Source organism: Sorex araneus, chromosome 2 (assembly GCF_027595985.1).
Source record: "Sorex araneus isolate mSorAra2 chromosome 2, mSorAra2.pri, whole genome shotgun sequence".
Classification (NCBI taxonomy): Eukaryota; Metazoa; Chordata; class Mammalia; order Eulipotyphla; family Soricidae; genus Sorex; species Sorex araneus.
In genome coordinates, this window is record NC_073303.1 from 111,731,486 (window position 1) to 111,803,574 (window position 72,089).

The 72,089-nt window shown below is 37.8% G+C and overlaps 1 non-coding gene across 1 annotated transcript; it reads right to left on the reverse strand.

Annotated features, from left to right (window-relative positions):
* Positions 1–34,751: 34,751 nt before the first annotated feature.
* LOC129402867 (U6 spliceosomal RNA) lies at positions 34,752–34,854 on the reverse strand. The gene has a single exon (XR_008628901.1). It is a non-coding gene; the product is annotated as a U6 spliceosomal RNA (small nuclear RNA).
* Positions 34,855–72,089: the final 37,235 nt, after the last annotated feature.

A 72,089-nucleotide genomic window follows, 5' to 3' on the forward strand; every position in this document is an offset into this window, starting at 1 on the left:
GATGCACATATGGAAATTGAGGGCAAGATATATGGAAATTCACTCAAGGGTAATAATTAATGGTCATGACACAATTACTTGCTGAGTGTCACTAAATGAAGTAAATAATCTATAAACTCATTTATCAAACAACTTCTGTCTTGCTTGTGTCTGGCACCAGTAGTAATGAAGATATCCTGGCATGAAGAAAGAAGACAAAACTTCAGCCCATATGAAATTGGAATCTGTTTCTAAATATGAAGCCCAGAGCCTTCAAGTTCAATTGTAATGCCCAGCTGTCTTTTTCTTAGGGTAAACCCTAATATATTCCAGACACCCACCAAGCTTTTGTTTAGGTTGTTAAATCTTACGTTCTTATAGAAGCCCATTGTTTATCTAGGGTTACAGACATTGTATAATGGAGATCAGAATTTAAATACTAAAAATCAACATGAGAGCCAAGAGCTCAAAATGCAACTTTTTTTAAAAAAAAATGGATCCTGTCTGACATACTCGTAGGCTATGTTAAGGGGCCTAGTGTTCTAGAATGGCCTAGTTTGGGATCAGACTGTTTAGGTTTAAATCCCTAATCTGCCACTTAGTATCTAGGTAACTATGATGAAGTTATTTAACTTCTAAGTAAACAAAGAGAAAATAACCACCATCCCAGAGACTTGTGGTTAAAGTTAAAGGAGACGTTACAGAGGTGCAGAGTAAGGGTAATGTGAATGTGAGGGCTGATGTGAAGATGCTATTAAAGGTGATGATAATGATTTTGACTATGGCAACAAAGAATATGGAAAAAATAATATTTCTGTTTTTAATATATGTATTTGCTATTTTCTTCCTTCCTCAAAGCCAATTCTTAGTATCTAGGCTCTCTGTACCACAAATTTTTCAAATTATTTTGATTCATTGTGTCTATCACAATGAGTAAATACAATTACATTCTAAAAAGCAGTAAGAATCAGTAATTTCTACTGAGTCCAATTTGATCCAGTCATTGCCCTGGATCCAAATCAGACGTTAAAGGTATTTAATCCTGTCAACAACCCTACTAAGAAACTGAGCCTCAGACAATTTAAGAAGCACCTAGAAACAGATGAGAACAAGTCTGAAATCTTGCCTGCTTGATGGAAGATTCATGTGTTTTCACTTTCCTGTGTAGAAGAATGATGAAAAGATAGAACTAGAAAAATAATGATTTTCTAAGTGCATAATGGATGCAAGAAATGAATTCAATCAATGGATGCAAAGAATGATATCAACATGCAATACAATAAGAGTATTGTAGAATTTAGGAATAGAGTGATAGTAAATGTGACTGTGCCAAGACTGGAAATGTAAAATTTCCATAGATATAAAATGATATTTGCCTCCTTAATTTGTTACTGATTTTTAAAAAATGATACTAAACCTAAAGATTTGGTACATGGCTTCTTAACTATTAATGCTATTGCTTATAAGGTATCTAGATTTCCACTTTTTATTGATGTATACACAGAGTTGCTGAGTTAAGATCTTTTAACTTATGGTGTTTCCATTTTATAATGGTGGAAAGGTGATACACATTAAAAATGTTTTTTGAATTTAGTCATTTTTCTCAGGCTAACCTTATATGGTTCAACACTTTCTCATAGTTCTGCCAGTAACAAGCTGCAATCCTTAGTCAGCCAATCATAAGGTTACCAGTGGAAATAACTGATACTCTACAAACATTTTTTTGCACTTTCAATCCAGCATTTAATAAATTATGTCATCTATAATACTTTATTATAAAGTAAGTTTGGTGTTAGATAATTTAACTTTACACACTTTATACTCTAACATTTTTAAAATAGCTAGATTGAAATTTGATGTTCAATAGGTTAGGTATGTGACCTATTTCTGATTGATGATTTTTTCAATTTGAAATAGAATTGTTAATAGACTTATACAGTAAAGTTGCAGGCTACAAAATCAATACCCAAAAATCCATGGCCTTCATATATGCAAACAATGAGGCAGAGGAAAGGGACATGAAAAAAACAATCCCATTCACAATCGTGCCCCAGAAAATCAAGTACCTCGGAATCAGCTTAACCAAGGAAGTAAAAGACCTCTACAAAGAAAACTACAAAACGCTACTCCATGACATCAAAGAGGACATGAGGAAATGGAAACATATACCCTGCTCGTGGATAGGGAGAATCAATGTTGTCAAAATGGCAATACTCCCCAAAGCATTATACAGATTCAACGCGACCCCTATAAGGATACCCATGACATTCTTCAAAGAAATGATCAAGCAATCCTAAAATTCATATGGAACAACAAACGTCCAAGGATAGCTAAAACAATTCTTGGGAAAAAGACGATGGGAGGCATCACCCTCCCCAATCTCAAACTTTACTACAAAGCAGTAACAATTAAAACAGCATGGTACTGGAACAAAGGCAGAGCCGTAGACCAATGGAACAGGGTGGAATATCCTTACACACAACCCCAAATGTATGATCATCTAATCTTTGATAAGGGAGCAAGAGATGTGAAGTGGAGCAAGGAAAGCCTCTTTAACAAATGGTGCTGGCACAACTGGACAACCACATGCAAAAAAATGGGCTTAGACCTTGACCTGACACCATGCACAAAAGTCAGATCAAAATGGATTAAAGACCTCAACATTAGAGCACAAACCATAAGGTACATTGAAGACAAGGTTGGCAAAACCCTCCACGATATTGTAGATAAAGGTATCTTCAAAGGCGACACGGAACTAAGCAATCTAGTAAAAACAGAGATCAACAAATGGGACTACATTAAACTAAAAAGCTTCTGCACCACAAAAGATACAGTGACCAGAATACAAAGATTATCCACAGAATGGGAAAGGATATTTACACAATACCCAGCAGATAAGGGGTTGATATCAATGGTATATAAAGCACTGGTTGAACTCTACAAGAAGAAAACATCCAACCCCATCAAAAAATGGGGCGAAGAAATGAACAGAAACTTTGCCAAGGAAGAAATACGAATGGCCAAAAGGCACATGAAAAAGTGCTCTGCATCACTAATCATCAGAGAGATGCAGAATAAAACAACCACGAGATACCACCTCACACCACAGAGACTAGCGCACATCCAAAAGAACAAAAGCAACCGCTGTTGGAGAGGATGTGGGGAGAAAGGGACCCTTCTACATTGCTGGTGGGAATGCCGACTGGTTCAGCCCTTCTGGAAAACAATATGGACGATTCTCAAAAAATTAGAAATTGAGCTCCCATTTGACCCAGCAATACCACTGCTGGGAATATATCCCAAAGAGGCAAAAAAGTATAATCGAAACGGCATCTGCACATGTATGTTCATCGCAGCACTGTTTACAATAGCCAGAATCTGGAAAAAACCCTAATGCCCTAGAACGGATGACTGGTTGAGGAAACTTTGGTACATCTATACAATGGAATACTATGCAGCTGTTAGAAAAAAGGAGGTCATGAATTTTTTATTTAAGTGGATCGGCATGAAAAGTTTCATGCTGAGGGAAATGAGTCAGAAAGAGAGAGACAGACATAGAAAGATTGCACTCATCTATGGTATATAGAATAACAGAGTGGGAGACTAACACCCAAGAACTGTAGAAATAAGTACCAGGAGGTTGACTCCATGGCTTGGAGGCTGGCCTCACATTCTGGGGAAAGGGCAACTCAGAGAAGGGATCACCAACTATAATATAGACGAAGGCCATGCGGGAGAAGGGAGTTGCGGGCTGAATGAGGGCTAGAGACTGAGCAAAGTGGCCACTCAACACCTTTATTGCAAACCACAACAGCTAATTAGAGGGAGAGAACAGAAGGGAATGCCCTGCCACAGTGACAGGGTGGGGTGGAGGGAGATGGGATTGGGGAGGATGGGAGAGATGCTGGGTTTACTGGTGGTGGAGTATGGGCACTGGTGAAGGGATGGGTTCCCGAACTTTGTATGAGGGAAGCATAAGCACAAATGTGTATAAATCCGTAACTGTACCCCCATGGTGATTCATTAATTAAAAATAAATAAATTTATTATAAAAAATAAAATAAAATAAAATAATATTAGAAAAAAAAGAAATAGAATTGTTAGGAAATAACTCCAACAATAAATCTAGAAAATTCTGTATACCTTTCTTCCCACAATGTGAAAACCTTTAATAGAATCTCTATTTGAATTTAAGGAGTATGTTGACCATCTTATTCACAAATTGTCGAAATCTGGAGAATAATAAAGATAGGAAAGGACAAGATGTTCTATCACATTAAATGTAAATTTAAAGTACCCACCCAGTTTAATAGAGCATGTATTAGAGACCTCAATTATTGGTTCTGTTTCTTGCCAAGGATCAGAATAATCTTGTAAATAAAACTTTTAAAAATTATCTAAATTAAAAAAAATCGAGCAATTTACTTTCAATAATTTCAAGTAGAAGAAAAGTACAAAAAATCCATATTACCTATTTACCCAGATTATTTACTTCTAAGGCATTTGCTTCATCTTTTCTGTCTCTTTGTCTATCTCTCTCTCTCTTCATTCCTCTCTTCTTCATTCTCTCTCTTTCTCTGTCTCTGTCTCTCTTTCTCTCTCACACATTCACATTCACATCCCGGAACCCACCCACACACTCAAATACATCCCTTTGCATGATATCATAAACCATTTGAAAACAAATTGTAAATACAAAACCCCAATAATTATAAAACTCTTAAGTGTGTTTCCCCAAATCAAGTAGGTTCTCTTGAATAAATGTCACATGATTCTCTAAATTAGGAATTAATACTGGTATGATTCTACCATGCAATCAAAAGCTGTTTAAATGTTGGCAAGTATGAAAATAAAAATTTTGCCTTTCTGGCCCAGGATCTTATCCAGGAGCACTCAATGCATTTAGTTGTCACGTCTCTTCACTGCTTGCAAAATGTGAGAAATTCTGTGGTCTTTACCTAGTCTTTAAGTTTCCTTCACCAATTCTTAGAGAATAAATTTCTTATATTCTTAAATTGTTTCCTTATGACCAGACTCAGATTGTGCTCACTTGGCAGAAATACTATAAAGATGCCTTTTTCTTTGAAATACACACAATAAGTATCCATCATATATTTGGGTGATATTTAACTTGATTATTTGTCCATATTGATTTGTCCAAATTAGACTTCCCAACTATAATGTTAGCACTTCCTTTTTAACTGAATAATATTTCACCCACCACTCCCCTCTACCTCCACTGAATAATATGTTTTTAAGAAAATTGAGTATATAATGTTGTGACTTCAAGAGTTGACAAATCTCTGCCTGAGTGAATTGCCACAGTGATAGTTGCTAATGTCAAATTTATACTTCCATTATTTCTTATACACAAATACAAATGAGTTGGTGTTTATAATTAATAACTTTGCTTTTTCCTATAATTGTTGATATCTGTATAGACTTATAAATTCCAGCTTAATTTATTGTATTTATTATTATCATGCCAGAGTCTTGATCATTATCAGAATTAACCAGACAAATCACTCCACCAACTAAGAAGGGCCATGCACCACCCACCACCCATGGAATCGAGAAAGAGCTATCAATCTGTCAATCCTGTCTGTGTCCAGGCCTGGTAAGGTTCCCTGTGTTGAGTCAAATTAAGCCGCAGGCTCCACTCCTGATTGTGCCCTTCCATCAATTCCTTTAAGTTTCAGCTTTGCAACCATATCATGGGCTGGAGCGATAGCACAGTGGATAGGGCATTTGCCTTACACATGGCTGACCTGGGTTCGATCCCTCCGATCCTCTCGGAGAGCCTGGGCAAGATACTGAGAGTATCTCTGCCCACAGGGCAGAGTCTGGCAAGCCACCCTTGGGATATGCCAAAAACAGTAACAAGAAGGCTCACAATGGAGATGTTATTGGTGCCCGCTGGAGCAAATCAATGAGCAACGGGATGACAGTGATACAGTAATTGTTATCATTATTTTGCTGTGTAAACTCATTCTTACGTGGCTAACTTCAGTCCCTTCCTATGCCCTTTTGATATCTTTTCATCATGGATTGAACATTTCAGCACTTCAATGTTCAGTTTCAGGAAGCTAATTCATTTATGTGAAAAAGATTTTATAGAAACCAAATTCTTATTGTGATCATTGCTTTGTAGTATTATTTTGTGATTTATTCAATGGATAGGAGTAGAAATAATTGATTTTCTTTAGTGACCATAAGTATATATATGAATGTTCACATGCACACTTAAGTAATAAATATTTTTATGTGTAAGTGTACATTTAAGCAGGTAAACAAAAAAATTATAGGGAAAGGCAGGGAAGAAGGAGAAAGGAAGATGCTAAATTGGGCCTTATAATACAAGTAATTCACAGTATTTTTGGTTCACAAACTCCTTACTGAATTTGAATTGCATATGGTGGGATTAAGGAAAAATAAGAGGGATATGTAATCTTTTGCTATGGAGGCTCCATAAAGTGAAGAAAGTAACAGGAAGAGATTTCAGTTTATAGAGAAAAAATCCTTTTGAATAAAAGTTAAAGCTGAGATGCACTTTAAATCAAAGGGACAAGAATTTTACTCTTTAATTTAAACTCCTCAAACCTGTGTTTAGTAATTACTACTCAAGTTCTGGTAACTTTTTATTTAAAACAATACTATCCTTTTTTCACTGCGTACAGTTTACATGTAAATCTAAAAGGCAATGTATATAAAATCTCCATGAAATATGATGATTGTGTCAGTTGGCAGCAGAAGCCAGAGCTTTCTAGGATGTTTTTCTAGGTCACCAGGTTGTGATAGGATTTGCCACCATTTTTAGTGTATAGAGGTAAAATCATGGAGAGGGAACCATATGGACTGACAGGAAAAGCCCCCTCCCCCCTAAATATTAATAATAACACAGCAACAACTGTGTTTTGTGTATGCATGTGTTCTAGAAAAATGCATGCAAATGTAAACAAAACACATTAATTTATTTTCTCTAAAGCATAAATAAACATTGTGTTGTTTGGCAGAATCTGCAAAATACATATTGCTCCTTTGGTTTTTTTTTTTGCTACAATAGAAGTATGTTTCATATTAAATCCATTGTTACTAGGAAATTAATTTCCAAATATGCCAATGTGGCTTTCCATAGTATTGAGAACCCAAATTTTTCATGGAAAAAAATGTAACCCCCACTAAATACATACATCAGCACCTGTAAATATAAAATAGAAACTATAAATTTTTCTCCTTTAAATGGAATGAAATGAAGATACTGAAAGAGGAGTATATTGTTTTAGTCCTATAACTTGCTAGAAATTGTTGGTTACCTAGGGGTTATCAGACCCCCTGTTTACTTAGACTCAAAGTGAAACCTCATCACTGTCACTGTCACTGTCATCCTGTTGCTCATCACTTTGTTCAGCCGGCACCAGTAACGTCTCTCATTGAGAGACATTGAGGTTTCAGTTCAGGATTCAGTGTTCTTAGACTGAAATCTCATACCAGTGTGTAATTTGCTCACAAAGTTCTAGGAAGAAGACAAATGGGGATTCAGAAGACATGTGCTAAAGCATCTAAAAATAAACTTCAGACACACTTCAAACAATAGCACTGCACTGTAGCATTGTCTCCTATTGTTCATCGATTTGCTCAAGCGGGGACCAGTAACATCTCCATTGTGAGACTTGTTGTTACTGTTTTTGGCATATCGAATATGGCATGGGTAGGTTGCCAGGCTCTGCCGAGTGAGCGGGATACTCTCTGTAGCCTGCCGGGCTCTTAGAGAAGGACTGGGGAATCAAACCCTGGTCGGTCGCGTGCAAGGCAAACGCCCTACCTGCTGTGCTATTGTTACAGCCCTTCAAGCAAAATAATTTAAAAAAGTAGTATAGATGCTTGATCGAACTTGACTCACAGAGCAGTTGATGAAGTGTTTTACAGGCACCAGAATTATCCTTAAGTCTGCCATGGCAGTGCCTGCTCAGTGGCCTAGGTGACAAGAAGTGAAAGTGGTAAAGGGGCACAGGCTGTGAAGGAGCACTCAGAAACTGGACAAGAAGACACTGTCATAACAAACTTCTAGGCTCCCTTCAATAGTTGAGCCTTGACTTGATTTCTGTTAATTTCAAATTTGAATGTTCTAGGAATATCTGTGCGCTGGAGCGATAGCACAGCGGTTGGGCATTCGCCTTTCACGCAGCCAACCCGAGTTCTATTCTCCGCCCCTCTCGGAGAGCCCGGCAAGCTACCGAGACTATTGCGCCCACACGGCAGAGCCTGGCAAGCTCCCCGTGGCATATTGGATATGCCAAAAATAGTAACAATAAGTCTCACAATGGAGATGTTACTGGTTCCAGCTCGAAAAAAAATCGATGAGCAACGGGATGACAGGAGTATCTGTGTTAAGAGGTGGCTGGGCACATTTAAACAATTGTTTGGGGATACCTCAATATGAACAAAAGTAAAGCGAACTGCAGCTGTTGCCTGGGAAACAGGGGTTAAAACACTAAATGTTTTGTTATAATACATTGCATTGCATTTGGCATGAATTGCTAAAAAAGGATTAGTTATGCTGATGGAGTGTCCAGTACACAATGTCATTCTTTCCCTATGCAAGAGTACTCAGTTCATGGACGGGAAAGTGATTAGTTGTGTTTTTTTGATTTTCATTTTTTTCTTTATCTCTTACTCTGAGAAAAATATTTAGGGTATCAAAATGGCTTTTTAAGATTTTTTGCCAGACTATCCAATCATCAGAAATATTAGTTGAATGCTATTTATGCCTCCAGTGTTGATCAGTGTGTCACTTTCTTTGTGTGTCTATCAAAAGCAGAAGTAAAAGAAGTATGAAAACTCGTTTCAGTGTGTTGTGCCTGCTTGGAAAAGCATACAGGCTTTTTCCACTCGATTCAGAGTGGTGGCGATGGTGGTGGCGGAAGAAGGATCAAAATCCCTCTGTCATCACAGAGGATGGATGTGTAGGCTCTACCCTTGATGGAGCCCATTGTATGATAGAGTTTGAGCAGGAAGGTTGTTGATATGTGCCCATTGTATGATAGAGTTTGAGCAGGAAGGTTGTTGATATGTTTCTCTGCAAGTGTGACCTGTTTAAAATTATTGATGGTTACAACCTTAATCTAGACCTTCCTCCTCATCGTGGGCACATTCATAGAATTCTGTGATAGGGAATCAGAGCTTCAGTATCTAGGGACCAGAAATTAATGGATCTTAATAATAATTCTGGGCTCTATAAAAGAGTCAAAGTGATTGGAAACTGCGTAACAGTGTAAATAATCAATGGATCTGGACCTGAAGTTTCCCTAGAATCATTGCAGAGATTGTTTGAAGACTTTTTCCAAATGAAGGTCAAGAAATTCATTTTGACATTATTATTTGAAAGATAGAGGGAACCTTCAAAACTGACAAATGGAACATAAACCAATGTTCCTCCAGGGGCAGAAGGAGAAGATAGATTTGACTTTTTTACCTACACACTGGGCTGGAGTGATAGCACAGCAGGTAGGACATCTGCCTTGCACACAGCTGACACAGGTTCAATTCCTCCATCCCTCTCAGAGAATCCGGCAAGCTACTGAGAGTATCCTGCCCACATGGCAGAGCCTGGAAAGCTACGCATGGCATATTTGATATGCCAAAAACAGTAACAAGTCTCACAATGGAGATGTTACTGGTGCTCGCCTGAGTAAATTGATGAACAACGGGACAACAGTGCTACAGTGCAGTGCTACCTACCACACTATTGTGAGGTTCTTGTTTGTTTGCCATTGACCATAAACATCCCCAAATGAAAAAAGCTGTAAAAAATTCTATAGTCATAGGGTACTGTGTTAGTTGTGGCCTACCAGAAATCCAACACTTCTAGCAAGCCAGAAAACAATCAGATTGCAGACATTATAATTCCATTGTCCAAGTATTTCCAGAAAGTGTCTTGGCATTGGGCAAGTTCTGAGCTTTAGTTAGAATTAAGTACAGAAAAATAATAATAGAAGGAAGGCTATTGCAGTCCTCTCTTTTATGATAACAGCTTTAATTCTTCTTTAGCACTTTTTATGTGAACATCTCAAAGGATCCTACAAGTGCTGCCTAATTAACTCTTACAATAGTCTTGTTAGTAGTAATATAGCCCTCAGGTTGAATGAGCTGAATTGAGTAGAAATGCATCTTATTATCTGAGAGTAAAGCGTTTCTATTATCAATTCCCTAAGAACGTATTTGTGGGGGGAAAGAGCCAAACTTTAGGAAATCCCCAAAATTGTACAACCAAATTGGAAGAAAAGTCAATATTCTTGTCATTGTGTTTAAATTTATAGCAGAATAAACTGGGATATAATTTTAAAGAACTATACAACTCTCCTTCTGTTCTTGATAAACTCATCCAGAAATCTCTTTTTCATATTAGCTCTGCTTCTCCTGATCATTTATTTACATGTCTTTGACCAAAATTTAAAAAAGTCTCATAATTTAATATATTCTGTTGTGTGGCTGCATCTGATGCCAGAGGGCTAAAACCTGGACTTAAGTTCTTGGAGAAGGAAAAGTTGCGTTCCTTGGACTGGGCTCCAATGAGATTTCTTTTTGTTTTGTTTTGTGTGTGTGTGTGTGTGTGTGTGTGTGTGTGTGTGTGTGTGTGTTCTCTCTCTCTCTCAGAGGCCATGTGTGCTTTGTCCATCTACAGGATTTTAGACCCAAGTAAGTAAACATGACTTGGAATAATTTATGTGAAGCGTATTTGTTAAATGACTAAAATTCACTCCAGATTGGGAGCTTTCTTATGAAGACAACATCCTTGCCTGCCTGTAGCCACTGCTACAAGCCCTGTGTCGGAGAGGCCCTTCTGCCGTTACCCTCTCCTCTGAGCGATGGTCGAGGGTCAGAGGCAAAGTCTGGACAGTAAGGTTGCTGAAGTTTGCCTATGAAGTTTAGTTGCAGACATGAACATGCTATTCTTTAACATCTCTACTCTCAGATCCTTGTGTAAGGGGTATGTGCAAGTCTTTGTATGATGCAGAATTCACCGATTGGCTGGTACTTGGAATTTGTCACATGAAGTAGTGTATCAAAATGCTCTCCATGCTCAAAAACGTACTTAAATACTCTCAGTCAGTCCGAGAATAATTTTCATCATGCTGTCCTGATTATGATCTATATTCTCAAGAATAAAAAGAGCAATTTTCTGTTTTCTCCCTCCTCTGCCCACCCTCACTCTTTCTCTTTCTATTTAGACCCCAGCCCTGAGATGCAGCATGGAGTTCTCATGGAATAAATAATGGGCATGTTTGGCCTAACAGACCTGTACTAGAATCCAGTCTTGGATTTTGGGTGCCTCCATCTGCCCTCCGTAATCCTTTTCAAAGGCTCTAATGCCTAAATGTCTAAATGTTTACCTTAGTTGGGATCTTAAGTAAATGGTGTAAAGATCTTAAACCATTCCAGAGGACTTTCCCAAAGCTTTGATTGCAGATCATCCTGTGAGAACTTTTCTGTTACAATTTTTTTGGCTCTTTGGGTCACACCTGGTGATGCTAAGGGATACCCCTGGATCTGTACTCAGGAATTACTCTTGATGGTGCTCAAGGGACCATATAGGATGCCGGGGATTGAACCTGGGTCAGCTGCATGCAAGGCAAATGCCCTACTGGCTGTACTATCACTCTGGCCCCTCTGAATCATACTCCAAGCTATAAAACCAAGCTCCCGGAAGAGAGCAATGCAGAGTGTCTTGCCCCCGTGCTTGGCTGTCTTCACCGGAGCCCCTCAGAGGGGGTGGGTTGAGTTTCCCTCCCTACCCCCAGCAGAGCCCCCTCAGTCGAGGACCTCCAGAATCCACCCACAGCCATTCTCAAGGCCCCTCTCCACACATTTGGACGAGCCTCACACTTGAAGGAACCGGCAGAGGAACCCAGGTGTGTGGGACCCCGGGCCAAGATCTCCAAGACTGTTTGGATCAGGATTGGGCCTCTTCCACCCAGATCATCCATATTTCAGTACCTAGGCAGCCACACCCACAAACTGCCCCCGGTGCCGTGTAATACCATCAATGGCCAACATCCAGAGACTATAAAACCAAGCTCCGGGAAGCATGCGGCCGCATCTTTTAGTCTAGTTCTCCGTCTCAGAGAACCTGGCAAGCCACCAAAAGTTTCCTGCCTGTATGGGAGAGGCTGGCAAGCTCCCCGTGGCATATTCATATGCCAAATACAGTAACAATCAGGGATCTCATTATCCTGACCCTGAAAGAGCCTCTAATGAGGCACCACTGGGAAGGATGAGTAAAGAGAGGCTGCTAAAATCTCAGAGCTAGGACAAATGGAGAGGTTACTTGGCCAGCTTGAGCAAATCAGTAATCAACCGGATGATAGTAATAGTGTCAGTGATATTGAGTTATTTCCATTGTCTAAATTTATTTGAAAAAACAGTCAAATTGTATTAGCAAGTTATGTGAAAGTATATTTGTCACTGGTCCCAATATAGCCTGTTTTACTGTAAAACAATATAGATAGCAAACATATCTTCTGTCTGTTTTAGTGCTTTAAAACACCCAAGTTGAGGGTCCTTGTCAATCATAAATTTCTTAGAGGGCACAGAAGCCAGATCTGCTAAAGTTGGTAAAACAAACAAAAAAATCCCCAAAGACCCAATCATCTAAATACTCCTAATTCCAAAGGGTAAAACTGAACTCAATCTGAAAGTAGGGAAGCAAGATTGTTCTTCTTCCATGGCTCTCCCAGTGGGGAACACATGCATTCTGTCATCAAAACCCACAAAAAGAAGGCACAGGGGGAGACTAGAGAATATGTCTACTTTCATTAGACATGCACTTACAAAATAAAGGACTCCAGATTTTCCTACAAGAAGAGGAACTACATGATCAAGAGTAGTGCAAACATTGAAAACAAAATTGCCTAGTTCTCATGTAGTTCAGATAGTTCTGATTTTATACCGTGAATGAGTTATTTCTTCTCTCTGTCCCTCCAGTTTTCACATTTGTAAAGACAACTATGGATCTACTCCAAAGCATTTTCCTGAGGTAACGTGAGTTAAATGACTATGGAACATAGAATTAGCCCTAGTGTATAGAATGCAGCAGAGAGTCACTTGCCCACGCTCCTGGCTGTCTTCCCGCGGGCCCCTCGGAGGGGGTGGGCCTCAGTTTTCCTCCTCACCCGAGCAGAGATCCTTGTGGCCAAAGACCTTTGAACCTAGCCACAGCCATGCTGAAGGCCCCTTAAAAGCAAGCTCTTGGAAGCGCAATATTTTATAGCCTACTTCTCCCTCTGAGAGAACCTGGCAAGCTACCGAGAGTTTCCTTCCCACATGGGAGAGCCTCGCAAACTCCCCATGGTGTATTCATATGCCAAAACCAGTAACAAGCTTGGTCTCATTCCCCTGACCTGAAAGAGCCTCTAATGCGGCATCATTGGGAAGGACGAGTAAAGAGAGGCTTCTAAAATCTCAGGTCTAAGATGAATGGAGACATTACTGAAACTGCTCGAGAAATTCGATGATCAACAGGATGATGATGATGATGATGATGATGATGATGATGATGATGATGATGATGTATAGAATGCGCTGCTTAAGTTTTCTTACCATGGTAAATATATTATTTTTGTTTGTTTTGGAGCCATAGATAGAGTTCTTGGGGGTTACATACAGCTCTGTGCTTAGAGGTGAATACTGGTAGTACTCGAGGGTCTTGCAAGTAGCAGGGATTGAAAATCAGGCTTCCTGCTTGCTTTGCATGCACTTTGTCTGAGTAATTCTTCTGGCCTGGAATATTGAGTACTTATTAGTATACCTCCAGGTAGTTTGAAATTTTGTTTTGATTTTTATTAACATTTAGTGTGTGTATAATGCTTGCTGGTTCTGTTAAGTGCTCAAGTCTCTTAAGATTGTAACCAGTATTTATATAATATAGGTGTATATATTAGGTATTATTTATATTATTTCTAATATAGGACTCTCCCTGGCATGGTCCCTGGGCAGTGTGTGGGTGCCCTGAGCACGTGCGTAATGCACTGATGACCCGAAGAACCTCAGGCTCCTGGATCCAGGTGTCTGTGCTGCACTCAAGCTGCCCTTTGCTCCCCTGGACTGTCTGTCACGGAATGATCCTTCACTTTGCCTTCTTGGCTTTGTTGTTATTCTTCCTCATCTGTCACACATGTGAGTAGTCCGTGGGAATCACGCCCTTGTTCCTGCGGATGAATAACCAGGCTGGCTCTACACCTACAGGGTCAGGCGCCCTTTCAGGAACACTGGACCTTGCTCTGCCTACTCTGACACCATGCTTATCTTTGCTTTTGGATCATTAGCATGGGTTTTTGAGTATACAAAAAGAAATTTATAATTTCCTCTTTTTTTCCGCCCTGGAATACTCAGCAGTTATTCCTGGAGATATTCAGGGGTTACTTTTGGCGGTGTTCAGGGTTTAACCTCATGTAAGGCAAATAAATGCTTACCTGCTGTACTCTTGTACCCACTAGCAAATGCTTTTTGTGTATGTCAAAAATGTTAAAATTGTGTACGGCAGGGCGTGGCAAGCTCCCTGTGGCGTATTAGATATGCCAAAAACGGTAACAATGATGGGTCTTATTCCCCTGACCCTGAAAGAGCCTCCAATGTGGCACCATTGGAAGGATGAGTAAAGAGAGGCTGCTAAATTCTCAGGGCTAGAACGAATGGAGACATTACTGGTGCCCACTCGAGAAAATCGATGAACAATGGGATGACAGTGATACAGTGATACAGTAATTTCTAATTTAGATTAACCTAATAGAAACATATAGAAATAAAATCCTCATAAATACACTCTTACATATAAGAAGGATGTGTTCAGATTTCTTCTACCTATGACAAATGATAAAATATTTTATTGTAGTACAAACTGGAATCTACTACAGTTTGCATTGTGTGGAGTCAACACAAGGCATCAAGTACAAACATGATACCAGTAGCAAAGAAAAAGTTTCCATTTCCTTTTATTTAAAAAAGTTCTCTTTCCAACTTTCCTTGACAACTGTTAGATATTATTATTTAGAATTCTTGGTTTTGAATCTTTCAGGTATGCAATTTACCGTGTAGCCTCAAACACGTAAAAAAGAATACAGAGAAACAGGTTCATTTTTATGCTATCTGAATATAAAAATAGTTTATGCTTATTTTCCTTTTAAAGTTGGATTTTTCTTTTAGTCAACAACTGATAATTCCTATGTTTTGTAATAAATCTATAGGGTGTGCAAAAGTATTAAAGATATCATACATATTCATTAAGGCTATATTTCCTAACAACCAAGTCTAAATTTTAGCATAGCTTCTCCAATTTAGGACATAAGGTGTACAAAGTTTAACTTTGAAAATAACCTTAAATCATAGCGCTGTAGCACTGTTGTCCCATTGTTCATCAATTTGCTCTAGCGGGCACCAGTAATGTCTCCATTGTGAGACTTGTTACTGTTTTTGGCATATCGAATACGCCATGGGTAGTTTTCCAGGCTCTGCCATGGGAGCAGGATACTCTTGGTAGCTTGCCGGGCTCTCGAGAGGGACAGAGAAATCAAACCCGGGTCAGCTGCATGCAAGGAAAACACCCTACCCACTGTGCTATTGCTCCAGTCCCTTAAATCATAAGACAGTAATAATATGTTGAAGTCAAAGCAAGTATTCAAAATCAAAATATGATCTTAGAATACATGGAAGGCCGGAGAAGGCAAAAAATCAGGGTGTGAGAGGGAGTAAGAAGAGACAGATGGGAAGCAGCAAGGGGCAGAGGTCAAGGGGACTCTGGTGTAGAAGAGTGGTACATCAGTGTGTACATCAGTGGTATAGAGGAGTGTATAACTATATATACAAACCACATAGTCAACAATGTTGAAATCGTGAGATCCATGTTTCAACAACCAAACTTTAAAATGTGCCTGTCAGTATGGCAGGTTTGGGGAAAGAGAAAGGGAACCTGGGACAGGGGTGGACAAAAGCAAACATTGATGGTGGTACTGGGACATTGCATATCTAAAACTCAACTGTGAGTGACTTCGTAAATCACAGTACTTCATTTGTTTAAAGAAGAAAAACAAACAAATCCCAAAAAACAAACTAGCCATACATCTGTCTCCTCCAGATGTTGAACTGAGTGATAAGTGCATAAAGAATTTGACAGGGATTAATCTTAGAATGATTTCAGATGACTGGGAACCAAAGTTAAATTCCAGTCTTCTACTCTCTATCCTTGGGTGGAACTTAAATGGTCACAGAGCCACTGAACAATGACAAGGCTGCCTAGCAAGGCAGAACACACTAGGGAGGTGATCCTGTAGAGGAAGTAGGCTGCTTTTTCAAAAAACGTACACATCCCGATTCCTCCACCATATCAACTAGATAAAACATATACAGACCAGATAAAAACCAGAGTGGCTAGGTCAGATAGTTCAGTAAGTACAGCACCTGCCTTGCACATGGCAGATTCATCCCCGGCAACACATGTATGCCCTTGAGTTTTGCCAGGAGCAATCCCTGAACACAGAGTCAGGACGAAGTCCAGGTGTGGCCCCCAAACAAAACAAATCTAGAGTTTAAATACCTTTAAAGAAGTGAGTTCCTCTTTTAGGGCAAAGCAGCATCTTTAAGAGGGAAGGAAAAGTACCTTTTAAAACAGACTACAAAGCACCTCTCCCAACAGATTAATTTCCTAACAAATTAAAAAGTTGTACTTTTACTAGAGTCACAGTTTACCACTGTTTGTTGACTGGGAAATAATATGCATTACGAGTGATTGTGGGAAGTCTAAAATCAGGCAGCAAGGGTTCAGATGCTTTTTCTTTCACTTCTAATTTATGTCAGTAAACACGGTATGGTTAAGTCTTCATTTAGCACCCTCAACATGTTTTTGGACACTCTAAAATTAAATTAAATGATGTATAGCAAAAACAGGTCCTTGAATAAAAGATTCATTAATTCAACATGGGGGTCATTTTTCCTTTCATTGATACTATATAAGAATGACACCAAACAAAATGTTGTTCAAGGACCTACTATTCTGTAAAGTCTTTCTTCATCTTAAATGCTCAGAGTGCAAATGCCATGAGAATTGAGATTGTACATAGAGTTTATGTTTGAAATTGATGAACAACAATATATTCTAATAGATGAAAGATTATTTTGGAAATAAGAAATTTGCTCCACCAAACTAAACTTCAGCTAACATATTTCTAATTCCCTTTTGTAAATGGCTTAATATTTTATTTGATCTTCTTCAAACTCAATGTACTATGTTTTGTTATTTCTAATCTCAGTAGATGAATTAAAAGCTCATAGAAATGAGAACCTTCATTCCAGCTCAAAGAGCAGAGCTGGAAGTACAGCATGTATTTTCTAATTCGATCCAAGTCCACTCAACTCTGATTATGTTTCAAATACTTTTTTTTTGACTCAGGCTTGTGTATGAATATAGCATAGTATAATTAAATGTTGATAAAATACTTTTAATAATTTAAGAACATACTTCCTGTGGAAAACTGTCTCAATCCTGCCCTCAATATAAAAACCCAAGGTCCAGATAGTTCCTTAGATAAAACAAGCTTATCTTGTTCTGTTTAGACATGAGGACTGCAAAGATGAGCTCAGGCAAGACTAGAATAAGAAATTATCATGACTTTTTATTCTACTTTAAAGGTGCCTGCTTATAGGACATGTAAATATCCCAGCCTTTCCTCTTGATGTACTTATTAATTTTTGATGTACCTGCTAACTGTCCTTAATGTCCCTGTTAAGGTAACAATAGCTAAAGTGCCTGCCTCCAGCATCGGGAGTCAGGGTGAGGAGGAAAAATTGTATTCAGTAAATGGCCAACTGATCTTGTGGAGTTGTCAAGGCTAGTGTGCAATTTGGACTTGCCACAGCATCTCTCTCTCTCTCTCTCTCTCTCTCTCTCTCTCTCTCTCTCTCTCTCATCCATCATGACTGACACTGCCGAACAGAGGCCAAAGTCGCCAATCTGATAGACTTTATTGTGGGAAATTGCCATAATTTTTGAACTAAGAAACACAATCTCAAAAGTATGTTTCCCTTTTAGGATGTCAGTGATGCTGGCCCAACAACTTTACTTTTCTAGGGATACATAGATAAGTAAATGGTTTTCACCCTTGAGGACTTTAAAACTTAGTAAATTAAATTTTCAATGATATTCAACAATATGTCATAAACCCATTATGACTGAAACTTTTCCAATATTTTCCTAATTCGGCAAAATGAGTGAATACAAGAAGAAATCTTGCATTTCCAAACTTTATTTATATACAAATATAAAAGTAATTTTCTCCCTAGAGTCTAAACTTTTACAGTCAACGGGTTAATAATATTATCTCCCACTTTGCTTTCACACAATCTTGTGGAATGTTGTTACTGTCTATATATTTTGAATTCAAAATAATTCTTGAACTCAATATAAAACCTCATTCATATAATTGCTTTAGAACTAAAAAAAACAATTACAAAGACAACAATTCGGCTCAAATTTGGGCTAATGCAGTTTAAATTAACTTATCAAACTAGAAAATAAGTGACTACAAGAAATAAAATGATTCATCTGAGATAAAATATTCAACAAATAAAAATTATTACAGTTTAGGGAATTAACTATGACTTTCTTTTCTTCTAAGGTCTTAGTCTGAAGCCATCTCGATTTTGTATTTGTTGCAGGCAGTAAATTTATCATGAAACTGTTGATAGGTTTAACTATGGGGAATGGGGTGGTGATCTCAGTCACTCCCACTGGGAATGATATTGCTTCATGAAAGCTAAGTGAAAATGGGATGAAGCTGGATTGTGGGGGAAAGGAGCCAATATGGAATGTTAAGAAGACTATCATTACCCAGGTTCTGAGAGGTCCAGCTTCTTTGATAAAATTAGGGGAAAGTTGTAAGCCCTAGATTTGCTGGGGGAATTCTGGTTGGAGCAGCAACTCTTCGAATCCCAATTCGTTTTGAAATGGGAAATTTAATTTAGGCTCAAATTATTCATGTATCCTTAGTGATGAAAGTATATATTATTGCATTTATTTTCATCATAGCTATCAGAGATGTTCACATATGGAACAGTTAAGTAATAGATCATTGTATGTGCCTGTTTTCTATAGCAGAATCAGAAGATGCATCCCAAAAACTCATTTTAAAATGATAGATGGGGATTAGTCTTCAATTGGGTGAGTAATTATCTTTCAAGTTTCTTGTAGCCATGGTGACTAGTCTTTGTACATGTGCATTGCACAAACGTTTTGTTCATGACATTTCTATTTATGTTATAAATCATTAATAATTAACTAGATCATGTCTTCACACAATTACTATAATCCCAGTATAAATGTAAGTTTTAAAATTGTATAGTTACTGGTTTTAAAGGTATATGTAAAATTAAAAATAATAGTAGATAACACATCATATTGAAGTAGATAAAAAGTTTGCCATTTTAATAAATTGAAGTATAACATAGAGTGTCATGGATTACATTGACAGTGTCATGTAACTATCACCACTTCATATTTCCAAAAAGTGTGTCATACTGGAGACTAAAAATGAAATGAAATAATTACTCCCCATTTCTTTCTCCTTAGACCCTAGTTTCCTCTAATTTAGTTTATGTCTCTATAATCTCACCTGTATGCATTTTATATTAGTGGAATAATACATTATTTGGTCTATTATTTCTGCTTTATTTCATTTGACATGATGCTTTGAAGGTCCAGCTGTAAAAAATAAAAACGTGCACATGGAAGAGGTTGATGTGATGTGTGTGTTGTTCACAGGCTCTCTCGGAGTGGTTCTCTCTCTCACTCTCTCCCCACCCCACCCCCCGCTCACTTTCGGTGCTCTCGAGCCGCTGTGTATAGATTGGATTGGGATGACTCCTCCTTGTGCTCTGCTTCTGTATGTGCACTGTCCTCCCTTCTGTCTGTCTCTCTATCTCTGTCTCTGTCTCTGTAGTCTCTTCTCTGGTCTATTCCAACCTCTCTCTGTCTCTGCTTCTGTGTTTTCTCTCTTGCTTATGTGTCTTCTCCCCACTCCTGCGTCTTCTCTCCACTTCTGTGTCTTCTCTCCACTTCTGTGTCTTCTCCCCACTACTGCGTCTTCTCTCTTGCTTCTGTGTCTTCTCCTACAGTCTTAGTTTATATAGCAATCACATAGAGTGGTGACACAAAGGTGGGTTGAAAATTAACAGATCAACAAAGAGGGGTAAAACCATTCCTCCAGGAGATTAACAAAATCTCATCTAAAGAGATTACTCCAGATTACTAAGAGATCTGCTCAAGGGTGCAATCCAAACAAACAACAGTGTGTCGCTCTCTTCCTTCCTCAGCTAGTAATTCACTTAAAAATAGTTGTAGTAAATCTACTTCAAATATTTCTAGCAATGTCATTCTGTATGAGCACAGTAAGAGGTGTATCAAATTAAAAGTTTGGTTCTTTCTGAGAACTATATATTCCAGACCACAGTCCTCAGGCCAGGTTAGTCTTCCTAACCCCAGCAGGGTTCTAATCTCGTAGTTACTTTTGGATCATGACAGCATTTGTCTACAACCATGCTCTCAACTTATAGTTGAGTATTGTGGCACTTTGGTCTGGCCCATTTCAATGCCAGGGTAGCTCATAGCTTGTCCTGGGTCCATTACGTCTTTCGTTGGGACCCTGCTTTTGGGGTGCTAGGAACTAAGGGCAACTGAGTTGAGAAAGCAGATGCACTGGAGTAAATATGATTGAAGTTAATCAGCTCCAAAGTCACAAAGCTTAATATTAACTGTCTTCCTGTGTCCATACAGAAAGGACATTGCTTTAAGGTAAATTAAGGTCCCTGCAGCAAGACTGAAAGGACAAACCCAATGTTATCCTACAGTCTAGCCAAATTGTAAAATTATTAAACTTTGACATTTTAAAATAAGTTATTGTTAAACATTTTATGATAAGTTTTCATTGAGCTAACAAACAGTGAATATTAGGATGAACTCATATCAGGCGTTTAGAAACTGAGGGACAGAGAGAGTAATTGTTTCTTTTAGTTTACCTAATTGTTAGAAGTGATATCTAAGCACAAATCTTAAGACTCCAAATTTTGTGCTTCTGCTACCCCATCATCTTTTCTTTCTTTCCTCCTTGATCATGAATATACTATCTTTCAACACTGATAGGTGATCTAGCACTTTTTTTGATTGTAGTATGAATTTGTAAGACCAGACCCTGTGCCAGGCTGTTTCATCTAGACAACCTGGAGGGGGTTGGGTAAGGTCTCCTCCACCCCAATGGAGCCATCCCTGGAAGCCCAAGAGTCCAGAACTCAACTGCCACCATGCTCATGACCACTTTCCACAGGTTAGGACAAGCCTCACCCATGCGTAAATCTATTCCTGGACAAGATATCGCACACTTTACACCACTGATACACTAAGAATAGCACATCACATATGATGGGGTTTAAAGTAGAAGACAACCAATATTAGGGGGGATATACTTATACAAACACACACACACATACACACACAAGGCTCAATCTTTGACAACATGTTACTAATCTCATAGAAGAGTTTAGTGGCTCCTGGGTGAAATACAACAATATTCATATACTTTCCTCTAAGAAACTTTTTTGGATCATTTTTAGTTGGTTATTCATAAAAAACAATGCAAAATAAATTATTTCAGTTCTGCTTGGGAGGCAGGGTTTGGGGTTCAGGATGGAAATAAGGTGGTGGAAAAGTACAATGTGGTGGGCTTGGTGTTTGAATATTAAATGTAATTTGATTTGATCAAGGAATGAGACCCTTGAGACCCCAGTGATTTTTGGAAATCTCAAAAGATAGTTCTAATTTTAAAATATCATAAAACTAATATCCTATTACAACCACCTTTGAATTTTCCACGAATATAAATTTAATAATTTAGATGATTTCCAAGCATAAAAATTAAAAGGAAACTTTAAGATAAGAAAGTCCAAAAAAACCAACTGGCAAAATTTTGAAGAAATTTTCATGAATTATAAGGTTAATTGAATGGTTTGGAATGAGTTAGAAGAAAACACTTGATCAATCCAACCCAAGTGAACCAAAGATAAATAGGTATTTTTGTTGTAGTGCAATCTATTTTATTCTCCTTGGTGTATATATAGAGATATGAAATAGTTTATACCTAATCAGAAGTTATTATGTACATAGTTGAACATATATATGCATATGCAATTGTGCACAATTGGCAAATCACCAATTGTGCCAAATGATGATAAAAACATCTGGACATTAATTTTGGATGTCTCTCTCTTGGGTAAGACTTTTGTGGTATGGATGAGTATGGAAAATGATCAGTGGTGCAGTGAATAGACTCGAGAATTTGTTTTTAAATACAGAGATTCATAAAAGTCTAAGAAAAATGAGTGCAAACAATTTGGCAGGCAAAATGGATATTCAAGTTAAAATGTAAATATCCCTAAGTAAGAAAATACAAGTATGGAAATGGTAATAGCAATAAAAGCCAGAACTAAACAAAATTCTGTGAATTGGAATAATTGTCTATTATGAAGTTTTACATATACCATTTCATTTTGCATGAAATCAAAGCTAAAAAAAGAAACATTCATGAAATTAAATTTTTTTCCTGATAAGGGGAAGTTGCTTTCATTTCTGCAAAAAGAGTGAAAGATATTTGTATGGATTTTGGACCATTTTTCCTAAACATTAAGTGCTATTAAGACAATAAGACATGAGTAGAAATGTGAGGATAAATTGTTTTTTAAAAATAAAAGTGCAAATTAATGTTTTGTTTGTAATCAGACTGAAGAATTTTAGTTTGTATAGTTGAGGAAACATATGTGTGTGTGTGTGTGTGTGTGTGTGTGTGTGTGTAAATCTTATATATACACACGAATCACGAAATCCCCATTAATCATTGATTTCTCAAGCGGGCTCAGTAACCTCTCCATTTGTCCTTTCCCTTGAGATCTTAGAAGTCTCTCTCAGCTAGGCCCTCCCAATGATGTTGCATTGGAGGCTCTTTCAGGGTCAGGGGAATGGGATCTAGCTTGTTACTGGATTTAACATATGAATACACCATGGGTAGCTTGCAAGGCTGTCCCATGTGGGCAGGAAACTCTCAGAAGCCTGCCAGTTTCTCCCAGAGGGAGAAGCAGGCTACAAGATATCATGCGGCCACTTTGCGGCCATGCGCTTCTGGGAGCTTGCTTTTAAGTCTCTGGGTGATGACCATTGATGGAATTACACACACCTGGGTTCCTCTGCCAGTACCTTCATGCGTGAGGCCTGTCTGAATGTGTGGAGAGGGGCCTCGAGCATGGCTGTAGCTAGGTTCTGGTGGTCTTCGGGTGCTGGGAGCTCTGCTCCGGGTGGGGAGGGAAGCTGGAGCCCATCCCCTCCGAGGGGCCCCGGGGAAGACAGCCAGGCATGCGGGCAATAGACTCTCTATATATTTATTTATATATATACTCTCTCTATATGTATATATATTTACATACATATGCACATATATATTATGTAATAAATAATACATATTGTTTAGGTATTCCAAAGGGTAATACGACATTGTACCTTATATGTAAGGGAAAAAATAAAATAAATAACCCAAGAATGAGGAATTCAAGGCATAAAGGAAGCAGTGAATGCTAAAATAGATAAAATACAGATTTCTTGGACTGGAGTGATAGCACAGCGGGTAGGGCGTTTGCCTTGCATGTGGCCACCCGGGTTCGATTCCTCCATCCCTCTCAGAGAGCCTGGCAAGCTACTGAGAGTATCCTACCCACAAGGCAGAGCCTGGCAAGATCCCCGTGGTATATTGGATATGCCAAAAACATTAACAAGTCTCACAATGGAGACGTTACTGGTGCCGCTTAAGCAAATCAATGAACAATGGGACAACAGTGCTACAGACAGAGCTATATACTTAAATCATTAATAGAAATAATGATTACCTCTAAAAATAAACTTCACAATAGAAATGATAATTAGAAATTTGGATCTAAAATACTGGGTTATGTTAATAAAATTGAAAACCAAGTGTAGTATCTGGAGTAGGTAATAAATATACTGAGTTACTCTTTATCTGATTTTACTTTTTAGTGTTTTAAAAAGTTAAAAAGTAGTTATAGAACTATTAAAATAATTAATACTCCAACCTACTAGAAAATATTAGGAAAAACAGAAATAAATTCATGAGAAAACAAATTTTAAGAATAGTCTAAATTTTTTTTCTTTAAGCTCCTCAGTGATTTCTAAATTTTATTCAAGAGCATTCATTAAATTTATAGCCAAAAAATCAACAAACATTAAAGTATTTTTAGGTGGCAACTTCCAAGAGAAAGGAAGAACATGTTAGTCCAAGAACGAAGTTCAAGGTGAGCGTGCTTGGTGAAGGGCTTGCTCTAGTGGGAGAGAGCACTCCAGGCAGGCATTGGAGACCAGCCAGATGAGGAAGATGAGGCAGCTACAGGGAATATTGGACTTTTCATCTTAGAAACAACCAACAAAAAAAGGGCCAATTAAAATACATGATGACATTTGTGATTTGAATAGGTCATCAAGTCTCTTGTTTCCTTCATTTTAGAAATATCAGGTTTGTGTCAATCGGGGTGTTGAGTGTTTTTGTCCTCCACCATGAAGAGGAGTCTTTTAGGAAACAGTTAATAGAAATAAGAGAAACAAGAAGCAAGAAAAAAGCAGCTAATAGAGTGTCACAGTAAGTGCAATGTCTGACACCAAATGGCCTTTTTTTTTTCTTTTTGGGTCACACTTAGTGATGCACAGGGATTACTCCTGGCTCTGCACTCAGGAATTATCCCTGGCGGTGCTCAGGGGACCATATGGGATGCTGGGAATCAAACCTGGATCAGCCATGTGCAAGACAAATGCCCTACCCACTGTGCTATTGCTCCAGGCCCCTCAAATGGGCGTGTGTGTGTGTGTGTGTGTGTGTGTGTGTGTGTGTGTGTGTGAACCCATGTGGAGTAAAGCATGTGGCAGGGAAGGTGGTATCAAGCTTTTAAAAGATGAGACTTTAAGTGTCCATAAAATGTTAGATAGCAAATTTTCTTTTTTCTTTTTTTTGCTACCAAATGTTCATTCTTAACTACAAATTTCAATGCCATTATTTCATCTTTGTACTTCTCAAGGTGGTTGGGAGGTGATACAGAAAAATGGGTGCTGTATCTTGGACACATTATTGGTGGTAAAGTGAGATACTATGCTAACTGAGACTATGCATGTCAACACCACTGTAAACACATCACTTTAAACATAGTAAAAATTTTAACATGGTTATTATTAATAAAGCCACATGAACTACTTTGATAGACCCTGATTAACTGGACTATGTCGATACTTTTCTGTAATGGCCAGAATTTTTGTGCACTCTAGTTTTAGAGATGCAAATAGTGGGAAGACTATGGGTAAGCAAACTGAAATAGAATAAAAAGAGAAACTGGAGAGTACAGTTCTTAGATGAGTAATAGGCAAATGTGTTCACTTTGGTGTGTATTATTCTCAGAGGTGAAGAATTATAAGATCAAAATGGATTACTTTCTGTATCAACTTTTTTAGCATTTTTTTTTTGCATTTCAAAAATCTTTTGTAGGTAAATCATTATTTCCATGAATAAATAATAGCAAATTGTCACCAAGGACCATTCTTAATTCAGTCAGCATAGCCTTAGGGTTTCACAACTCAATCAGTTATCTCTAAATCAACAAAATTTAGCTCCAGAGGAGTGCGATCTGGGAAGCTTTACTTTTCGGTTCTCTCATATGTTTTCTTTTAGTTTAATGTGTTTGTCTGGATTCTTAGACACCATGGTGATAGGCGTCATAGAAATAAATAGAAATAGACATAGAAAAGAGCTAAAAAAATAAAATGAAAACTTGAGAAGACTAGAATGACACTTATATCTGAGCACTTTTTTCCCCCCAAAACTCAGTGAGGGGGAAATTAAAAAGGGACTTTGTGTCAGACAGACAAGTTAGTGAATAATTTTTCTAACAGTGTTATTTTGCTGACACTAGACTAAGGGAGCTCATTAGCATGCTGAGACTATTTAACTCCCAAAAAATAGTGCTTTTGCTTTTGCTTTGCTGGATATTCTTTAAATCTCAGCTCAGCTCAGCATTAAAATAGTAGTAAACCACTTCAAAGTGGGTAGTGTGAATTGATAGAAAGAAAAGAGTCTTTGGAGTTAGTGTTTGATTTTGGCACCAGAATTTATTATCATTGTTAATGCTTCATGAGATTTACTTTCCTCATCTGTAATATGTCTATATTAATACCCCAGACATTTAGAGCAGGTAAAAGCACCAAATTAAAATCCCCATAATTGATTCTGGTACACCGATGCTGCTTTAAGTGTCCACTCCATTTCTTACTGTCTATATAAATCCCTTAGTTTAATTTAGTCAAATGAATGTTCAAGTAGAAAAAAATAGGACACCCAAACTACTAGGCATCTGCTGAATGAAGTTTCTCCTAGAAACATAAGAATTTGTGTTGACACTCTTTCTGTCCCCTGTCTCTCTAAGGCTCAAATCAAGAATAAGTTCAGTTTCCATACTCAGAGATCAGAGTGTGAATTTTCACCTCTGACTCCCACAAATGCACTGTGGCTTGTCTGAATGAAAATGTATTGCTTGAACTAATATATCAGATAAAATACTCTGGAGGATGGCTGCATTTGAGAGCAGAGAAATGAAGGAACTGCAATATGCTCTTCAGTAAAACAAAAACAAATCTAAATGCCTGGAGAGGATCCAGGCAAAGGTTTTGATCTGACATTTGAGGCCGCAGTTGGAGATGTGTTTCTCCTTCGTGTTAAACACAAATCCTGAATTATATTCATTACCTGCTTTTGTGGTTGCAGAGAAAAACCAATAAAATATTAAATTGTTTTCATTGTTGTAGCTCTGAGTGATATTGAATCCCTGCAGATGGTGTGTAATAAACTTATTTCTTTGTTATTAATCTATTGATGCTCTCACCGGCGATCCTGGGGGAGATGGCCTAGAAGGAGATCCTAACAAAGGTTTAGAAAGCCGTTCCAGTATAGTTCATTCTGACTGTTGCAGTAGAAGTAGTTCATGTCCTGTCAATCATTTCTGACTAGTGCAATTTTACCTAAAGACACAGGAAAGTATTTCTGTGTGAAACCATCTCAAACAAATGAATAAAATTACGAATTTTAGAGAACCAATAATAAATAAAAATTGAGTACAGCCTTTTCCTGAGCCTCTTGTCAATGCCAAGTCCAGTCCCTAGATCATAAAATAAATTCAAAATCTGGCATTATAAGCAAGTAGTTTTCATTGTTTTTCCCTTCATACTTCTTGCATCTCTTGAGCATCTTCTATCACCACATTTCCTAATATTTTTGTTGAGAAAGCAAACAAATTTAGATGTTCTGTTTTAACTTTGCACATAAACCTAAATGCTCAAATATCATGTCCTCTTACTCATAATCAAAAAAAGTTCTGGGAGTAATTGGTGGGAGCAACATGCAAGCAAGTGGAATGTCAGGAAAGTCTGTTCTGTAAGTTTGGGCTGGTGCCGCAAGCCCCAGGGTAAAAGTAGCCTATTCCAGAATGAAAAGGCATGCGGCCATAGAGATTCCTGGTATTGATGTCCAAAACCAAACTGAATGCATAATGACAACAGTTTGCATCTTTGGATGAGCTAAAGCTGCTTTCTAAATATGGGGTAAATTCTCTTGGTTGAAAAGGAAGAATCCAACTTGGGAGAACTCCATTAATCAGTCTATATGTGTTGATTGCCTACAGTGTAATTTTTGTGCTATTCTCCAGAGTGTGGAGGTTGTCAAAAGGGAATGGCCTGATCCTGCCTAAAGCAACTTGTGAACTAGTTGGGAAAATAGAACAAACATCCATGAAAAATTAGAGAATAATCAAATGCTAATGTATGCCTTCTGACTTTAAGTGTAATAAGAATTCTTAGAAGGGTAGGATCAGTGTATGAAGAAAGAATTGGGAAAGGTTTCTTAGAAGATATTGAAGCTGGGGTTTTAAGAAGAGGTATGAAGGAAGAAACATTTCCAGGCCAAGGAAACACTATGTACTTCGATTAGACCATGACACACATGTCAGAGAGGCATCAGTAATATGATGGTAGGAAAGAATTGAAATAAAGAGGAAAATGTATGGTAGGGCCATCCTGTTTAGCTATGATATGGAAAAAAGAAAATGTATGAAAGATTCTAAGCTAAAGCCTGATAAAAGCTTTACTGTTCAAAAAGTATTTAGCAACCATGCACAGATTGAAGTTAGTTGGTGTAGGATTTTAAAAGGCTTTCAGTAAAGATAAAGAAACTAACCCTTCTCTAAAAGTGAGTGAGCTAGTGTAAAAGGATAAAAATTCATATATTCCATGTACTTGATCATCAAACTCTCGTCCTTCAGGGGTCACAAAAATATCCCAGAAATTAGTATCAAAGCTTTAAATTGTTTGTTTTGAGTTTGGCTAAATACTCAAAACCCAAAGAGTTTTAATTTAGCTTCGATTAATTCAGTTTTGATTCCTGGCTTTGCACTTATGTGTGTTTGTGATTAACCAAGAAACATAGCATTTTTAACCTATATATGCTTCTCACTATATATAATCATAATTTTAAGATGACCACCAATACCTCTCCCCCTTCTATAATTTCTTTCTGTTGAATGTGAGCAGAACTGTGAACAGGATAAGGAACCACTCTCATAACTATTTTACATAGAAAAGAAAAATTTATAGATGGAACCAGGTCATCAGTAGTTGATTTCTTAAAGAGAAGCATGCAGATTGGTTTATTCTCATCACCATAATTCTTTAAGAAGATCACTTGTATTACTTGTCATCCAATTGATCTTCGATTTGCTCAAGCGGGCACCAGTAATGTCTCCATTCATCCCTGTCACGTGCTAGTGTAGCCCAATGGTATCTGCTCATTCAGGAACACAAAGAGCCTCAAACTGTTCATTCAGGGTTTTTAAGAAGATCATAAAGAAGGGAATCCAAGAGCTTTAAAGTGTGAGAGGATTTCTCTTACCAATCTTGAAAGCTCGCCTACAGTTCTATGGACTTGAGTTTGGACAAGAACAGTGAGATTCAGATGAGATGACAATTCTTGTAGATACCTTGATGCAGTTTCTGAGACACTCAGCATTCTTCTTCCCAGAATTTTAATGTACAGATTAGATATTATTTTAAATCACTTGTGTTTTGTGCAATTTGTTGCATGCTTATGTATAAGTATATTAAAAATAAAGACGTGACTATGAGATAATGAAATGAGATAACATGAAAACTGAATTTAAAGTGTTTAGTGCTATGCCTGGCATGTTGTAATTATGTAGTAAAATTAAAGTTATTTTTGTCATTATTGTTCTTTTATGTATAACCATGGAGTAAGTAGGAAAATGTTCTAAAATTAAGAGAAACTAATTGAAAAGCAGCAAGATCAATAAGGAAACTTACATATAATAAGTAAAGCCTTTAAAATGTACAGCCAGCCTTTCAAATGAGACTCTGTGAGCCAGAAGAGAATGAAAAGATATAGCATAAAAATGAGATGAATACCTCACTACGTGTATTCTGTGCTGATAGATTATCATTCATATTTGAAGGAACAATACAGGACTTCATGGACAGGCAACCCATTTTACAAGAAATGTTAAAAGTTTGTTACATGCATGCCATGGAGGTAAGTTTGCAGGGTGGGAGTGAACCTGGGGACATTGGTGGAAGAACGGGGGAACTGTTAGTGGGATTGGTGTTGGAACACGTTATACCCAAAACAGTTCTATTATGAATCATGGTGGTTTTTTTTATAAATTTATAAATCATGGTGTTTTTAAAAAAACTAAAAAGAGAAAAAAATTAATGGAATTATATGAAAAAAAAGAAGTAGTAGAAAGGGATGAAGAAAGTGATAATGGTGTTTCTGGGCCTCCCTCAGTGCATCTCCTAGTTAAATTGAACACTCTCTTCATGATAGTAAAGTATTCATTGTTTTGTTAGCCCAAACTCCAGCTGATTATTGTAGTTGGAACAATGAAGCATAATCTTCACTACATCAAAGCCACACATCCACAGTTACAATGTATTTGGCATCATCCAGAGTAAGTCACTAGAAAAAAAGAGTATTAATGGAAGTTGTTAATATAAAATCTTTGCAATCTTATATGTTAAATGACGTGTACAGGGATAATTCCCATGCATTCAGGAGCAATGCTAAAATATTTAGAAACCACATACATTGTAAGCAGCCATCATGCGCACTTATGTTGTAGAATAAATATCAATGTCATATGCATTGTAAAAACTTAGATTATTCAGCATTCGGTGACAATGAGTCTCCTTTATGGGTTAATTATCACGCTGAAAGATGGGTCCCCAAGATGGAATTTACTGTCAAGGACCTCATGGACTAATAAAGAGAGAACAAAAAAAAGTAAGTCATCAATGACAATATAGTTATATAAATACTACAATAGAAACACATGCTGGAAATCATGGATTCAGGCAGCAAAGATGCAGGGGAAAAACCTGATGGCTCAGTCTCAGCTAGAAATAGAAATTGTATGCTACTTGGAGCTAGAATTCAGTCTTTAGACAGATAGGTAAGAAGTACTAAGGTTTCTGGAGGTAGGTCTCTAATGCAAGGGGACAATTCATCCCACTCTGACAAAAGTGATAATGGTATAATTTGTTGAAAATGGCTGGAGTGAAAAGAAAATAGAAAGACCAAAGAATAAAGGGCCACATGAAGGAGTTTGTTTTTTATCTGATGACATGAAAAATACATTAAATAGATTAAGACAAGTTAAATTTTTATTTTCCAAAACAATTCTAATGGCACAGAGCATAATAGTTTAGAGGCAGCCAAATTAAAAGCAGAAATGTCAGTTGGGGTGACATTGTGGTAACATAGGAGAGAAGCAATAATGACCTGAATCAAGATCATTCTGATGACGATGCTTTTTTAAAAAGGATAATTAAATTAATTACATATAAATGTAACCAACTGAAGTTAATAAATTATTAGGTATAGGGGTTGAAGGCATGCAAAAATGAGGATGACTTATTGTATGGGTTTGCTGACTATATGGTGCTATTTATAAAAACAAAAATATTAGAGTAAAAGAAGACAATGGTAGGTATACTGCCTTTGTCCAGGAGGAGAAAACTACAATTCCAAGCCTATAAATTGAAATTTTATCTGGAAGAATACACTAAATTGTTAAAATAAACATTCTGATTTTCAGACAAAATGAAGCCAGATCTTTACTTCGAAAGATTTTAAAGAATATTAAAGGCCCACCAAAAAAAATATTGTCACAGTAGAAATATCAACATTTAGATGGTAGCACTCTGGTTGAGTATAGTCATTTTATTTGTCTAGAAATTTAAACGCAAATTCAGTAACATTGTAGACATAGAGAGAGAGAGAGCAACCTATTAGGAAAACTGCAAGGGATAGTGTAGGGGAAGGAGGAAAACCATAAATCAGTGAAAAATCCTTATCTAATCAGTGTCATATGATGCAAAGATACCAAGTAGGATATAGCCATTGGTCTCTGTAACTAGAAAATGATATTAGTGAGTTGGAGATCTCAGCCCTGGGTCCCACACACCTGGGTTCCTCTGCCGGTTCCTTCATGCATGAGGCTTGTCCAAATGTGTGGAGAGGGGCCTTGAGCATGGCTGTGGCTGGGTTCCAGAGATCTTTGGCTGCTGGGGCTCTGCTTGGAGTGGGGAGAGAGACTCAACCCACCCCCTCTGAGGGGCCCCAGTGAAGACAGCCAGGTGCGGGGGCAAGAGATCCAAGCCTGGCAAGCTACCAAGCATTGCCTGCCCGAATGGGAGTGCTTGGCAAGCTCCCTGTGGGGTATTCATATGCCAAAACCAGTAACAATGATGGGTCTCATTCCCATGTGCCTGAAAGAGCCTCCAATGTGACACCGTTGGGAAGGACAAGTAGAGAAAGACAGTTAAAATCTCAGGGCTAGGACTAATGGAGATGTTACTGAGACCACTGGAGCAAATCGACGATCAACAGGATGATAGTGATAGTGATTAGTGAGTTGATCAATGAGGCTGTGAACCATCAAGAAAGGGACACTACTTTCAGGAAGTTCTGTCTGTTGAGAGGCAGACACTGTGCTAGGCACACTGAGAGAAGGATGACAAAATATGGGTGGGTTCCTACTTCAAGAATCTCCTTAAGAAATAAAACACATTGTGTTTCTATGTATATGGGACTGTAAGAGTCATCTATATTGATGCATATCACGACTCTCAGTCAAATTAAATATGTTTTATACTCTTTGGTATTCAGGCCATGACTGACAATATGAGGAAAATATCATTTAGCACAGTAGGTAGGGCGTTTGCCTTGAAAGCAGCCGGCCGGGCTTTGACTCCTCCATCTCTCTTGGAGAGCCCAACATACTACAGAGAGTATCCCACCCACACGGTAGAGCCTGGTAAGCTACCCATGGCATATTTGATATGCCAAAAATGTAACAGCAAGTCTCACAATGGAGACGTTACTGGTGCCCACTAGAGCTAATTGATGAACAATGTACAACAGTGCTACTGTGCAGTGCAATGGAAAGGGAATGGGCCACGGAGTCAAGTTGACTTGAATCTAAATACATTTCTCATAATTCACTAGCTGTGGAATTTTCAGGTGGAAACTAAATTCATCTTTACACTTTTTAATTCATCTTTGAAACAAAGCTGATGATAAATAAATCTGGGGGTTATTAAAAACATGCAGATAAATACTGTGGAGTGGTTGAAGTGGTGATAATAAGTAATAATTTTTTCTTTTTTTTTTCAGTTTAAGCCCTTCAAGTACTTTGTGGGCAAGGACTAAGATCTCAACAGATTTGGTGATGTCAGCTTTTGTAAGAGACAATTTGAGATGTGAGATTTAACTAGACTGTAATTTTCTCCTGGGCACCACATAATAGAAGGAAAATGTACCCTCTCCGTAGGTCCCTATGTATCATTATCATCCCTGGAAGAGGCAAGGCAGTCTTGCAAGGTTTGGCTCTCAGTTATTTCAGCTTTAGTTTGCACAGTAAAATTATTTCATCTTTTAAGGTCATTAGACACACAGTACACTCTTTATTTACATAGAATAAGTCATCCATCATTCAGAGAAGACATCTGTAGCTATTTTATCAGACTCATCGTAGTAAAGCTTGCTGTGCTAGTTGTATGTGTTCCTACAGCGTTTTCTTTCTGTCTTGGAGGGGTCAGTGAGAACTAGGAAGCAAAATGAAAATTTAGAGGCCTCTGTAGGCGCTGGATTTGTTTTTTACAATTTAACATATAAAAGTGATTATATCAAATGAAATTAAATGCATTGTTATGGGGCATTTATGACATCTCATTTAAGGAATTGCTGGGAATGCTTTAGAGAGCTCTTATTTCCAACCACCAGCCTGTGTCATGAATAAAGCCTCTGGTATGGTACTTAGCAACTAATTAAACCAAAAAGACAAATATGAGGCTTTTACATTTTTAATTTAAAAGCTTCTAAATGTAATTGTTGTTGTAGTGCTACCAAAGTACAGTGCAGCAGTCTGCATTTTTAAGCCTCTAATTTCATTATCATAATTAATTTTGTATATAAAAAGGTCTGTCTAGGGGTAAGAGATATATTATTTACTGTTTTTTTCTAAAAAGAATTTGCTTAAACATCACGGTTTACATAGTTGTTTATAATACAGTTGCTTTAGGTATTCAGGCATTCAGTGTTCTGACACCAATCCTACCACCCGTGTGATCAAGCACAAGCAAATATAGATCATATTGCTCATTATAGCAAAATGACAAATGGAAACTAATCTATCAGCAAATAGATCAATAAAAATCAATTCATGCTAATTTTTATATGTCATGATGGTGTTATTAAAGTCATTATCTGAGAATTTGCTGAGCTGATTGGTGTCGGTTGAGCCTTGTTTGCTTATGGAGCTTGGTGGGCTTCTACAGTTTCCTGCAAAATCACTACCCTTTTACGCAGCTGTTAATACCATGTAATAAGGTTTCACTGTTGCATGCTTCAGAAGCTGTGGAACTGGGAGGTTGGGTATAAAAAATATGGAATCACAAATCACGAATCACGAAATCCCGTTAATCACTGATTTCTCAGGCGGGCTCAGTAACATCTCCTTTCGTCCTTTCCCTGAGATCTTAGAAGTCTATCTCGACTTGGCCCTCCTAACGATGTTGCACTGGGGGCTCTTCAGGGTCAGGGGAATGAGATCCAGCTTGTTACTGGATTTTGCATATGAATACACCATGGGAAGCTTGCAAGGCTGTCCCATGTGGGCAGGAAACTCTCAGAAGACTGCCAGTTTCTCCCAGAGGGAGAAGTAGGCTAAAGATAACACGCGGTCACTTTGTGCTTCTGGGAGCTTGCTTTTAAGTCTCTCTCTCTCTGGATGTTGGCCATTGATGGGATTACACATACCTGGGTTCCTCTGCTGGTACCTTCATGTATGAGGCCTGTCCGAATGTGTGGAGAGGGGCCTCCAGCATGACTGTAGCTAGGTTCCAGTGGTCTTCGGCTGCTGGGAGCTCTGCTTGGGGTGGGGAGGGAAGCTGGAGCTTATCCCCTCCGAGGGCCCCGGGGAAGACAGCCAGGCATGCGGGCAAGAGACTCTGTGCATCACTCTCTTCTGAGAGCTTGCTTTTAAGTCTCTCTCTGGATGTTGGCCGTTGATGGGATTACACACACCTGGAACCCTTCACAAATTTGCATGTCATCCTTTTGCAGGAACCATGTTAATCTTCTCTGTATTATTCCAATTTTATTTTTATTTTAGATATTGGGACACACTCCTCGGTGTTCAGGGATTACTTCTGACTCTTCACTCAGGAATTCTCCTGGTGTTGCTCAGGGGACCGTATGAGATGCTGGTTATTGAACCCAAGTTGGCCACATGGAAGGCAAGTACCCTACACGCTGTACTATCTTTCTGGCAGCCCCCCACACACACCCCATTCCAATTTTATTTACTGCCATAGAAACTAAATGTTTGTTTGTTGTTTTTAAATGTTATGTTTTGTTTTATTTTTTATTTTTACTTTTTTTTATTTAAATTTATTTATTTATAATTAGAGAATCACCGTGAGGGTACAGTTACAGATTTATACACTTTTGTGCTTATACTTCCCTCATACAAAGTTTGGGAACCCATCCCTTCACCAGTGCCCATTCTCCACCACCCGTAAACCCAGTGTCCCTCCCACCCTCCCCAATCCCATCTCCCCCCCACCCCACCCTGCCACTGTGGCAAGGCATTCCCTTCTGTTTTCTCTCTCTAATTAGCTGTTGTGGTTTGCAATAAAGGTGTTGAGTGGCCGCTGTGCTCAGTCTCTAGCCCTCATTCAGCCCGCAACTCCCTTCCCCCACATGGCCTTCGACTACAATGTAGTTGGTGATCGCTTCTCTGAGTTGACCTTTCCCCGGAACGTGAGGCCAGCCTCGAAGCCATGGAGTCAACCTCCTGGTACTTATTTCTACAGTTCTTGGGTGTTAGTCTCCCACTCTGTTATTCTATATACCATAGATGAGTGCAATCTTTCTATGTCTGTCTCTCTCTTTCTGACTCATTTCACTCAGCATGAAACTTTTCATGCCCATCCACTTGACTACAAAATTCTTGACCTCCTTTTTTCTAACAGCTGCATAGTATTCCATTGTATAGATGTACCAAAGTTTCCTCAACCAGTCATCCGTTCTGGGGCATTCGGGTTTTTTCCAGATTCTGGCTATTGTAAACAGTGCTGCGATGAACATACATGTGCAGATGTTGTTTCGATTGTCCTTTTTTGCCTCTCTGGGATATATTCCCAGCAGTGGTATTGCTGGGTCAAATGGGAATTCAATATCTAATTTTTTGAGAGTCGTCCAAATTGTTTTCCAGAAGGGCTGAACCAGTCGGCATTCCCACCAGCAGTGAAGAAGGGTCCCTTTCTCCCCACATCCTCTCCAACAGCGGTTGCTTTTGTTCTTTTGGATGTGTGCTAGTCTCTGTGGTGTGAGGTGGTATCTCAAAGTTCTTTTGATCTGCATCTCTCTGATGATTAGTGATGCAGAGCACTTTTTCATGTGCCTTTTGGCCATTCGTATTTCTTCCTTGGTAAAGTTTCTGTTCATTTCTTCGCCCCATTTTTTGATGGGGTTGGATGTTTTCTTCTTGTAGAGTTCAACCAGTGCTTTATATACCATTGATATCAACCCCTTATCTGATGGGTATTGTGTAAATATCCTTTCCCATTCTGTGGATAGTCTTTGTATTCTGGTCACTGTATCTCTTGCGGTGCAGAAGCTTTTTAGTTTAATGTAGTCCCATTTGTTGATCTCTGTTTTTACTAGATTGCTTAGTTCCGTGTCACCTTTGAAGATACCTTTATCTTCAATATCGTGGAGGGTTTCGCCGACCTTGTCTTCAATGTACCTTATGGTTTGTGGTCTAATGTTGAGGTCTTTAATCCATTTTGATCTGACTTTTGTGCATGGTGTCAGGTCAAGGTCTAAACCCATTTTTTTGCATGTGGTTGTCCAGTTGTGCCAGCACCATTTGTTAAAGAGGCTTTCCTTGCTCCACTTCACATCTCTTGCTCCCTTATCAAAGATTAGATGGTCATACATTTGGGGTTGTGTGTAGGGATATTCCACCCTGTTCCATTGGTCTACGGCTCTGCCTTTGTTCCAGTACCATGCTGTTTTAATTGTTACTGCTTTGTAGTAAAGTTTGAGGTTGGGGATGGTGATGCCTCCCATCATCTTTTTCCCAAGAATTGTTTTAGCTATCCTTGGACGTTTGTTATTCCATATGAATTTTAGGATTGCTTGATCCATTTCTTTGAAGAATGTCATGGGTATACTTAAAGGGATCGCATTGAATCTGTATAATGCTTTAGGGAGTATTGCCATTTTGACAACATTGATTCTCCCTATCCACGAGCAGGGTATATGTTTCCATTTCCTCATGTCCTCTTTGATTTCATGGAGTAGCGTTATGTAGTTTTCTTTGTAAAGGTCTTTTACTTCCTTGGTTAAGCTGATTCCGAGGTACCTGATTTTCTGGGGCACGATTGTGAATGGGATTGCTTTTTTCATGTCCCTTTCCTCTGCCTCATTGTTTGCATATATGAAGGCCATGGATTTTTGGGTATTGATTTTGTAGCCTGCAACTTTACTGTATAAGTCTATTGTTTCTAAGAGTTTCTTAGTAGAGGTTTTAGGCTTCTCTAGATATAGTATCATGTCGTCTGCAAATAGTGAGAGTTTGATTTCTTCCCTTCCTATCTGGATGCCCTTAATCTCTTTTTCTTGTCTAATAGCTATCGCAAGTACTTCCAGTACTATATTGAAGAGGAGTGGTGAGAGTGGGCATCCTTGTCTTGTGCCTGATCTCAGAGGAAAGGCCCTTAGTTTTTCCCCGTTGAGGATAATGCTTGCCGTAGGCTTGTGATAGATGGCTTCGACTATCTTGAGGAAAGTTCCTCCAAACCCCATTTTGGCGAGGGTTTTCATCATGAAAGGATGTTGGATCTTGTCAAATGCTTTCTCTGCATCGATTGATATGATCATATGGTTTTTATCTTTACTTTTGTTGATATGCTGGATTATGTTGATTGATTTCCGAATGTTAAACCATCCTTGCATCCCTGGGATGAATCCCACTTGGTCGTGATGTATGATCTTTTTGATGAGTTGTTGGATCCTATTTGCTAGTATTTTGTTGAGGATCTTCGCATCGGTGTTCATCAGGGAAATTGGTCTGTAATTTTCTTTCTTAGTGGTGTCTTTGTTTGCTTTTGGTATTAGGGAGATATGTGCTTCATAGAAACTGTTTGGGAGAGTTCCTGTTTTTTCAATTTCCTGGAAAAGTTTGAGGAAAACAGGCAATAGGTCTTCTTTAAATGTTTGGAAGAATTCGCCATTGAAACCATCTGGGCCTGGGCTTTTGTTTTTGGGGAGGTTTTTGATTACCGTTTCAATTTCCTTAACATTGATGGGTCTATTCAGGTATTCCAGGTCTTCTTTCTTCAGTGTTGGGAGATTATAGGAATCGAGGAATCCATCCATTTCTTTTAGGTTCTCCTTTTTTGTGGCGTAAAGACTTTCAAAGTAGTCTCTAATGATCTTTTGAATCTCACTGGTTTCTGTTATGATGTCCCCCTTTTCATTTCTGATTCGATTTATTAGAGTTTTCTCTCTTTCTTTCTTTGTGAGACTTGCTAGCGGTTTATCAATCTTATTTATTTTCTCAAAGAACCAACTCTTTGTTTCATTGATCTTTCGGATTTTTTTTTGGTTTCGATGTCATTAATTTCTGCTCTAATTTTTATTATTTCTTTCCTTCGGTCTGGTTTGGGGTCCTTTCTCTGGTCCTTTTCTAGGGTCTTGAGTCGTGAAGTCAAGCTATCTATGTGGGTCCTTTCTTCCTTCCTGAGGAATGCTTGGAGAGCTATAAATTTTCCCCTTAACACGGCTTTAGCTGCGTCCCATAGGTTTTGGTAGCTCGTGTCTTCATTCTCATTTGTTTCTAAGTATCTTTTGATTTCTTCCTTGATTTCCTTCTTGACCCACTCATTGTTCAACATGGAATTGTTTAATTTCCAGGTGTTTGATTTGATTTTCCGTATTTGTGGGTGGTTAGCTTCTATCTTCAGCGCATCGTGGTCTGAAAAGATGGTTGATACAATTTCTATTTTTCCGATTCTATTGAGGTATGTTCTGGGGCCCAGTACATGGTCTATTTTTGAAAATGTTCCATGTGCACTGGAAAAGAATGTGTATTCTTTCTTTTTGGGGTGTAAGGCCCTGTATAGGTCTATTAGGCCTCTCTCTTCAATTTCTTCATTCAGAGTCAGTGTTTCCTTGTTGAGTTTTGTTCTTGTGGATCTATCTAGAGGTGATAAGGCCATATTGAAGTCTCCGACTACAATTGTGCTGTTAGTGATGTCCTCTTTGAAGTCTGTTAGGAGTCGTTTTAAATATTTAGCCGGTCGTTTGTTAGGAGCATATACGTTTAAGAGTGTGATTTCTTCCTGTTGTACATATCCCTTGATAAACAGAAAATGACCTTCGCTGTCCCTTTTGATCTTTTTCATCCTGAAATCTATGTTGTCGGATACCAGGATGGCCACTCCAGCTTTTTTAAGGGGGTTGTTTGCTTGGAGGATTGTTTTCCATCCTTTGACTTTGAGTCTATGTTTACTCTGTTTGTTCAGGTGTGTTTCTTGCAGGCAACAGAATGTTGGGTTTAATTTCCGGATCCATTTAGCCACTCTGTGTCTTTTGATAGGTGCATTTAGGCCATTGACATTGAGAGAGATTATTGTGATGTGGTTTTGTGTCATCTTTCTGTGGGATTTGTTGTTCTTATGGGGCTCCTCCTTGTCTTACAGTAGCCCCTTTAGACCTTCTTTCAAGATTGGTTTTGAGTCTATGAAGTTCCTGAGCTGTTGTTTATCCGAGAAATAGTGTATGGTTCCTTCGAGTTTGAGTGAGAGTTTAGCCGGATAAAGTATTCTTGGTGAGGCATTCATTTCGTTGAGTTTTTTCACTATGTCCCACCATTGTCTTCGGGCTCGGAGGGTTTCTTCTGACAGATCGGCCGTAAATCTGAGGGGTGCTCCTATGTATGTGATTTCCCTCTTTGACCTTGCTACTTGTAGAATTGTGTCTCTATCTACAGCATCCGCCATTCTGACTATGATATGCCTTGGAGTCTTTTTATTTGGGTCTCTTTTTGCTGGCACTCTTCGGACTTCTTGTATCTGGACGCCTGCCTTCTCCAGCTCTGGGAATTTCTTAGTGATGATGTCTTTGACTATGTTTTTTTCATTGGGGTTACTTCCCTGTGGTTCTGGTACTCCAATGATTCTTATGTTGTTCCTCTTGAATTCATCCCCAGGGCTCTGATTCGCTCTATAGCCATTTTGAGGTCTTTGGCCATTATTTGTTGCTGTCTGTAAGCTTTCTGCAGCTCATCCTCAAGCTCGCTGATTCTGTCTTCGGCTGTAGTCATTCTGCTGTTGAGGGCATCTAGTGAGATTTTTATTTCATCTACCGATTGCTTTATTTGTGAGACTTCGGTTCGAAGGTTTGAAATTTCTGCTCTCATTTCTGCTCTCATTTCTTCCTGTATTTTCTTGGTAGACCGTTCCAGCGCTTGATTCATCTCCTCCCTTAATTTATTGGATGTCTGTTCCATAGTTGCTTGGAGTAGGTCGACTCTCCTCCATATTTCCTCTCTGAATTGTTTATCTGAGAGGTCGTAGATGTTGGGAGACTCTTTTGAGGTTTCTAGTATCTTTTCTTCTCCCTCTCTTCGTGGAGGGGATTTTCGCTGTTTCTTCATATTGTCACGGAAGTGCAGAGTTGGAACCTTAGAGTTATTTATTCCTCTTCCTTTTTGTGGGAAGAAGGGGCTCCGATTGTGCTAGAATTCCCTTATTCACTGATTGCTTTTATACTGTCAGCCTAAGCTAATGGCTATTTTGCGTAAATGTTTGAGATCGCAAAAGTGAGTTTTCAAAGGAATACACAGTACGGATTGAGCTGAGGTAGCAAAGAATAACTGCGGCCGCGTTAGCGTTGGCCGCTCTGAGAGGAAGCCACGCCCACTTTAGACCACGCCCACTAAGACACAGGCCACGCCCCCAGTGTCTTCCTGTTGATGGGGGGGACTTGCGCAGTTACAAGCCGGTTCGGGAGACGGTGCGCCGGGCGAGCAGGGAGTGACTTCAGAAACTCGGGAGACGCAGACGGCAGCGGGAAGTGGGGGAAAGGGAGGGCCTCAGGGAGTTCTTTGAAGGAATGAATTCTATCAATTGTGGCCAAAGGAGAAGGCATGGAATGGTAAAAAAAAATAACTGCGGCCGCGTTAGCGTTGGCCGCTCCGGAAAGAGGCCACGCCCACTTTTTAGGCCACGCCCCCTGAGATGAGGACACGCCCCTAAGCAGCAGAGTGGGGATTGGTCAGGATCCGACGGCGGCGGCGGAAAGGTGCCAGGCAGGGGCTTCAGGAGAAGCCCCGAGCCGCGGCGGGCAGGGGGCGGGGAGGGGGGTTATGTTTTGTTTTAAACGCTAATTATGCTACTGGTTGTCACTGTAATTAAATGCTATTTTGGTGTAATTTTTTTCTGCAGTGAGTAATCAATTTAATTATTAAGTAATTTTGTCCAAATATGATTTAGAGTTTTAAAAATTTCAGTTTATAAAGACCCTTGCCAGCTATAATTTAAAATACCTTTCTATTTTATCCTTATAATTTTTAAAGATGATTAAATCAGAATCAAATGGTCTTACTGAGTTTTTTGGGGGGTGCTTTGTTGACCATCAACTGAATAGAAAGTTTCTTGAAGGTGGCTGTTTCACAGGAAAAGGTGCATGAGTTGGACATTAGCTGTCGTGATATCTTCAAAGTTTGTCTCCTCAATCTATGGCCATATGCTAGAAAATCGACCTAGTGACGATTTTCTATCTATCAGATGTGGTTTGGGTGATATCTAGTGCTGGGACAGGCAGGAAGCAGATAAACACCTAATCCAAGCGCTTTATTTTACAGATGAGCAAACCAACATCCAAGAGTAATGAGTCACTCATGCCCTAACTTGGGGAGTAGTGAGGGGGAGAAGTCCAGTACAAATGTCATTATACTAAAGCTGTACGGCTGGGGATTTGGTTCTTGTTAGAGAAGTTGCCTTATGTGTATTTGGCCTAGGTTGGATCCCTAGAAAACAGAATAAAAGAATAAATAAAATTAAAGAAAGTTGTGGAGTCTGAGAGATAGTATATGGGGTTTAGGTACTTACTTGCCTCTGCTGCTGCTGATCCTGATTCAAATCCCTGGTACCACAAATGGTCCCCCAGAATTCCTGAGCATAGAGTCAGGAAATGCTCCTGAGCACTTGCAGTTGTAGCCCTCCAACCCTAAATAAATAGATAAAAAAAAATGTGTACAACATCCAAGGTAATATTGAAATTGTAATGCAACATTTCTTACGGGGAAGAGGAAGGGTAATAACTTATCTAGAATTTTGTTAATTTCTTTGTTCAAGATTGAATGCTTAGAATCTCAGAATTCTTCATTTATTATTCCTTTGGATGCTTGCTGTTACTCAGAAAAAGTATATGGTATGTACAAGGGCAAATACAAAAATTTGTAGAAAACTAATAGTAGCATCAAATCATGATAATATCCTTGGTAGTTTTAAAATCCTACAATTAAACTTATAAATAGACATCTTGAAATTTTGTTTATTAACACTGGCTCTGTTCAAAGAAAATAAAATTCCTCCAAGTTGCCCCGTAACATATACTTCAAAGATCTTAAATTGGATCAGAGCTAAAATAACACATTTCTTATTCAGGAACAACTTGTCTCCCTATGCCTAAAGTTCATATACTCTCCCTGAAAAATCTTATTCGTCAACATGATTGCATTGACAATTGATATCTGTACTAGTTAGGAATACTTATTTTTAACACAGCAAATGGGCAGCAGCAGTTAAATATTAAACACTATTTAAATTAGGACATAAATATAACTATGCATTATTCAGAATTGAGATAAGCTGATATTCAAATCAGACAGAAGGTCACTGCCCCTTGGTGATCGGCCTCTCAAACTGAGGCAGTACCCGTTCCATATAATGAAGTCAGCTCTTCAGCAGAAAGAATTTGCATCCAGATAGGGAAAAGAGACACATCATCTGTTTTCAGAATAAGCACTTTGTGCAGGTTTGATCTGTTTCAGTGAGCAACATGAGGATTAATCATGCTGCCTCTGTTTATGCATATTCAGAATTGGCTTTTTCTGGGAATTTCCCTCACCAAAGAGTCACAAAGTTATCTCCCACTTGGTTCCCAAATCATGACCTCTCCACTGTGACAGTGCACAGAGATCAGGTAATTTGCTTCCTCTTAGCTCAACTTTCACATTCTACGTTGCCTTTGCTTGACGGGAAGAAGGAGCCTTAATCAGAATTAACAATCTGTCCTGAAGTTGGGCCTGTTGACATTGCTAAACAGAGGTGGGAACCCAAGAGGTACAATCTTTATGGCTTGTTGCTCACATGGTTTTCAATCAGTTCCCGAACATACCCTAGGTGTAAAATAGTTTCTCCCAGTGTTGATTTATTGAGGGCTGTTCCTTTGTTTGCAGCTCTCTATGTCCTACTCGTAACAATGGAAGTAGGATGATTAATGTGATCATTGCCTGTCTTTGTGACTTGAGTAGTTAGATTCACTTTTAGATATGGAATTAGGTCATTTTTCCTCAAGGGTGCTTAGATGTGCTTTTAAAAATAAATTATGGCCAAAAAGAAAATTTGCTCTAGAGCATGATATCCTTAGTGATTAATAACCCACGAGTGCCACCCTTAAAAAATAGCAATAATTGAGTAGTTGTTGGTATCTCCCAAAGTAGTTGTTATTGTATGACCCATCTCATTTCTTTGGAGCTCTCTCTCTTTCTCTCTCCTCTCCCTTTTTCCCCCTCACCTATTTTGGGAGAATTTATGTTAATTACTGAATTGCCTGTTCCTGTGGGAAAAATTATTTCTTTATTATTTCTTTTGTTTTGTTTTGAGGCCATAGCTGGTCGTGCTCAAAGATTACACTAGGCTCTGCATTCAGGGATCACTTCTGGAAGGCTCAGGGAATTATATAGAATTGGAGGCATCAAACCCAGGTCACCTGTGTGTGAGACAAATACCTTATCTTCGCTCTCTCTCTCTCTCTCTCTCTCATTCTCTATCACTCTCTCTCTTCCTCCTCATGAATTATATATTTACCCCAACTCCACCATAGAAATGAAGAACTTTTAAGCTGCCAACTCTATTAAGCCCAGAAACTTTGGACTTTTGGGAGCTTGCTAATCTAATGCAGCATCACTTCTATGTAATTCGAATATTGATTAAAAAATAAGGTAAGATTATCATAAGAACTAATTTTTATAAATTATTTTCCAGATTACAAAGGACAGGATGTTTTCATGGAGATCTTAGCTTTTAAACTCACAATATCTTTGTGCATTAAATTCATACAGAGATACTTACTTAATAAGGCCACTAGGCAGGTAAGCAGGAGGTCATAATCAAAGCCTTGTGGCATTGTTTTTATAAGAAGAAGGGGACATTAATTACAGAATTACAATAAAAATAACATGAGTTGTGATTGAAACTGTGAAGGAAAATTATATATCACATAGTAAGGGGATCAATATAACCTTGGATGTGGGTAATAAGGAATACAGAATAGGCAATATAAAGATATTTAATATTGGGTAGAATGTAACTTGTCTCCTCATTGAATAACTAGATTTCTCAAACACAAGAAACCATAGAAAATATAAAATTATGATGGATTTTCTTATCCTAATGAAGTATTTTAACTGATGAGTTAATAAAATATTGAAAAACAATTTGCCAAATAAGTTATAATGATTAATTTGTTATTATGAGACTGCATATTCTAGTTTTCATAAGAAATGCAGAATAATATCAATGGTATACTTCAGAGAGCTCCTTGCATTTGTAATGTGATATTAGACACTTAAGGTAGGTTAAACTATGTTTAGGTTTATTAATCTGATATGTGATAACATTTTGTGATAATCACATTGTAAAAAAATTCTGATATATGCATTTTGTAGCACTGTTTAAGCACTGAAGCACTGTCGTCCATTGTCCATCGATTTGCTCAAGCGGGCACCAGTAACGTCTCCATTGTGAGGCTTGTTGTTATTGTTTTGACATATCAAATATGCCACGGGTAGCTTGCCAGGCTCTTCCATGCAGGCTAGATACTCTCTGTAGCTTGCCGGGCTCTCCAAGAGGGATTGAGGAATCGAACCCGGGTGAGGGGCGTGCAAGGCCTTACCTGCTGTGCTATTGCTCCAATCCTATACTTTTTGTATATGTAGACAAATACTAAAATATACCCTATAACAGAATAATTTCATAGGGATTTGGGAGGTAGATTTGAGAATTTATTGATTTTATTAAGGTACCATGATTTATGGTTATTCTAGTAGAGTTTCAGGTATATAGTGTTCCAACACCAATCCCACCACTTGTTGAACTTCACTCCATCAATGTCCCTTTGTTCCCCCTAACCCCAGAGCCTGACTGACTCATTGATAGGCTCATTATTAACTTTAGTTATTATAGTTCAGTTCTCATGCTTACAGTTTTTCTGGCTCTCTAGTTATATACATATAACACAATGGTCTCACAGTTGATGATTTACTTAGTCGTTACACTGTTCCTGATGTTGGCAGTCAAGAGAGGTACAGGGATGTATGTGTGTGTGTGTCTATGTGTGTGTGTGCACATGCGTGTGCGCGCATGCAAGTGCACGTGGGTATATCTGTGTTGAAATATTATTTTTCTAAAGCAAAAAAACCCTTAAGCAAATGTATAGGAAACTGACAAAATGTTATCTAAATCTTGGTCTCAGTGCTATTTAATTCAAATAATGCTCAGTGAACCCAAAAAAGCATAGCACTATAGCAGTGTTACACTGTCATCCTGTTGTTTATCAATTTGCTCAAGCGGGCACCAGTAACGTCTCCATTGTGAGACTTATTGTTACTGTTTTTGGCATATTGAATACGCTATGCGTAGTTTGCCAGGCTCTGCCTTGCGGGCGGGATACTCTCCTTAGCTTGCTGGGCTCTCTGAGAGCGGTAGAAGAATTGAACCCAGGTCAGCTGCATGCAAGGTAAATGCTCTACCCTCTGAGCTATCGCTCTAGTCCAAAAGAACGTATTTATCTCTAATTCCTCAACTATAAAAATATCATTCATCAATTATACCATGATTAAAGGATAGGTAAAGCAAAGTTAGTTTATCCTTTTCTCAACAATTTAAGATCAAAGAGGAGGCTTTTCCCATCACATACTGGTTTTGTAGGAATCCATCATGAACTAATATTCATTAATTTATTTGAATTAATTTTTACCAAGACATTGGCTGAACTTCTCAGTGAATAATGAACCACACAAAATCATTACAAGCCATTTGTTTTTTTCTGGCAAACTTTAACAATAGGGTTGAGAGGGGCCAGAGATATAGTGCAGTGTAAAAGATACTTGCTTTACACACATCCACCTAGGATTCCATCCCTGGCACCACATCTGATCCCTTGAGCTATTGCTAAGGTGTGATCCCTGAGTGCAGAGTCAACAGTAAACCCAGAGAACTTCCAGGTGTGGTCCCCAAAAGCAAAACCAAAACACATCAAAAAAGTAACACAAAACAAAAAGACACCAAAACAAAACAAAAAGCAGAAAAAGTTAAGGGGTTATAGCTAACAACTCATTTGTGTGAGATGCTCAGTTACATCACTCTCTCTCTCTCTCTCTCTCTCTCTCACACACACACACACACACACACACACACACACACGAGATAGAGGTGTATGCAAAGACAAACATGAAATCAATTGGACTGTGGGAAAGGTCTGATACAGTAAGATGTGTGGACCTTGATCTTAGCCTCAGTCCAAAATACACTTAAGTGCTTAAGAAAGCAGTTGTGATTTACTGCTTTGCCTTTCTCTGAAAGAAAACAGGAGAATGTGGAAAGGAAATTTGAGAGGGAATTCATATGACAAACTAGACCTAAGGTTCATACCTTCTATCATTGTATTTTCTTAGACCAGCTCTCCCGTTCGCCTAAAGTACATTAATCCCATTTTGTATAAGTTGACTGATTATACCTCTCACCTCTCACGAAAAACAAAGAAGTCACATTTCCTAAAAGTCTTTCTACCTGAGGAACTTAATCCTGAAGTGTCTCCATTTTATATTACAATCTATTGGAATTTTAATGTCTCTGGTTGTCCTGTATTGTTGATCTTGGACTCTTTAGTCATGTATTATAATGACATAATGGAAGGGGCTGTGGGATTAGAGCTAGAAGACAATATCCTAGAACTTAACTTTGGGAATTTTATCACTTTGAGACTTGTGGTCTGTTTTTCTTTAGATCTTAGTATGAAAAAATATGTGATATTACATGTAAAATAGTATTGAGGATTAAATGAGTGCGTTGGGCATAAAAGAGGTCATCCTGGATCCCTTGGAATTCTTCACAAACTAGACAAATAATTATTAGAACTTTAAGAGAAAAAATAATCACTTGTATCACTTGTCTTCCTGTTGATCTTCAATTTTCATGAGCAGGTGCCAGGAACGTCTCCATTTGTCCCTGTCGCATGCTAGTGTAGCCCAATGATATCTGCTCACTATAGGAACAGGAAGAGCCTCAAACTGTTCATTCAGGGTTTTAATGAAGAAGTCTGACCATCTCTTGGTGGGCAGCCATGCAGTCTTTTGACATCCTGTGGAATTCAGTTGGTAACAGCTCTAGTCCAGCGGTCATCTCTGAATCGAATTACATGTCCAGCCCACCTGATTTTTGATGTCTTAGCAAACGAGACACCATTCCTGATTCTTAATTGTTAACAGAGGTCGAAGCTCCAGACTCCTTCTCTCACTTTAGTGAGACGTGATACTCCTAGCATAGCTCTTTCAATTCCTTTTTAGGATAGCCTAATAGCGTTCTCATCCTGTTTTTGTAGGGGCCAGGTCTCTGAGGTGTAAGTTAGCGCAGGAAGAATGGTGGAATCGAAAAGATGTGCCCGGAGTCAGAGGTTCTTTGTTCTCTTAACCACTTCTTCAACGCTCTTGAATGCGTTCCACGCTGCTCTCTTCCTCCTGCACAGTTCTGGCACCAAGTCGTTCCTCATGTTGAGTTCTTGACCCAGGTACACATAGCTGCTGCATTCGAAGATGTTTGTTCTGTTGAGAGCAAATGGAGCATCAGGGACTAGTTTGTTTTTTCATGAAAATTGTCTTGTTGAGGTTCAGCTGTAGTCCGACCTTTCCACACTCGTGGTCGAAGTCGGCCAGCATTTGTGCCGCTTGGCAAATGTTTGGTGTTATGAGAACGATGTCATCAGTGAAGTGGAGGTGGTGTAGTTGCCGACCGTCTATCTTCACTCCCACTCCTTCCCATTCCAGTCATTGCATGGCATTGTTGACGTTGGCACTGAATAGCTTCAGTGAAATGGTATCGCCCTGCTGAACCCCTCTCTTTACATCAATGATAACTTCCTTGTAGAATGGTGAGATCCTGGTGGTGAATCCACAATACAGCTCGAGGAGGATCTTGATGTATTGAGTTTGAACGCCCTGTTTTGCTAGGGCTTAGATGACTGCTTTAGTCTCAACAGAATCGAAGGCCTTCTTTAAGTCGATGAATGTTAGACAGAGCAGCATCTTGAACTCTCATGAAACTTCAATGAGTTTGGTCACTGTGTGGATATGGTCGATCGTGCTGAGTCCTTTTCGGAACCCGGCTTGCTAGCATGGTTGTCCTTCATCTAGTGTTCTGCCTATTCTATTCAGGATGACACGAGTGAAGAACTTGTAGACAACAGACAGCAGGCAGATTGGATGACAGTTGACGATAAACTTTTATTGACTTCTTATAAAAGAAGTCATCCTGTATCTCTTGGAATTTTTCATAAACTAGACAAATAATTATTAGGATTTTAAGAGAAAAATAATAAGAAGTTTGTTAATAATATTATGCCTCCTTAATAAATGGTCTGGAGCGATAGCATAGCTGGTAGGGCATTTGCCTTACACGCGGCTGACCCAGGTTCGATTCCTATGTCCTTCTCGAGATAAGGCAAGCTACCAAGAGTATCCTACCTGCACTGTAGAGCCTGGCAAGCTACATTTGGTGTATTTAATATGCCAAAAACAGTGACAACAAGTCTCATGGTGGAGATGTTACTGGTGTCCACTTGAGCAAATCGATGAACAACAGAACAACAGTGCTATAGTGCTACAATGGATGGGCGAGGAAGAAAAAAAAAATAAGCAATTCACTCACATGGTTCCAGAAACTACATTTAAGAGTGCTGGCTAGAAGAGACAAAAATATGGAAAGTAAGGAGAAGGCTAATTATGATGGTTACTAAAAGAACAACAACAAAAAAAAAACAAGAACATGCAGATATAAATTCCAATAGGGAGATGAAGTTTTCCAGAGAGATTCCCTTAAGGGAAAAATTTCCCCTAAGTATCCTGTTTAAATGTCACAACTGTTCTATTTGTTGGACACCTCCCAGGAAATTAATCTTTCACCAGGGACAAACTTGGTGGTGGCATCTTTTTGCTCCTTTATAAGTTAGAGTTTATGTGTATCAGTTGAAACATTTAACTAGATCTCACTCTTCAGTGACCTCCCTAAATGCAGTCATATTTTCCAAGGCTCACTATTCTGTATTTATCATATTATGAAATTTTTTGTTATTTCCGGTTAAAATCATCTTCTGAAAATACCCTTATTAAGTAATATTTTAAAATAACAAGTGTTTTGAAAGTCAATCTGGAGGTGATTTTGCTGAAATTCTCCTCATCTTTTTATAACTATTTTATTTTGTTTCTCCAAATTTATCTCTTTTAAATAGCACATTTTCTGGGCCATAAGTGTTCTGTGCAGATACTGTTTTATCGATTTTTACCATAAACTTTTGTAATAAACTAAGAGCAGGTACAATTTCCCTTGATTTGTAATTTGAGGTACTCAACTCTTGACATTTAATAGATTGTTCTTACATGAAAACACTTGTTTGAAAGTTGAACTCTTCAGTAGGGATTTATATATTCACAAAAAATTCTGCTGTCTACAAAGTACTGGTAATTATTGAAATCCACGGTTAGAAATTTTACATGTATTCTGGGTTTTCTTTTCTCAAAAAATGTTTTTAATATTCACAAAACAACTTAATATTTATACTACAAGCCAGGTGCATCAAAACCAAATAAGTAAGTAGAGCTAGTCTGAGTCAATTGGGCCACTCATGACACTTTTTATTATTATTCAGATTTTTGTAAAAAAGTTTGCCATTTTGACACAATTCAGAAGTATATATAAAGGCAAAACTAATACTCTCAAAACTGTTTTGAGTAATGCCATCACGAGAGGAATAAGTGCCTAGTTTCTCATTGGAGCTCTCTGAAGTGGATAACATTCTCGGCGTTGCATAAATCTTTATATCCTTGTTTAGCAAAAATAAATCACTGCTTTTAATTCCTCTGCAATAGTTGATATACAATATAAAAGAATCAGTTGTATTGGAGAACTGAAATGTATGATGTCCTGAAGAATATATTAATCTTTATTTTTAAGAGAGTATTCATTAGTAGAGATGGCAGACAGGAATTGGAGAGGGCCTTAACATTCTCCCAAACAGATTTTAGCTACTTTTCTTTTTCATTTTTATACTTTTATATCTCAAACATATTTGGGACTCTTTGAAAAAATTTAATTTTAATGTTCCATGCTTAAAGTTTGAAAATTAATGCCTACAAAGTTCTAAATGTCATTAACTTTCTGAATAAGAACCTATATAGAGTTCACTTTAAATTGGTTGCTTTCCTTTATGAGAAATATGAGAATTAAACAGTCTAATAATGACTCAAATGACTCTCTAATATATTAACATCCCAATGAGTTGTAACAAGCCATTTAGTCATATTTGATTACAGTTAGACTGTACAGTTTTATAGATGGTTGACAAATTGGAAAGTGACAAATGACCACTGGCTAAATACAGATGTAGTGATGTCTTTATATGTGGCACATATACAGATCTTTTTCGACGACATTCATTCCCCACTATGAGTATGATATTGGCATTAGCACTTTATATTGTTATTTGATACTATTTTGTTTCTAATCTTCTTTGCCAGAAATGGAGAACTCTCTCTCGTGATCATAGTTTATCAATACAAAACTCGTGATTTCTAGAGCTACCATTCATGAAAATGCTACCTCTATCTAGCCCTAGTCTTTGCTCAATCTGCTGACAGGAAAACTCAGCACTGAAGACCTAATGCCAATAATGTTGGACATAACTCTGAACATTCGGTGTCACAGTAAAGAGAAAAATCACAGTTTGCATTTACATTGTTGGCTTTGTAACTTCAAGAACTGAAAATTACTCAATTATTATCAGAATCAATATGACCATTCAGCTCCTTCTCTCTGTTGCTATCACACCCCACCCCCCTACTGGGTGGGTGAGTTTTATTAATACTCATGGGAGGCATGGGAGTGGCAGAACATATGTATTCTTACCCACATGGCAGTAACTTAGTCATGACTGTTGTAACTTAGTGGCAAAAAAAAAAAGATTTAGTGGGAAAAAAAGATTTGGAGTGAAAAAGATCTGAGTTCAATTCGCAATCATCTATCTTGAGACTTAGCATGGGGATTAATCACCATAAGGTCAGACAAAAAATAACTTCTGATATTATTATTTTGATAGTGAAAAAAATCCCATAAAACACTCAGGAGGATGACATGCGGCAATATATTTTTTGTGTCTGCTTTTAAACAAACTATTTTAATGTCACTCTTAAAATAATCTATGACCCCATAGCTGTTCTAGTTAGTAGAAACAGGTTTTTGTTTTTGTTTTTGTTTTAACTTCTGAGTTTTTCTCTTTCTTTCTTCTTTCTAAGCATTGTATTTCCTACTTAAAATGGACATGATGAGGTATCAATACTGGAATAATTTTTTTTAAGTTGCATTTTGCCTAAGGTAGTAGATTTCTTAATAAAATGGTTTATGGAGATGTCATTAATACTTCCCTCTTTCATAGTTGAAAGAGGTTTTTGACGTTTTTCTTGTTCTAATTTTTCCAAGATCTCTACATTTATCAACAGATACAAACAGATACAGTACAATGTTAGTGAGGTTTATTTTTATAAGTGAAAATATAGGACCATTTGTAAGTAAGTTATATCTGAAATTATACACAATATATCAGTTTGATTTCTAGAAGATCAAAGTGACATGTTTCTAAAATCTTGTATTTATGCAATCTTCTGAAGACAGAACTAGGGCTGAAGCAGAAAAACATTTCATCATCTTAGGTTGGTGGCTTCTTTTGCCTACACTGTGATGCTTCAGCTTTAAGCTCATTTTATAAGTTCTATTTGGACACTCCGTTAACCCTCAGGCCACAGAGTATTGGCAAACAGTTGATTTCTTTTTTTCTCATTGGCATAACTACTGTTCACAGCAGCACACCCTTCTTCTTTTGTTTAAATTGGCTGCAGTGACTCTTGCTTAAGGGATTTACCAGAATGTGGCCATACCTGGGACTGAACTAAAATCAGGATAAAGGACTGGGAGTGGGAAGCCATAAAATGACCACTGAGTGGGTAACATTATTCTTTCAACTATTCAGAAAAACATATGCATACCACGAGCTCTGACTTTCGGAGGTGGAAAAACAAACTGAACATATGGTAAAGTTAAAAATTAATATTAATAAATGGAAAAACTATTTCCCCAGCAGACATTTCATTTTAAGATTGTCCTCCACTGGAATGATTTATTTGACTCTCTAATCTATCGAAATGGGCAATGGGCTGAAAATTGTAAAGAACACGCAAAGCAAAACCAAGAAAGTGATGACTATTATATTTACGAAGTATTTAGATTCAAATTTTGCTCCAAAGATACTTAAAAGGGTTTTGAAATAAACAGTCTTCCCTGTGTTCTGACTCCCAAATTAACATATATGAATAACGCTTAGTATTATGAGGCATCATTACAATCTATGCCTTTATTTACGCATTTATGAAGTTGAAATGAATTTTAGTTGGAAAGGTAAGTAGATTTGACACTTGAAAAACATAGACAGACCAGAGCGATCCTAAATTATAAAAAGTTTTATGAGACTTTATTAAAGTGAATACCTGAAAACTCAATAAATACAGAAGCTAGACTTATTTTTACTCTCCTCCATATAGGTAACATATCTTAATTGTATGAACCTGAAGAAATCATAGACATCGCTTCTCAGACTTTTGGCTAAGATCAAGCGTAGTATCTGTAGAAATCATAGAATCATGGATTTCATGGTGAAGATATGTGATTTCAGCTTTTGCTGAATCTTTCAAGCATGCCCTTCCCTCTCCTGCCTTCCAACCTTATTATAAACAAATATCTCAAGCAATGCAAATAACTTTCCCTTTCTAACACCTATTTCTTGTTGCCCGTGGCTTTTCCATTTAAGAGTCTGTTGATTTGTAACTAAACCAATTGATTGATATGGCAATAGTAGTGTAAAAGCAAGCTGGCTCTGATTATTGTTCATTAAAGATGTGTAAATATAAAATTGGTAGTAATCTGCTCATAATTTTAAGGTGTCACAAAGTTATTAGTTCAACAGGTGTATTTTTTTTGTAGCTAATGAATTGATTTGGTGGCATTTTCCAGAGGTCTCTACTGTTATCCACACTCTTTTTTCAAATATCTGTGAGGCCACAACTATATTTCTAACAGTACTAAAAGTGATTTTTATTTTTCACTCTTTCTCTCACAACTCTACAGTGTAGATTTTAAGAAGTTATGCAAGATTTAACAACATTATCTTTCTTATGGGTAATGATATGTATATTTGTAGATTCTAGTGTTTAAAATTTTCTTGGGGGCTGGAGCGATAGCACAGTGGGCAGGGTGTTTGCCTTGCACGCGGCCGACCCAGGTTCAATTTCCAGCATCCCATATGGTCCCCTGAGCATTGCCAGGAGTAATTCCTGAGTGCAGAGCCAGGAATAACCCCTGTGTATTGCCAGGTGTGACCCAGAAAGCAAAAAAATAAAATAAAATAAAATAAAATTTTCTTTTTAAATTTCAAATAAAATAAGTGTAACCCACTGGAGCAAAATCTCTCTGATAAACCTCAGTAGTTAAAATATGAAATAGGCATCTAAAAAGTATTTAGAGAACCTCTGTGTTGGGCAATGTGTTAGTCAATAATACAAAATGAGTAGCTATAAATGTTACCTAAGTTTCTTCCAAGCATTTTAAAATATAGTAGTTGAGACAGGAACACTCTTGAATCTATCATTTCCAGCTCTCCACTCAGTTCACAGTTCATCATTTGGGTTTGATTGCTATGTTTTTAGAGCTAAATCTTTTCTGTACTTGTATTTTAATCAGCAGTTCTATGCAAACATAAATGCTGGGTCTGGTGATAGGTTATGCAAAATATGTATATCTTAAGAGCTATGTGTATTAGGATAGGAAATGTCTGCATGTACATTTTTTGAGACTATGCTGCTTGATAGTTGTGGTAATGGGGCTACTGGAGGTTGCAAGATAAATATTCTTGAGCCAGAGACGGTACTGTGGGTAAGGCTTTTGCCTTGAGCATGGTTAGTGAGGTTTGATTCTGGACACCACATACGATTCCCTGAGCACTTCCAGGAGTATCCCTAAGCACAGAGCCAGAAATAAACCCTGAGCCAGTTGGGTGTGGCCCAAAAACCAGAAACAGAAAGAGCTAAATACTCTTATTTACTTAGGATGTGTTCCAGCAGAAAACCAGCAGAGGAATCAGGAAACACATAGTACTGTGTATTTTTGTGCTGATTGTCCTTTAGTACTATGTATTTTTGTAAGATAATTATAAAAAAATTAATTGGGGATTTCTGAATAAAGGATATATAAAGTTTAACAGTGGAGTTGCAGTTTTTACTAATAATTACTGAGATTTTTAAAAATGTTTTATAAATGGAACTTAAATCTGTCATTTACAGGCTATTTTCTGCTTTCAATAAGCATTTATCCAAGGTCTAGACTGTATTCTGAGCACTTTGAATATACAGATAAACAAACTATAGCCCATTAAAGAGCTCAGAATTACCAACCAAAATTAATAGGGATATTGAAACTGAGCTAACAGTATTTAACTCTACTTAGCATCACTGAAAAACATTTGACAGAGATTGTATAGCAGGTGTTAGTGAAGAGAATGGTACTTTGAGCAAAGTGAATATCACATATAAAGACGTCAATGTGTTAAAAGTCAGTATGTGTACCAGAAAGAACATGTGTGATTAGATTATATGGATCATAGCACTGTAGCACTGTCGTCCAGTTGCTCATCAATTTGCTTGAGCAGGCACCAGTAACGTCTCCATTGTGAGACTTGTTGTTACTGTGTTTGGCATATCAAGTACGCCATGGGTAGCTTTCCAGGCTCTGCCGTGGGGGCAGGATACTCTAGGTAGCTTGCCGGGCTCTCCGAGAGAGACCGAGGAATTGAACCCCGGTCAGCTGCGTGCAAGGCAAACGCCCTACTGGCTGTGCTATCGCTCGAGTCCTATATGGATCACAGAAGGAAATAAATTAAATTATTTTGTATTATAATAAGATAAGAAAGAAATCTGTGAGCCATTTTAAGTTGTTTGCAATTTCCTTAATCATTCATAAGAATTAAGCTCCCAAGGGTCTGATAGACTAAGCAAATTAAGTCATAAAGCAAGATGTAAGCTCCTTCACCTTGTTTTCCAAATTTGAAATACGCGTCTGTCTATTTTATGGTCCTCTGCTCATTTAGGTCTGAAAACCTATGTTAGCATCTCTTCTCAGTGGCTAGTTCAGTCGCTTTATGTTGGCTGCTTCAAATCTGGCATACTGAAAGCATTTACAGCACAGGAATTGGCAAATGTGACATATCAGACTGTTTCATTTCCTGTTGTCTCTTGTTTGTTTGCTCTTTACCAGCACATAACTATTTTTCTGCTTAATACATGTACAGAGGAATATTTTTCTACCTTTTCAAAACTGAACATGACGCCCAGTACATATCAACTGCCAACCACAAATACAGTGGCTACCTCATGCTAATAGATTCCCCTGTTCACTATGGTGAAAAGAAATGTGAATGCCTTAACTTACAGAGGATAGCAACCATTCATTCAGCTCTGCCTCGGTAGGCAAAGGAGGAGTGCATCACTTACAAGCATCTCAAATATATGTATTTATATACACATAATAATAAATCAAACATGTATTTATATCTATAGAGGGTCATAATATTAGAAAGTAATTAAAAAATAATAATTACCCATTAGCTTAATTACCATCTGCTTTTGTTGGAGGCAGTGAGAAGCCATTCAAGAATTTTAAGCAGAGCAACAATATGATGGGTTTTTATTTCAGAAAAGCAAATCTGGAAGCTGTATGAAAAACAGATTGAAAATAACAGAGGCTAACAACATCAGCTTCTGTCATGGAGACGGTGAAGACTGATGGTATGGTTTCAGTGGAGAGCAGTTTTGAGGGCAAATTCAAGGTTTGTATCCCCACATAGACCAATTGCAATGGGCGTTAGCACTGAGTATGAGGGTGTAGTCAATAAAGTCAATAGAGACCTGTTTTCTTATTCGCATGTAAAATTCTAGAAGTAGACATCCAAGTGGTGGTGGGTCAATAATAAATTCTGATATAATAATGAGGAATATTAATAGTGATTTTACTCCTCAAGTTCCTTTGGAAAGAGCAAAGCAGATGTCAACATGGAAAATGGTACCTAGGTCAAGTTCACTGACATATTTGTTATTCAGATTTAAACCAGGATATTGGCAGATGAGTTTATCTGTTATGCTGCATACCTGCTGGCTATATTCCAACACAATGAGAGATTCAGAGCAAAACAAAAGTGCTTTTGAGTGTTGTGCTAAGTCAATGCAAATGGGCTTGGCAAGGATTTCCTCAGAAAGCTGCCCAAATTCCCCCTCATTGCTTCCTTCCTTATTGGTTTGGGTAAATAAAATATTTATGATTTGGTAATAAAATCTCCCAAATACTAAGTCCTTTCATATGTCTACAAGGTGTGGGAATCTTCAGAAGAAATGAAAATACCAGTACTTAGCCAAGGCCCTTAAATGGGATTGTGACACTCTAGAGTTCCATCCTGTTGTGGTTCCCCAACCAGCCTAGATTATTATGTAACTGAAGCAGACAGTTAAGGGCATATAAAGTCTTTTGTTGAATTTTCCCTTCCTGAAAGTATGCAGACTGTCCTTGTAAAGGTAATCTCTATATAGAATATAATTTGATGTTTTATTTATTTTTCCTCTAGGACCAGATTTTCCAAGCTCTTCAGACTCCTATGCACTTACTTACTGCCTTGATTTTCTGTTGTGTAAAATGGGGTCAATATAAGGACCCCCTCATGCTAATGTTTGAGATGTATCAGAAGGAAATACATATACAGTGCTTCGTAGAATATCTGGTATGTAGAGAGTATTTATAAATGTTGACATTGTTATTCTTATTATTAGTGCTATTGTTGATTTAGACAGTAATATTTGAAACCTGGTGGCAGTTCATTCAGGTATCATAATAAAAACTCTAGGAAACTGAACTTTTAGAATTTTAGTATCATTATTTTTATACCATCTTTCTCGCTTTCCTGCTTCAATTAGTGCCTGGATCCCTACCATCTCTCTGTTAGGGATTGCAATTTATTTTTTCTGTTGAAAGGCTGGGAAAATCTCATGGTGCTATGACCATTCCCTTATGTGATATTTTAAATTTAGAACCTTCAAGGCCAGGGGGATCTAATTTTCATTGTATGATATTAGGACAATTCGTTCACCACCTTATTACAACATGATAACACTTAAATGTAGTCCGTCTTTTAAAAAACTGTAACATGCCCCCTTTCCTGACATTTAACTTAGGGTCATGTCCTATCTTTCATCTTTGTTTAAATTTATCTATCATGGCATAGGTGAACGTCCAATTTTGTCTCAGCTTTTGTTTTTTCTGAACTATTGCTGTTATCTCCATCAAGAAAGTGAACACCTTTCTTTGAGCCAAGCATCAGTGTTAGATGCTATCCCACACTCCTGCGATGATGTTGATTTCCACCTCTGGTTTCATTAAAATCGAAGAGCTAATGTGGATCTTTAGGTTTACATCACTTTCTGTTCAAGGAACTGGGGCTTATTCTCTAGAACAGACATGCTCCCTTTCCACCCCAAATAAATGTAACTTTAAAAAAAATTGACACAAGTTTGAAGGCTTATCCTTCACAAGCCTGCTTTTCCTCCAATGTCAACTGTTTCATGTTTCTGCTCAGCTAGCAAGAAAAAAAGCAAGGGATCCCCTGGCCCTATAAGGCTTGAAAATTCTCCAAAGATTCATGGGCTTCACTGAAAGCACCATAAAGCACCATACTTGTGCAAGCAGTTCGTTATGTTTTGTTTGGGGGACACAACCTTTGGTGCTCAGGCTTACTCCTGGCTCTGCACACAGGGTTCACACCTGGAAGGCTCAGGGAACCATCTGGGGTGCTGAGGATGGAATCTGGGTCCACCATGTGCAAGAGAAGTGCCCTACCTGCTATAGTATTGCTCGGGCAATAGCAGTTTGTTTGAACAGTACATTTGATCATCAGACAAAGCTTTTGAGGTAAAGCACTGTTGTTTATAAGCACACAAAGAGTACTGGATACATGTCAAGCTCTTGCTAGGGAAACTTGATTCAAGCCTCAGGAGCTTAGGTGGAGCTGTACCAGGGTTTTTATTTTGTTACATTACTATAGGGTTACTCGGGTCGGTTGTATGCAGGCAAATGCCCTACCCACACATCAGTGAGAAACTGGACAACAGTGATACAGTGATTTTTAATTGAATGGTGGACTGGAGTGATAGCACAGCAGGTAGGGTGTTTGACTTGCAAGCAGCAGACCTGATTCAATTCCTCTCCCTCTGGGAGAGCCCGGCAAGCTACCGAGAGTATCCCACAAACCTGGCTTGGCCTGGTAAGCTACCCATGGTGTATTCCATATGCCAAAAACAGTAACAAGCCTCACAATGGAGACGTTACTGGTACCTGCTGGAGCAAATTGATAAACAACAGCATGAAGTGCTACCGTGTTACTATAGGGTTAATATGCACTCCTTGTCCATCCTTCATATATAAGCTGCTTTATTTCCTCTTACAAATGCATTTTGCATTTTCTAACCTCATATGCCATTTCTGCTGGGTGAGGAGAAACTGGTGATAGCTATAGAAAATTAGCATCCAAAGAAATTTTTATTTCTTTTGGAATTTGGGATCTACTTGTGGGAAATTTTTTACTCATTTGCGTCAATGCATATCTAGTGGCATGTTTGAATTTTCTAAAGACATCAGATGCCGCTTGCTGAGTAAATGATATTCTCAAACTCCAGAAGAATCAGTTTCATGTGTTTGAACACTTAACTTCACAAAATCTTAGGCTTACTGTTTAAGTTTCTTACACTAGAATATCTAATAAAGTTCATTTAGGACACACTTTTAACACTTTGGCTAGTTCTTGAAATGGTTTTAGGAAATCATACAAAAGGAATTATGCAACTACAGTGATGTAAGCAGATGTTTTATATATATTTGCATAATTCTATTATGTCTTTGTATAATTCTAGAGTTAAGTGGAATTACCCTGCAAAATTTCCAAAACACTGTGAATTTTTTAATTTATTTTCATTTTTGCTTTCAAAAAGACATTAAATTTCAATGGTAAATAAAATATTTGTACTTTTAACACTGAGGTGATAGCTGTATAACCCCAAAATAAAAGTGAAGATACAGAAAATAATTAGGAATGAACTCTGGAAACATTTCTTAGCCAAGAGCTATAAGATCTTAGAGTTGAAAGAGTGTCCTCCTGGCCTTCGCTGAATATAGATATTTTTTCCTATAGCAAAATTAAACCAATCTCAAACTTTTATTTCTCTGATAAAAAGTTATCAATGAAGTTGTATTAATGGGTACTTTGATATATATTTACATATATATCTCATATATTTACATGTATATCTCTTAGATATATATTTGTGTATATATATCTAAGGGTAAAAACTTATTTTACCTTTTGCCCTGATGATCTTCTCATTAATAAACTGAATATTTTTATTAATACATTATTAATAAGGGTCTACCTTGAGTTTATTTATTTTAAATCTTATTTGAGGCACCACAATTTACAATACTGTTAATAAGTTTTCATACTTACTATGCCAATATACCACACCCTCCTCCAAAAGACATTTAAAAGTATTTATTTTCAAAAGGTGGTGCTTATCCTGCTTATTTTCTTGTATTTAAAATAGTTGCACTTATCAAATCTGGCTCTGGTGGGCTTTCAATTAAAGAGTTAAAGACTCACTATTCATTCCTATGTAGATGAAAGCAGGTTTGCACAAAGTTTTGAGTTTGGGCATTTTTAAGACATAACAATTTAAAGAAAAGCCACTACATAAATCTTATGTTTAAAACAAGGAAATCTTTTGTCAAAGTTGTTATTTATATATACTTTAAGAAACACTAGAAAAATGTCACATGAAGGACAGACTTATCCAGTAATAAAACATGAATACAGAGACCTGGAAATCTCTGTGTAAGGATGTGTATCGATATAGCTTAAAACTATTTGTATGTATATGTATATTTTTAAAGAAAGACAAAGAATTGGCTCACATGGTAGTGGGGTTTGGCAAGTTCAAAACCTGCAGAGCAGGCAGCCTGGCTGAAAGCTCAGTGAAGAGTTGATCTTATAATCTCAAATTCAAAGGCAGTCTAGAGGCAAGATTCTTTCCTTCGTCACAGACTTGGTCTTTTATCTTAAGACCTTTCAGTAGATTGTGTGAGGCTCACCCATACTGTAGAAAAAAATATAATCCACTTGACTCAGTCTACTGATTCAAACATTTATGCACTTTAAAAAAGGAAACCTCCACAACTGCATCTAGACTCTTGTTTGACTGATACCGGGGTACCGTGACCTAAATCCAGTTGACAAAAAATTAACCATGACATCTCTCATCTATTATTTAAGTGCAAATTCCTTTAGACATTGAGCTGCGTCAGGCACTGTTCTCAGTGCTCAGGGAGAAACAGGTGTATACAGGAGCTAGATATTTCATATTCTAATGCAATAGCACACTCAATTCTAGCTCACTGAAGCCAGGGTGTCATCAAACTTTTTTTCTTTTTCTGTGTGTGAATGCCTGTATGTGTGTGTGCATGTGTGTGTGCACATATGTGTATATGTGTGTGTGTAAAACATTCTAGTCATGATCATTAATGTATTTCACTCTATAGTCAACACATTGAGTGTTTTTTTCTGGAATGCTGACCAGTCCTTCTGAATAGCTGCCATTTGAGATATGATCTATTGGGACACACTGAATATTGGAGGGGGGAGGGTTGGCGGCGGTTGCGGCTGGAGGGAGCTTCCTGATAGAAAAGAAGCCAAGAGTTAATATTGGGGTTGACTGGAGCTAGATCACATTCTTTTATATTCTAACGAAAGTGAATATAATCTATAGTGAAAAGCAAGAATAGGCTGTTGAAAGATTGTATGTAGGCATGTAACATTATTATTGTCATTATTTTTAATGATTGCTCTAGCTGCCATGTAGAAAAGGAATTCAAGCAGGACATGAAAAAAAGCTGAGAGGCAAGATCTAAGTGAAAAGATTATGACAGGCATGATGGTAGGAAGTAAAAAACATTCAAATATTGTAGTAAATACAATGACTGTAAATGAGATATAAAAGAGAAGTTTTTAAGAAATTGCATATCTTGTAAATGCATTATCTCATTTGTCACAAGTACCAGTCAAGGTTGATATTAGCGAATGAACTATTCTTATAAGACTCTGCATTCCTCTTTAGTTGCTGAGTCCCAAATCATAAGAGACCTAAGTATCTTTTGTAAAATAAAAGAAACAATCTTTTAAGGGTAAATCAAACTACAAACGAGTAGAGATACTTGGATGAATAATGTATTTAGACTTTTCAATTGTCAGAATGATGGCTGAGTACTCAGTACACATAATGCAAAAATTGTTGATAATGTTTCACTGGGAAAACAGAGAAAAGTAATTTTATTTTATATAAATAACTTTTACGACATTTTATTTTATAAATTTTCCTTTTCTCTTGAAGAACCATTCATTACATTCAAGTACTTCCTTAGTATTAGTGACATGAGACAAAGCCCTCTGTAAAATCATTCTTTGTTGAAATAGTTATCCAGAAAGAAGAGTTTCTGCTTGCATAATCATTAAGCTTGTGTTTATTATAGATGACCGGATGTGTGTGTCTGTGGATGCATAGAAGCTGCATTGGGAAATGAATAAGAAATTTGTGTTTTTAGCAAATGCTACAGAATGAGTTTTAAGAGGCCAACTATTGTAAAATGATTGAGAAAATGTGAAATGTGTTTCAATATAATTATTTCCCCCTGCAACCTACAGCCTTCCTCCATCACTAGATGATGATGATGATGATGATGAGGAGGAGGAGGAGGAGGAGGATGAGGATGATGAGGATGAGGATGATGATGATGATGATGATGATGATGATGATGATGATGATGATGATGATGATGATGATTTTAATTTGGCTTTTGGGCCACACTCAATGATGATCAGGGCTTATTCCTCATTTTGCACTCAGGGATTTCTCTTAATGAGGCTTGGGAGGCCATACGTGGTGATAGGGATTAAACCCAGTTTGTCCTGCATATGAGGCAAGCACTGTACAGTGTACTGATACACTGTACTATTGCTCTGTCCCATCTTCGCTAGATTATTAAACAGCCTCCCAATATTTTCCCCATCTTGGGTGTCCCTAAAATCCCTCTGTGTGTTAGTGTTCCAAAACAAAACAACAGATCTTTTCCTGTAGGATAAATTCAAAGCATCTTAGAAAAATAAGAATATCGTCTAACTCTGTACCTGGGGGTGGCTTCATCCTAAATATTTTATGTGTTATCAGTCTTTCAAAATGATCCCCATAGACTAGAAGGATAGTTCGGAGGGTGGGCTCTTGTCTTGCATGAGGACAATCTGGATTAGATCCCTGGTCCCACATATAGTTCTCTGAATCCCTGAGTGCAGAGCCAGGAATAAGCCCTGAGCACTGGTGGAGTTGGTGCCAAAACAGAATGAGGCATTGTCCCTATCTCCCAAACTATTCTACATTCCTTAACAGACTATTGTATTATATTCTGGAATCATATTATAGGATATAATTGCACTCTTAACAATTATGTCTTTCTAGACCTTAGACTTAAATATTCAAGGACAATAATAATATTTTAGTTTTTAAAAGAATTCACACTGTGCTTAGCAGAGTCCCTGAATAATAGTAACAACTCAGTAAATTAAAGGAATTTATACTATATTTTACAGACTTCTTGTGTTTTAAGGGCAGACTTTCTAGAAATGACACAAGTGAAAGATGCTAATACTTTGACCTATGCTTGGTGAATTCTAGATGTCTGCTCTGCATGCTAGGTGCATGAATCTGATTAAATCTTAAATTTGGTAACTTGTTCAAAGTGTGTGCCTTAGATTCTTCATCATTGAAATGGGTAGTAATCATGTTAAACTTGCAGAGTTCTTTCAGGTGTTAAACTACATAAGATGTGTTGTTGAAAAGACAGTACAAGGGCTTAAACCACAGTTTGAGGAGTTACACTGCTTGCCTTGCTTGCAAACAATCCCAGTTAGATCCCGAGCACCCCACGTGGTTTCCTAAGAACTGCCAAGAATCTACTCTAAGCACAAGGCCAAGGAGCAACTCTGGGTATGGCCCAACTATTCTCCCCCAGTTAAATAGGATATGTAAAGCAACCAGTACTGTAAAGTACCTGGAAATGCTTACACCAATGTACTAGGTACAGAATGGATAATATTGTGATTGCTACTTTTGAAGTATGTATCATCATCCCATTGATTGTCGAATTTCTTGAGCAGTCTCAGTAACGTCTCCATTCATCCTAGCCCTGAGATTTTAGAAGCCTCTCTCTATTTGTCCTTCCCAAGGATGCCGCATTAGAGGCTCTTTCAAGGTCAGGAGAATGAGACCCAGCTTGTTACTGGTTTTGGCATATGAATACTCCATGGGGAGTTTGAGAGGCTCTCCCATATGGGCAGGAAACTCTCGGTAGCTTGCCAGTTTCTCCCAGAGGGAGAAGTAGGCTATAAGTATGTGTAAATAGTCTAATTATGAATACATTTATATTTATTATGTGCTTATCACAAGAACATTCAGACTTTAAATATTAGAATTAAATTCAGATAGATAGTATATGGGTAAAGGCACTTATTTTGCATCCATTCACCCTGGTTTATATCCTTGGCACCATATATGGTCCCCTAAGCACCACTAGTGGTCACTCCTAAGCACAGAGCCAGGAATAGCCTCTGAGAACTGCCTGGTGTGCCCCAAACTAAAAAAATATAGAGGATAGCTAGAAGTAGCATTAATTAATACATTCATTTGAAAGAAAATGGGTTGGGCTTTAGAAAAATCAGGGACACAAGAAAGCAAATGATATTTTAAACTAAATTTGCAGAGCAGAATGTAACCTTTACTATTCATGGCTATTGCTTTGTAAGAATTACAACTTATTTTTTTCCCAACTGATATATTTTTCTAAATTTATATGTAAGGTTGCCTCTGAGATCACATTATTTTAATGGTTGTCATTATTATTATCCATTTAAATACAGAGGAATTTAGTTTGAAGAGAAACTATAACCTTTCTTTATTTTAATTCACATTCTATATAGGAAAACCATGACTTGCAGGTTCAAAGGAGAAAGCCTTTAAAAGGGCTTGTAAAAGGCCTCATAGGCTTCGAGGACATCAAATAGCTCAGCAAAACAGCATTATGATGATTTAAATGTAAATGAATTAGAAACATATGGATCACATTCCCTTGGAAATACACATGGGTTTGAAAATTAAGGGGGAACTGTCTGACAAAATGCACTGCACTTTGCTTAGCTAAAAATGTTTGAATAATAGGTTGAATTTCTTGCCAAATTCTGAAGGCCATGGTTTTGTCATATGGGTATTTTCACAAACCTTCTAGGTCTTGAGGTTCCTTAGCTGCGGGAATCATGTTACCTGGTACGGACAATTCCTCTCAGCGTTTCATCACCTTCTCCTCACCGGGGAAAGGAGTGTGTAGTTGAGATAGATAAACTAATTTGGGGAGAATGGAAGAAATGGGGTACAAGGGAGAATGATGTTGTATTTTTCTCTTTTTTATTTTCTCGTCCCTTTCTTTTTTCTAGTTATTCTCTTGATTCTTATGATGCTAATTTCTTCCCACTTTTGCTATTCCCTTTCCCTCTCCCTATTCCTACCATTTTTCTTACTTTCTCTAGGAGCAGAATGTGTAAAGACAGCACATACATAGGGAAAGATTCTGGGGACATTGAGTACAAATCATCTGTTGTGTCATCATTTCTTTAAAAGTTATCCGCCATAAGAAAATTTCCATCAGACAAAAGAAAAGTTAAAAAAGGCCAGCTTGGTAGATTGCTGCATGTTTACTGTATTTTAAGAGGAAGGGAAGCATTGAGGCTTTCTATGTTGTTTCCTAAGCATTTTAGTCTCTTGGAAGGAGAATCTCTTTCATTCAGCTTATTTTAAAAAGCAATCTATCACTATTGATATCGATTTCAGGGATGATTAATTGGTATTTTTAAAATGAGTTGACACATGGGATATCAGGGACTTAACATTAATTCATAGCTCTTCATTCACTGCTTCCGGGGTGGAAGCAGGTGTCAGAGTAACAGAATCTGGCTTTTGTGTGTGCATAACAAAATATACTGCCTCTTGATAAGCAGCTACAGAATTGATAGTTAAATCTATCCGCATGGATTTGCTTCCCATATGGAACTAATTGCCTCTGGAATAGCTAAAGCCAAAGATCTCTATGATTTCAAAAGCTTCTCTTATCTTTCCTCTCATATGGCTGTTGACAGGAGTGAAACACATCTATCCTCATTTATTATATTGGTCTCATCAAGTGAGGATGTGTTGATGGGGGACTGTTACAGAACCAGATGGTCCAAGTCGGTCTTTCATGTTTCATGCATTTTTCCTCTTCAGTTATAAAAGACCAAACAAAGGCTGCCTTGCGCTTAGACTGATCCCTTAGATCAAGCCCTTTAAAGGACCCAGTCCAGTTCTGGTACAGAGCAGGCTCACCTGAGGAGCCGAACATTGAGTTTTTGTGTTTCCTCTGCTCAGTTTGCCACCATAGTGATATTTCCACTTCTTTCCCCAAGTGCGTAGTCTCAATTCTAAATGCTAGCATTTTATTTAACTGTTAATATTTTAATAATGACTTGAAGGGCATACCTTGACCTGATGGGCCTTCTCTAAGCCTCTGAAAAAAATGGTGTAGAGATAACAGGTAGCCGTCATCACCATCATTCTCATTGTTTTGACTGTCATCATCTTAGTTCATATTTCTGGAACATGTGCCTTCACCAGAAATAAGCCCTCATAGAGGTATGAATTTTTTGGTCTCAACTAACTTCGTAAGCAATACCTATTGTTGACACCTGAAGCAACAGCCCTACTATAGAGAAAGAAGATAAAATATAGGGATATTTAATTCTTGCAGAATCTTCAGGTTGAGAACAAGCGTACTACAGTTTATAAAGGTCAAACGCATAGGAATGCCATAATGCAGCATACTTTATTTATGCCACTTGGATCTACGTGCCAGCCCATACCACATCTCCCAATTCCTAGAGTAGGTGAGGGAATTTTCGGAAAGAACATATTAGCTGTGGGAACCTAAATGGACATGGAAAATGCAACTTGGATTTGGCAACTATCAAGCAGCCCTGCCTGTGCTGCACTGGAGAACTGACTTCCATTCTCTGTGCTGTGTTTCCTTCCTCTTATTTCACATAAATATATTGATTTTTCAGCACATCCTATGTTTGCAATAGGTTGGGATACCAGTGTATTTCATCATAGTGGCCCAAATGAGAAATATTGAAGTTGACCTTTATTTCTCTCAGTAGATGAGTCATAAAATATACCTGTTATATTTGTGGCTGGTCACTGTACTGATATACATATTATATATCATACATATATATTTGCTCCAATATTATTCTCTTGAAAGAGTCCCTATTTCTAGTGATGAAATCTCAAATCCCCAGGATGTAGGACACTTTACTTTTCTAAACACATCATATATATGATCCCTGTTACTCACCCAACGACTACTTTTATTCTCTTACTTTAAAAGACTTTCTGAGTGAAGATTAAACCTCTCTAAGCTTCAGACTCTTAACCCTCTAAATGCTGTATTCTGAATAATGATAGAGAAGAAGTTGCTTTGAGAAGAAAATTTAAGAATGGGTTCTAAGTAGCACAATATTTGGCCTTGACAGTGAAATTAAGACAGTTTAATTAGTGTTCATATACCTTACTTTTATTTTTGTGAAGAATAGATAATACCTATAGCACAGAAAATATGAGAATTTAATCAGTATTAGTAAAAATTTACAGAAAAGTGCTTATAATTCCTGTCTTATTTTTTTCAAGCTCTGTAACTCAGTTATAAAATGCTATTGATGCAAACATAAATTTGCGGTGTATTTATTACATTTTATGGTGCATATTTTATATACGGGAATAGTACTGTCTTACAATAACATTAAGGAAAAGCACAAATGTCCAAGTACCATCACTTCACAGAGACATTTGCCATAATACTCTGCCTCCTACTTCTCCCTTCTATTTCTTAGCAATTTGCCCATATTTCTATGACAGCAACTTGAGGCATGATACAAGGATGATCTAGGTTCCCGTCTGTGTCTCCACTACAGTGGAAGTCAAGAGTTAGCGCCTGTTCTCTTTTCTTTTCTTCAGAGCTCCCTGTTATCCTTCCCTCCATCCCCAGATGCCACCTCCAGGCCTGGGCCCCAGTAGGCATTGACTAAACATTGACTGAACGCTTTCTGAATTGGGTAATGAGCCATTGTCCCACCTTTGCGGCTGCTTTCGCAAATACCAAGGGCTGCATTTGGGTTTGTGGCCATGTTGGCTGTGCTTCAGAGACCAGAGTGTTGTCACAGCAGTGGGGGACTCCACCAATTTGGCTCCGAGAACATTTTGACAAGAAAAAAATGTCTTCATTTCAAGATACCTGAAGACTTATTCCTGTTTTTCTCAAACACAGGCAGTCTTTCATGTGGTCTTACACTTGCTTATTGATACCCAGTATTTTTTTTTTTTTTTGGTTTGGGCCAAATGCAGCAACACGTTATTTATTTGACACTGTGGTAATCCATTGAATTGGATGGAAAAGAACATATTAGTCAAATGAAACTGATGTCTGGTAGCCATGCACACTCACCCAAATAATCTGCCCTTGGATGGAGCCTGTTCATAGGCCAGTTCTCCAGCTGCTTGACACGGAGCCATATTCTCGCACAGGGATTTATTTTCCCTGGCCCTGACAGGATACTAAAACCAACTTTCCGACGCAGCCTCAGCCTCAGCCTCCAGCACCGGGACAATAGCAATACTGTGTGATGACTACCAAGGATAGACTAGAGGGATGACTGTTTTAATAGCACTTTATGACTCCTCAAGCTCCGCTGGAAAGATCACCGCAAGGAGAACAAGGTATTCGCCAAAGAGTGGGGATGTTTCTGTAGTCAGAATCTGAGCTGGAATCAAAACCACAGACAGAAATAGGGCTGAGGTCCTATAGTGTAAATTCCAGGAACCAGGGAGGAAGTTTGAGGACGTGGCCGTGGGGGCTTTCAGAAATGTGCTACATTTGCAACATATGCACATCTACAAAGAAAATGTGATAAAAAATAACAATAGAAATGAATCTGTACCTGTGAGCTACTGAGCTGGGGAGTAGTTCTGAAAAACTCCAGAAGCATTCAACAGCATTAATTTTGTTGTTATCTTTTCATTTTTTCCCCATTACCCTTCCTAGGTCTCTCATCCTCTCTTTCTCTGTTCCACATTCTCTCTATCCTGTTTTCCCCCAAGTTCTCCCTTGTCTATTTCCTACTCTCTGTTAACACAGAGTAGTTAACTCTCTCTTTTCACTCTATTTCTCTTTCTCCTCCCACTCCTCTCCTTGTCCCTCTACCCTTTTTCTCGAAGAGCAAAACACAGTCAATTCTGCCGAGTGTTTACATATTGTACACAGGATGTTATGTGTGCCTCTGATCTCTCACTAGAATACATGCTTAGAATATCCACCTCGGAATTCATTGAACAAATTGAGCTTTCAATTGGGTGGTCAGAAAAGTCAACTCGAGATCTGAATCTTACTTCTGAACTACAGGTAGCATCTGCAATTAATTTCTCAAATGGCCAATAAATGGATCCTAGCACAAAAAAATCTTATGCATGAGCCAACAAGAGATATTTACTTGTTAGCCAAAGGTCAGCAAATGACTTTTTCAATCTGTGTTTGGTAGGGATGCCGATATTTTGATATTTAGGATTTCTCTCATGTCATGTCATATCAAGAGAATGTTGTGGTGTGTAGAAAGTTGTGTCATGACAGCATATCTAGACTGCCAAAAGTCACGAGCACTCCGAGACGCCTGGAAGAAGCACTGTCAGACTTTTATTCCTGTGAACCAAATCTTGACAATGAAGATAAAGACAGCCTTAGTCCTTGGAGCTTACAAGCTTGTGTGACAAGAAACTCATTCTGCTGTTTTAAAAAAGAGAAACTATACCTCTTAAAGTACATGGACTTCTTGTAATACATCAAAAAGGCATACTCGCAGGAGTCCTAGAATATTAAGTGGGCAGGAATCTTGTGAACTGGATGTGTTTCCTAGTGTTGATCTCTCTCATCTCTAATTTTTACAAAAACTCTTCATGGTGGGCATTTCCACTCAGGGAACACGAAACTATTAACAAATGCAATTAAGACACTAAACTAGGAAGTGGTGAAGTGAAATAAACACACACCTCCCTGACTAATCCTGACTGATTTTTGTTATAGCACATTGTGTACTAAGGACATAAAATAAGTATACACAGAGACCACTGTAATTAAAGTTTGAAATGAGTGTCAAAAAATGATAACTGATGAAGGGTCTAATTTTCTTCCTGGTGACATCTCTACCTGACATTGTACATGGAATAAATGTTCTATTAACTTGTTTAAAGTATGCCACTTGCTACCCAATATCAGGGCGATGAATAATCTTCCAAAGAATTCTACTCAGAAGCCCCCATTGCACACTAACAGATACTGGCAGTGAGGAATTCTATGAATCATTGGTAATGAATTGCAGCAAATTTGATCATGGTAATTGTCATGAGATTTGCCGATTTCAAAATGTGCAATGATCCGGCATTGGCACTAGGATCTTGAGAAACCTGTTGCATATCCATTGCTGTGGAAGACTCAAAGAAGCCCCTTTCTAGGCTTTTTTATTTCTTCTATTGCACAGCAAGGATTCTAATTTTCCTAAGGCAGCACCCCAAGTTACTGTGACACAAAGCTGTCTTATAATTAAAATACAATGGGATAGGTGCCATGAGAAGCTCCCTTTTTCTCATTTTCCCTACCATATAGCTTTCCAGACATACAAAAATTTACATATATGATGAACTGGAGCAATTGCACAGCGGGTAGGGTCTTTGTCTTGCACGTGGCCAATCCGGGTTCTATTCCTCTGTCCCTCTCAGAGAGCCCGGCAAGCCACCGAGAGTATTCCGTCTGCGTGGCAGAGCCTAGCAAGCTCCTCGAGGAGTGTTCAACATGCCAAAAACAGTAACAACAAGTCTCACAATGGAAATGTTACTGGTACCCGCTAGAGCAAGTCAATGAACAACAGGATGACAGTGCTACAGTGCTACATATATGAGGACTTTCAGATGTGGCAATCTCTTAGAGAAATTCTTCTTATGCTTGATATATAAAATACTGAGCAAACTGTTTTTGCTATGATTTTTACATCACAACTAGAGTTAGTGGGAATGGTACAGGGAAGGGGAGAAAATTCAAACACCTGAATTTACACTGAGGCTTACAAAGAATTTCAAATTTGGTTCACCAGATTCTAATAGCTAGTTTAAACCACTGTGGCTTCACAGTTTCTGTCAAAAGCTGCTAAAGTCACATTGTGCTGTTGTAAAACGTATCACTTGAAAAACATTAATGACCCAATGTCATTAATTATCATTAATCTCACAAATTGTTTTGTGAGATTATGCACTCCCAACTTTGAATTGAATCTGTTAACTTTGGCTGAATTTAATTAAAACATGATATTATTATGCTGGAAAATGTACTTGAAAAAAGTCACCCTTTCCTTTCTATTCTAAAAATTACACACATACAAAAAGAATTGTTTCATTTTGAAGAAAGCTTTTTGACTTTCATAATTTATAGTCCCACGTTTTATTTTCTGCTAGCTTTAGAAAAATTTTTAAAGCATCAGGATTTCCTATGTGGTATCACTGGATTCCTATATGGTATTACACTGCCCTAGTACTAAAAAGCAAAAAGGGGAAAAAATGATTAAGACTGTGCTTTACAGACTAATTAAATCCTAGTCATGATTTACCACTCAGGTAATAAACCTTTTCTGTCTCTTCAGTAATTTTACTCTGAAAATGTATTCATCATTTTCCACTTGCCAACAAAAACCAAACCTCAAATATTAAAAGTCATAATTGTTTAAATAGTAGTAGCTTTTCAATTTTGCTTATCTAGGTAATACTTTTTCATGCATTTTAATGTATCACTAATGAAATTGTTAAAGAAAATTGCACAGTTCATCTGCTTGTTTAAAGGACAGACTGTGAAGCACTCTTTTAAAATGTCTTTTTTGCAACTTCTTCATATGTTATCAATAAAATCAAGCATAAAATTTAAAAATATTAGAATATAATCTCTCCCATATACCATATTTTCAAGGAAGACTTCATATATTTTTGCTTGATTTGTAGCTGTTAACCTCAGTCATCAGGAAAATAATATACTTTTCAGCTTTAACAATAAATCTTAAGTAATAGCCATAAATTAAACTTTGAATAGTTCCTGTTTTGTTTGGTAAGCAAAATTTCAAAGTAATCATTTGAACTAAATTACTTGTTTTTTAGATATTAATGTTCCTGTTAAATTATTCTCTATTCTAAAAAATTCCACATTTATCATGCCCCAGTACTTGGGACATTTTCAAAAAACTTCTGTTTTTATTTATAAAACATTTGTTTATAATATTATGATTAGAAGCATATACAGTGAAATTTTTCTTTTAAAATTCTTTACTTTTATATATATATATATATATATATTAATCTTCCAGTACTGACACAACTTCCCATCA